This window comes from Anarrhichthys ocellatus, unplaced genomic scaffold, assembly GCF_004355925.1.
Source record: "Anarrhichthys ocellatus isolate YVR2014 unplaced genomic scaffold, GSC_Weel_1.0 scaffold9, whole genome shotgun sequence".
NCBI lineage: Eukaryota > Metazoa > Chordata > Actinopteri > Perciformes > Anarhichadidae > Anarrhichthys > Anarrhichthys ocellatus.
The window spans coordinates 4,934,394-5,004,600 of record NW_022280039.1 but is presented as its reverse complement, the minus strand read 5'-3'; the positions used below and the strand labels follow the sequence as shown (position 1 = coordinate 5,004,600).

Sequence of the window (70,207 nt, the reverse complement as noted above, 5' to 3'; positions counted from 1 at the left end):
CCAAACAGCTGATCAGAGACAAACAGTGCATTTAAAAAGCCGTTAGATTGAATGCGAAAAAAATAAAGTGTGAAAGAGTAAGATTGCATCTGCTTTGTCATCTACTCAGTCTTTTTTACCTGGCATTTCCCTCTTAAGCAAGCAGCTGTGGATCCAAAGTGAGGCGGGCTGTCTGACTCACAGCGAGTCCCATCAACTAACTGAGAGCCGCGGCTCACTATGAAGTTTTCTCCTTTTGACTGGCACACATATCTGCACTGCTCATCCCCTGGTTATGTTGAGAAGAGTTCACATTAAAACAAATGTTTAGTTTTGCTTCTTTACATAGGAAAAAATAAATATTCAGGCCCACCTTGTGCAAAGCCTACAGCAGGGATCCAGGTGTAGAAAGTGGCAGTGTTTGGTAACAGGTAGAGGGGGTTGAGGTCTGTTTGGGAACACTGCTCTGCCATGAAATCCAGCTGAGTGTGCTCACATGGCTGCAACAACATGTGTGGTATGACAAAGAAAAGCATTTTTTCTTCCTTGATAATGGTGTCTGTTTGCCTTTTTAACCCCCAAACCACTGTAGAGGTATTCGTGGCTCACTTTGACCCAAGCTCAGTTACTTTGCCTCTAATTCTCCAAGTTGTGTCATCAGTACTTGTGTTTTTGGAGGCTTGTTATGGGGGCACAGGCTGCAAACTGCTAACAAAAGATCAACAAACAGTGGGACGATTCTGGGTACAGTGATCCACTGAGTAAATAGCATTGACCTACAGTATGGAGGCCCAATGTAAATAGTCAGAAGCTCAGAACGTACTTGCTGGTGACAAAGTTCAGCCTCAATATCCGATTCCTCACAATCATTCCCTCCAAAAGCAGGTCTGAAAAATTAGACATGATACACTTTCAGAAAGTCATCTATAAGCTGTTCACTTTCAAACATCAATATCACATAAAGTACACGGGATGGTCAGCTCCGACTATGACTGATGCTTGCATCACATTTGTTACCTTGGGTTATTGCATTTCCGTGTGCGGTGAGTGACTCCCCCTCCACATGTCCGTGAGCAAGGGGAGAACTCAGACCAGTTGGACCAGGAGCCATGAACCACCACAGAAGAGCTGAGCTCATCTAACGAAACGCAACGCCCCTTCAGACACCACTGGAGGAGAGGAATGCACCTCATGAACAAACATGCATGGGCCTACTTTTTGGTTCAATGGGAGAACGGTTGCACCTAAATGACTCACTAATAACAGAGCAGTACCTGATAAGGTGCACACTCTGTCCCGTCCAGCAGTGGGACGAGGAGACGTTTGCAGGAGCTGTTATCATCAGGGTTAATGTGACAGGACAGGACACGACAAGCTGGCTGATGGAAAAGAAGACCAAAAAGGACAAAAAATTGGGTGGTGGTGTGTTTATTTTTGATGTGAAATGCCACCTGGTGGTATCAAGCTGCTATTACAGGTGACTAACCAGGTCAGGATTGGTGAAAGAGCAGGCTCTTGCAGTGCTACCAAAGGCTATACGGCACTGGTCATCAACTCCGTAGTATAGACCAGGCTTCCAGTCTTGTAGGGAGCCTTCCAGTGCAGGCAGGTCCTTTACACACTCAGCTTTACCTTCACTGGGAACATGAGTACAAGTGACATCTCATTATCATGTCCAGACTGTGGCAGATTTGTATCTAATAATCTTATAAACGAGTCCCAGGTCTGCATGGTGAATGAGAGGCACTTCCAAGCACAGCTGCTCTGAACTGGTTGACCCACCTGAAGAATGTGAGCAGCTGCTGTCTGCTGCAGGGAGACCAGGTCAGATCCACACTGTTGTAGCCGCCATCGGAGGCCATCATGAACCCACTCCTGCCGCAGGTGTTTCCTACTCCGTCATGGTTGATTCCAAAACTGGGTGAAAGAAAATTGACACCTTCAATTAGAACACACCTATATTATTGAGTATGCTAATTATAAGGAAAATAGGAATGTCCTCGAAGGAAAAACTTTAAAAACAAAAGTAACATGATTTCATTATACACTATTATTGGACATATATGTGTAATTGTATGTTTGCCTGTGATCAAATATTACATCGTTGCATGTTTATCTAACTTGATGTGAACCGACTTAAAGACTAACCAAGTTAAGGCAGCAATTATGTGGAATTAATTAATTGAAAGTGTACCAATTGAATACTGTCTCTTCTTTCCCAATAATTAGTGCCAAATTACATACTTCTTTCTCAGAAACTTCTTTGAAATTATTTTTGAAATTACAGACCTTCAAAAGAAAGTGTTACCTAATAAGATTTAATCGCCGTGATGTAAACTTAAAACCTATATTATAGATATTGCAGATTCCCTGATGATCATGTGTGTGACTCTGCTTTACCTGTGGCCAATCTCATGAGTGATGGTGATCCCCAGGTCAAAGCCCGTGTCCTCTGTGATCACACAGCTCCATTCACTGGAGCAAGCCCCACCCAGCTGCGCTACACCCCTGACCTGATTGTTCCCATCGGGCAACACCAGGTCATACCTGTTAGTGATGGTAGACATAAAACATGGCTTCATAAAATATCAAGAGAACATCTCCTCGCAATACAGCCAGCTACATGTAACACACCGTGTAATGTATAACAGAAGATCAGCGTGTAGTGGGTCTGTATCGTTTGAGGGGTTTATCCTTCGGCCCCAGTCACACACACTTCTGAGAGAGGAGGTGATGTTGGGAGACATTTGGATCTCTGGCTAGAAGAGTGACCACAATAACAAAAGAAAGGTGGTGATAATAAAACATAAAGATGCTGAATTTATGATCATTTTTACCATTGCTCACACTTAAAGTCAGCCTGGATAACATGAAAGGTACACATCTTGTAGCTATATGTAGCTACTACTTGATTCATTGAGCTTATAACAGGGAGCCAGTTACCTCTGGCTCTGACAGGATGATCATGCGGACCAGGTGCACCCTCATATTGGCACCCAGGGCCATGTCTCTCAACAGCTCTGAGGCCTGGGTGGAAATTGGAAAAAAAGTCAGATGAATACACGGTATTTCAGCAGGATGTTCAGAGTGCAATGGGACTATAGTATAGCAGTGCACTTTAAACGTCTGGCTATGTAAACATTTCAACACCTGAACTGATTTTTCTCTTCATCATTTATTCATTGATCTTCATTCAGACCAACAGTGGTGTAAATTATGTTGGTTTAGGTTTGTTCTACTCAGGGGTGGAAGTAACAAATTCGTTTTTTTGTGTGCGTGTACTTTTTCAAGTATAGTCATTTTGTAGCCTAAATACATTATTTGATTTGATAGATATAAATATTTGTTTCCCCTTTCAAATATGTAAGGCAGTAACATAAACGTAGTAAATTTTACAATTAATTTCCCCTTTTTACATAAATACATTTTACACAAGTTACTTGAGTAAAACATTCTGGGACTCTTTCCTGCTGTGGTTCCAGTACATTTCCCCATACATTTATTTAAGGCATAGAAACGGATATCGATAGAAAGTAAAGGCTGTTGTGCTCAGTCTTACAATGTTGAGGTTGGTGAGGATGTATCGTTCTGTGTCCTGCTTGTGGACCTGCTGGACCTCAGGCCCGACCACTACCAGCAGTTCCAGATGTGTGATATCAGGCATCTGAGCCCAGCGACGCAGCCGCCCATTCACTGTCAACAAGGAGAAGGAGACACAGTATTGGCAGACACCAGTAATTACAGTATCACAGAGAGAACACATTCATTGCATTATGTATTGCATTATTTTACAGTTCAGCCATAGAGAAACATACCTGAGGCATCAGAAGATGAAACTATGTCTCTTTGACTGGGGGAGTGATGAAAATGCTTTAAGAGGACACAAACGTTCATTTTAAGGTTATTTTTAAGCACCACTTTTAGGTTCTTTAGAAACTACAGCTTCAAACCTGTGTAACCAAATTTAGATCCGTCTGCCCAAACACTGAATGAAAACACAAAAGTATTTTTGAGCTTTTGTTTTTTAGTGACTGCCATGTAAATCCAGTTATGACAGCTGGTCGTGGGTTTTCACAGGATGATAAACAGTTTAAAGTTGAAGAGTTCAATGTACTTTGCAGAAGTCCCGAGCAGTGGAATCACTAACCGCCGTGCTCCTGTTCACTCACAGCTTTCCACCTACCTCGTCCAATGGAGAACTCATTAGAGCGGCTAAGCCAGGCCACAGTGACAGCAGAAAGAGCACGGTCGTAAAAAACATGTTTCCTATCTTCCTGTGCGTCTACCTGCTCTGCTTTAATACCAGGACAATATGTGATCCTCCTCTTCAGCAGGACAGAGCCCAGCTAAGAGGGTATGAGTGACGTGTGTTTATGTAAACATTAGGGACAAAGTTGATAGGTGGCATACGTCACTAGTTTTCCCCCCCTTTGGGGCCAAGAGGACAGATCTCATTGGTTGGGTTTTTCCTTTTTTTGTACTATGACTAATGTGTACATTCTAGCATTTCGTAACTGAACAATGAAAAGTATTACAATCCGTCAGACTTTTTGTTGTTTAAAACATTTTGATGATAAGAGATTGTCAGCGATGGCAGCTGCATGCTTTATTTAGTAACAAAAATCCACTTTTGGATACAAGCCCTATTTATATTTAGTCCTTTCGCAGCTGCAATCACTGCTGAATTAATCCCAATTATCATAAATAATGTTGTGTGCTGTTTCTTGTCTTAGCCATTAGAGGGCAGACATGATCCTGTGGTTGGAACGTATAAGAAATTGGGAGGGAACAGAAGCACATCCTCCACAAGAGTGTAAATATCATCCCTTATGTCCATGGCAGACACAAAACCTTGTCTAAAGCTCATTTCTTTATTTCGAAGGCATAAGACTCATAGTGGAAACAATTAAACAAAAACAATAAAGCTTAAACTGACCAGCTTTATCCTTTGGGTCATGGTGAAAATAATTTCCCTGTATTCCTTAATCTGGGCCAGATGATGGTCTATTCCCTCTAGATTAAACAATTAGTAGAGATTTCATTTTAATAACTTGTTAACGGGGAAGTTATTTAAAATATATCATTATACTTTACTTCTTTATTTGCTTTTGATGATACAAATACTGTAAAAATGGGCCCTACAGCTTGAAAACATTCCCCCCCCCTGCTATGATTATAAATGCTCATAAATAACCAGAATATTTCCACCTTTCAGGAAAAAAAATTCCAATGTTGTTTCACCATACTACAAAAAGTGTTTGACCCTCCTTCTGCTCCTCTCCATCCCCTTCCTTCCCGAGTAGGGATAGTTTATCTCCACAGAGCTAGGATTCAAGCCCCATCTGCCGTTAGTCTGCCAGATATCTGCCTGTTGTCTGTCTGAACTAACAGCTGGGTGTCACAGGCATTACACCAGCATTGCTGCTCCACTAAAACCTCAATGTCCTGCTGGATTTATGGAGCACAACAGACTGTGATAAGTGTTGTTGGATCCTCATTACCCATGTCTGTTCAGAGGAGGGTAGGGATTGTATATTTATGGTCCTAAATTATATATATCTAGCCATATGGGATACTCAAGTGGGTACAACAGATGACGCCTCGGGAAAGTGTTGTTTGGTTGTGGTTATTGAAGAAGGAGGAAGTTGCCCATGGAATAAAGTTAATTGTTGAAAACCTTTAATCTCAGTTACTCTGTTAGATACGGACACATTTTTGTCATCCTTTCCATTTTTAATATACGTACATTATTGTTAATCTACAATTCAAATTCTTTAAAACCTTCCAATTGTATGCTACTTGTTATAACCTTTTGGATAGACATCAGGCAAACTACATTTTTTATTGTGAAGCCTATTGCCTCCGTGTTTCCTTTTGAGATGCATTTAAGTAGAGTGGCACATAAAAGGATTCTTGTTCATCTGCTGCCCTTCGCCGTCCTTCCATCTGTCACACTGTTGTAAATGATTCATGTGGGCAAAAACTATAAATGTTCACCTGCCTCTTTCTGACAGCCCATCACTTAAACTTTCTTTGTTCAGATAATGTATGGAGGACAAGCATCCTGCTAGAATGTTACTGGTTTGAAAGACAAGTATAAAAAATGTTAATTTCAGTAGCTGGCATAGAAATCTTGCTTTCTAAGCACAGAGTGACAGACTGCTTCTTCTTATCTTGCAAAATATCAATTGTCTTGGTTAAATCTAGCACGCCTTTCATGTGTGACTCATTGAAGCTGCATTTCTGTTAGGTATGTGACTATTTATAAAACTGCTAGAGTGATGGATCAGGTGTTGAACAGAAGTTGCAGCCATACATAAAAATATCACCACTAAATGGATTAAAACATCCGTTTTTCAAATGTATGGATGTTCCCCTCGTTATCTTGCTTTGTTTATGTATGAATGTCTCTGTCTTCAGGTTGTATAAGAAAACCAGTAAACTCAAGAATACGTCCTCTTGCTGATGGAGATTTTACTACCTTCTTGTGTTTTTGCTGCTGATGAAGACAAATATCGTGTTGATGGTATATTGTCAACCCTGATTTGTTGACTTTCCAGCCTGTAATGCAATACCTAAGGTGCTAAAACTCAGTGGCACAACAAAATATACAGATATTTTCCAGGAAGTGGTTTCCTCCCAGTAGTCCCCCAGCTGTTTTAGCACATGTCAGCACATCATGGTGATGCAAAGACGCTGCAGGGGAATTTATGATGCCCCTGTGCTGATTATGATTTAATGATCACGGTGTCGAGTTTCTAATAAATGGACAAATATCTCCAATTAATTGAACTGAATTGTTGAAGGGGAAAGTGCCTTTGTAATGTGCATTTGAATGATAGGAGAGAAAAAAAAAGGAAAATATGTGTTTGAAGCTCTGCAGTGGAAATTCCACATTTTCTAATGTGTATGACCCTTGGATACTAAGCTAAAAAGACTAAAAAAAGGGATTGATGGCAACTTTGACATTTTGTAAATGTGGAACTTTTGGACTCTAGAAACTGTGAAATATGTTGCATTTAGTGATAAAGCTTTAAGCAAAAACTTAGAAAACAGCACCTTGAAACACCCTCTGTAGTGACATATAGTTAATTTGGTTGATAATGCAAATATTGTCCAAATTTGTGGAATTAAGATAGATATTGGACATGTTTGGTGGTAAACTGCAAATAAAGTGAGTAATCTATAGTTTAGCTCAGGTTACCCACTGTTTTTGACAACAACCCACAGAGCTGGAGTTGAAGATAACTTATGTTCCTATAAAGATTCACGACTTCTCTCAGGTCTACAGCATAAAACGATTAGAAACCTTCCATTCATTTACCTCATTTTGTTCTGGCCTCTTTCTCCTGTGCTCAGCCTTGTTCTCTCTAATCCTATGAGACATAACTGCAGTTGACTGTAATAAGGGACTGCAGGGAAGGGCACTGAATACCAAGATGGCTAAGCCACACAGCCCACAGTACATTTCGATCCAGCCCTCCCATGACTGGGCAGACAGCTCCTGCTGGGCTGTAGAATGATCGTGTAGCAGTGTATTAGTGGACAAACGCTATTACTGAACATCTGTCGGCATGCAGCTGATGGGACCAGAATTTTAATATGCTGCACATGAAAAGGTCTGATTGCAAAGTTTGGACTCGAGCACAAGTAACATGAGTAACAAGCGTGAGTAACCAAAGAGACTCGAGGGAAAATGACTTGTCCTTGCGTTCCTCATGTAGCCTAATGAGCAATCAATACCTGTGGAGACTGCAGAACATTTATCTTTTGCTTTGAACCAATCTGAATTACTTTCCTTCTCCTTCAGCAGATGCAGTATCTGAAATCATTTCCCCTCATTCCCATGCTGCAATGTTTTTCAGCTGGCCTTGTGCTCTCCAAATCAGTAATTATAGCAGACTATGTTTAGATAAACTCAACCTGAATATTACTGCTATGCTTTCTCAATTTCATATCCCACTCTCAAGCGTTTTAGACTTCTCTTTCAGTCTGCAGACTTGCAAGATACCTAATAGATTTTTCGAATGGCAAACAAAGTTATTTACAGCAAACCTCTGAAATAACTTAAATTACGTAATACTCTTAAACATCAGTTTAATTGTACTGTAGAGTACAACTCAGCCTGCGACGACAGATGAAGAATGTCTTTTGTAGCTTTTTAAGGTCTGAGAAAATGACACTGATGATGCCATTGTGTGGAGATAATGATGTCATCAGGGGCAGTCTGTGTTAAGACCTTGTGGGTTGAGTTTGAAAGACCTGAGAATTTTACAAACTGGGGGTCTGCTTTAAATTGCATACTAACACAATATTTTGTACGCCAGAAATGACCAGATGTTATATTAGCAAGAATTTGGGAGTGTGAAACGTCAGCTTAGTAGACATAATCAACCGCTCCAAATTGCATTGCGACTCCTCAAACTGTCCAATGACCTTTTTAAAACAATTAACTCTTGGATACATATATTCAACACAAACATATTGAATGATTTGAATTTGCCCTTAAAATAATACTGGAAAATATTGAATTGAGTGGAAGTGGTCATTTGAATTTACAATTGCGATAAACAATTTTCATTCAACAGTAGCGTGGACCGGTACAGTCGTGCTGATACTGTCATGTGATGTAGAGATGATTTATTGCTTGAGTATACTTCAGTGTGAACAGTCTGCTGGTAATGGCGTACTTGAAATTGGAATGGAATTTTGAACACAGTCAGAGTCTAACTGAAGATTATTGTGTTGCATTATGGGAATTGTAGTGTTTTGTTGGAGCTTGACCCTCACTATGGACTACAACTCAGGATATCTTGGCTTCTGCTGAATCAATTTAAGCGTTTTAAAGAAAAATCTCTTATCTCTTGTGAGAGTTACCCAATGCTACATTGACAAAGAATCCCTTTAAAAGCAGCTTCTAATGAATAAAGAAAGAAAACATGTGAAGTCAACAATCGGTATACCTTATGCCCTATAAGGATAACAATTAGTTGTTTTTAATTTTTACATTAATATGGCTGTCCTCAACCTTAGTCGAATAACACTCATACGATTTTGTGAACTAATCGATAAGTTGATTTCATTGACAGATCTGTAAAACTGAGTTTCTCCACCAAGAAACACACAGATGTACCACTTTGAATATTGTGTTTGCCAGAGATGTGAGCCTAAGTTTCTTGGAAATGAGTCATCCAGATGGAAAAAGAAGCATAAAAAAATGACCAATCAACTAAAGAGATCTTAGTCGACTAGGGCCAAAAGACCAATTAGTCGACTAATCTTCAAAGAGGGGACAGCCCTAGACATTAGGCCACAGACCCTAATAATACAGGCCAATTTGTAAAAAAGATGAATAGGTTAATCATACAAATAAATACACACGCTGGTGCTGTGATTTGCTATGTAAAAAAAATAACTCAAGTCTTAACATAATGATGAACAAAAATAAGCTATTTATTCGTGTACTCCCGTCGAAAGACTATCCCAGAACTTACTTACTAAAGACATCAATGTTACACAGGGCACACCAGCTATACCTAAAGTGCCATTTCTGCCTTTAAACTGTCCCGAAAACTGAAACCGAGACTGTGCGTCAAAAAAAAAAGCGAGTTTGGGTACATTAATCCTTCACTGCATTACCAGATGACACGTGTAAAGGCTCTTAAAGCATACAAAGAGTCCTTGTATGACCGATGGTACAGCGACGTCAGTGTCTCTCCCGGCACTGAGCGGAGTTGGTCGGGGCCAGCAGCAACGTCACTCCCTGACGGCGGCATCAGAGCAGCACGCACCGGGCCATCCGCGCAGCAGCGAGTCGCTCCGGAACTCGGCGGAGGAAAACTGCGTTGCTCAACGGCTCTGCGTTTTGGGAACTGCCTGGGCGGGCTGAGACTCCCCCGCTATTATAGCTCAGGTAAACCGAAGTTTTATTCATGTCGAGGACAGTTTTATGTGTGTTTTTGTCGTTACAAGGAACAGCGTGGGTGCCAAAACGTTGCGAGTACAAGGACTAAGCAAGCTCCGCGCACGGTAGCTGTTTGTACTGTAGCCATACACTGTGTGTTGCTATGGTACTGCCAGGCAACGTCCCACCTGCTGCTGCGACTCTTGCTTCTTCACTCCTGTCAACCAAAACAAATGTGAAAACATGGAAACGGAGCGCTCCTTCATATGTGTTAATTCAGCCATTCATTTGCCATGAATTCATGTGTGCGTGCGTATGTGTTTTCAGCTGCGCTGTTTTCTCCGAGCCAACTGTTTTTCACAAGACTTGCATGGAGTCGATCGTTCTTCAGACTTAGGCTAGAGTCATTTACATTGTGATTATTCACAGCAGTTGACTTGGATAACAGACATTACCAACACTCCACCCTGTGCCCTGTCTGTAGGATATATTCAGCTGCTTTGGCAAACAGTTTTTCCAGTCAAGTGCCCATGTGTCTGTGGCTCTAGGTGACCACACACTCCATTTCCACTAGAACACAGTAAATGCTTGTCATTCCCTTTGTGACTGCTGTCTGTCTGTTTACTTTCATAGTGTCTAAGTAACACCCAGGACCACAAGGCTTGAGCAAACACAAGATGGTGATTACCAGTGTGGCATCTCTCAGAAGGACATCACTGGCCATGGACACAGAGAACAGATGTTTGCAGTGAAGGTGCCTAGTGCCTAGTTTCCTATTTCGTGGCTTAGACAGCTGCAGCGGTTAGGCGTCGGTGCATGCCAGCGCTAGGCTGGTGGTACAAAGAAATTCCATTATCCCTCATCTCCTCTCTGCTGTGACAGAGAGGAGGAAATCACCATGCCATGCTGTTGTGAGGCCAGGAAGAAGGAGGGGGGAATTATGAGTCAGAATGGAGAAGAAAAGAAAACTGTCACTCTTGAAATCCGCCTCTAAGCTTGGTAGACAGCACACACACTTATTTTAAGACCACGACCAGATCCTTTTTCAGCTGGCATCTAGAACTGTAGAACTACGTGGAGACCTTGCTTCTATTTTGGCCTTCCATCAATTATTGCTGAAACCTTTTTTTACCTTTTCTTATGTCTGTATACATTCCAGGGAGTAGAGTTAACGCGTTGAATGCAAAGTGCAGCGGGGTGCATCCAAGGCGAGCTCTGTTCATTGTATTTTAGTGAACACGCATCCTTATCTCAGCTGTCAAGAGGGAGGATTCTTTTCTACAGTTACTTACTCTGAGCAATAGAGATAGTGGTGGGAAAGGAGGAGTGAGAAGAACAGAGGATGACTGTGAGGGAGTGAACGTGCTTAACCCAGCCACTGAGTGACTCTTGTTTCCAAGGACGAAGGTAGCAACGCATCCAAACGCCACTCTGCGCCCACGGACTCCTGTGGAGATATGAGGCGCACACATAGGCACTCAGCAGCGCTCATATAGACTTAAGAACCTACCGGCCCTTCTTCACAGGGCCCCTGGGGTCTGACTTGCCTTTTCTGGAGTGCCGGAGCTGATGACTGAGCGGATCATGACAGCAGCTAGAGGGAACTACACAGAATGTTAGACTCGTTTAGCTTGAAAGGGAGTTTCCTGATCTTATTTCACCGGTGTCTTTGCACCTAAACTGGCCCACTTTTGTGTATGTTTTTGGCCGAGGAGCAGGCTGGAGAGGAGGTAGTAACAGGTGCTGCGTGCCAAGGTGGACGTGGAGGTGTGGAGGAGAGCTGAAGATCATGGGTAAATCAAACAGCAAGCTTAAGCCAGAGGTGGTGGAGGAGTTGACAAGGAAAACCTACTGTGAGTACCTTCACGTCTTTTTCTTTTTGCTTGCCTTTGCTTGACACAAACTCTTTTTTTAGCTGGCCTGTATGAGAATAAAAAAACATTCTGGCCAAACGTAAAAGACTATATATTGTGTGAGGAATCCCTAAGTTTAATAATCCTATTTTCCACCCTGTTCCATATAGGCTGTATGGTATATAACGCTGCCTGCTGGGATATAATGGGATTCTAAACCAGTTTCTCGTTGTCGAGAAAACAGAGCTACAACTACATGTCAGCTGGGAATAAGCTCCACCTTTTATTTCAATTTACATTTAAATGTTTTGTTGCGAATTTTGATTGGTTAAGGTCTGGCAGAAGTTGCAATCAGCATCTTTAAATCATGCTGAAGGGATATATGAATATGGAGTTGCTTAGTTTGTTAGCGGCTATCGGAGGGGGGGGGGTGTTTGAGATGAGGATGTGGGTTCATGCGCTGATCATGGATCCTCTGTATTATGTGAATGCAGAGATAGATAGATAGATAGATAGGATATATAAACAGTCTCAAGTGAAATGGTGTGATCGGATCTGCAACATTGCAAGTCCACGGATTTGTGTTGTTCTTGTCGACTTGTCAGGACATTGCAAATTAACAGCATTTGCTTTTCTCACCTTGCTAGCACTAATTCAGTTGACGATCCTTTGCTTAACAAAAGAAATATTTCCTTCCCCCACCGTTTTCCATCAAATTTGAGCAGAGATCACATTTGTACTTACCACAATGATGTCTGCTCGTAAGACACTATATTTATCATTTGTGTGTTATTTCTGGCGTGCAGAATTATTATTATTATTTGAGCAGTACAGTGTGCAGGTGTGGGTGGGAGTTGACATTCATTGGCTGCCTAATGACAGTGTTATTTGTGTGATGGGTCTCTCCACAGCAGAACCATGGAAGACTGTTGTGGCAGGAAATTGCTGTGGAGGAAGATTGGGCTTCGTGCTGGGCTGGGCTGCTTGCTACTGTCCTCTACTCCCTCTCTCACTCTCTCACCCTTTTGCCCAGTCTTCTTCGCTTTATCCCCTAATTGCCCTCTTTGAGCTGGGAATGGAATAGTATAATTAGTATGTTATCTGGTTAGCATCACTGAGAGGGGCACCAAGCTTCTCTCCCAGCATGATCATTCTCCCTTTCTCTGTCGTTGCCTGACTTGAGACTCTATCATTTCTGCTTCCCTTCATTCTCTTGCCTCTTTCTCTTTCTCTCCCATGAGAAGCTTTTTCTGCCATTGTAGTCTGCGCTTACCTACTCTTCTTGACAGATTGGGGACTACGTACATTTCTCTGTGCCTATGTGTCTTTTTCTTTCTTTCAGTGGAAGAAGAGTTTGGGTGTTTTTTTTTTTTCCCCAGCAAATTATGCCGTCTGTGTTGACAGGCAGCTGACAAGGCCAGGCCCCGAAATAAGACCTGTTCAGTTCATAAGATGTCTGCCTTCCGCTTTGTTGTAGGTTTGAAAACGTATCCTCTTCAGAAGAACAATTTTATGACTTTGTATTTCAGATAAAACCCTTTCTGGCCAAAGACAACATTGAGCTGTACCAAGGCTCCGGCTAGCTGCTGTTTTTCATGTTCTTAGTGAAAACTGTGAAAAATGGTTGCAGCCTCACTTGTACTTAATTCAAACCTGAAAGCTTTCTGTTCTGGCGTCACACGGAAATGCCAGCAGTCCTACTAAAATGTCTGCAGGATGTTGGCTAGGTCCATGTGATGGCAGGAGGATTTTGTAAGTTGTCAAAGCAGTGAAGAGAATCACAGTGAGCAGTGTTGCAGAGTGGATGTGTTCTTGCAGACCCTGCAGGATCAACCAGCAGAGTTTGCCCCGCACTCTCCTGCAATGCTCGGATTGTATTATTGCCCATCGCTTCCGACTTACTTATGTAATAAAATATTTTATTAACTCGAAGCCATGAAAAATGGCCTCAATTTTTGACTACATTGACTTTTGTGGCCAATTTAATGGTAGCTTGGCTTGGTTGACAGTCATGAGATTGACCCTGACATTCATTGCCCAGGAAATGGTCACATGATGGGTTTTCTTGGTGAAATGATGAGCAGAACAAATTCAGGCCGAGATATATGCAGGCGAGGGCTACCTGACCTGGTCTTCTCATCGATAGCCTCTGTATGATTCTGCTCCAGCGCTGCAGTAGTCACATTAGGGAATACACATGTGGATTTCATGGCAAAGAACATATTTGTTGTTAGTATATATTTTCATTTCCTGACCAGTCTTGATGTTTGATAATGCCACAGTTTAATTACCTAAAATGTTTTATTTGTAACAAGCGCATGACATGAAGCTCCCTTTGGTTCCTCTGGTTGTATACCTTTGCAGTAACCATGACTATGAGCTGCTCCAGATTAAACATTACAGTAGAAGACATTATCGATTAACTAACTAGCTGTTTATTGTACAAATGAGGCTATTGCTTTGCCCCAGGCTTAACAGAAGCGGTACAATAGTAGTCAGCATCTATCCTCAGACTTAACGTGGTATGAATTCAGAAAGTCTCTCTCAACCTGGTTCAACTAATGCTATTGATTTTCAGACCTTGTTTTCATTAGCTATCCCAGGTGCCGAGAGGCTGAAAATTGCTGTGGTTACTTGAGAAAAAGTACAGAGTCAAGGGAAAGCCATAAGGGATTGGTTGATTAGATACTGGCAGAGAATGGTGTTTGTGTGGGAATGATAACACATCCTGCCTCCTAAACTCTTCTCTATGGCTGACCTTCATTCCCTCAGTCTTGTTTTATCTTTCCGTGGCTCCCCGGAGGTTTACTCCTACTTGTCCTCTACTATCCTGGCCAGCAGATATCATTAGTCGTCTCCTCTGATCGTATGCTAGAATCGATGAATTGAAAACATTGCAATTGCATGTTGACACTGTTGAGTGTGAATGTGTGAGAGGATTGGGCCATAATGATTAACGATGCAACTACTTGGCTCCTCTAACGGCATGCTACTTTTTTTTTTATAGGACAGCCAAAGTTTTGCTTTTAAGCTAATGTCACTCTTTTTTTTCTCTTACAGTTACAGAGAAAGAGGTGCAGCAGTGGTAAGTGTGTGCACTCATTTCTAATTCGATGTGTTTTCCATTCGTGATGTGAAGCTAGTCATATATTAGCTATTGTGTTTTTAGTGGCAAACTTAACAGGAATCAGAGGTGGGGGTCTTTTCTTGTCTAAAAACTTGCAAAACCCACGTTGACATACTTGGTTCCTTGAGTCCATGGATATTGTATTAACATTTGGTTTCATGGTTGATTTAAAGCCATCTCTCTAACTCTACCCTGAAGACAGATGCGTTCTGAAAATAGAGTGATTTGGAAGCATTACTGAGACTGAATGACTTTGAAGGCTGATAACACTGATGCAAACATATCCACAATGCATTCCTCAACCTCTCTTCATCTAAATGCAAAAAAGGATGTCTGACAACAAAAGAATGGCCGGATGCATAAGGTTGTTTCACTTTCAGGCACTTAATCACTACATGGCCACAGCGCCGCCATAAGGTTGCCAATTAGTAATCCTCCCTGTCGGATTCTGTACCTATTATTCAGTGTGACCTGCACCGGCATCATCTTGCAGAGGTCTCACCTTTTGTCTGATCCCAGCCTGAACTCCCAGCGCTCTAACACGTACTTACATACATCAAAATGAAACGTATTCATGAAAGCGAGACGCCTCAGACCATGATAAGTTGCAGAACTGAGGTGAGAGGGATCATTACTGCTAAGATGTGAATTTCTGAATGTCTTTCTGAAGGCACAATTTTAAAGTCGCTGGCACACTGACAAGAGACAATGCATCTTCATTTACAGAGACGATTCGAGCATGAGCGTCGTCATCGCCTGTGTTTGCTGCATGCGGTTTCTTTGGAAATTAAAAGCAAAGAATAGTGTATATCAGAGGAGGGAGTGCTGCAATAAAGCGATCACTCTTCCATGTTCACACTTCAGTTCTCCTGCTTTGGTTTTGCATTTTATGGCCTAATTCTGCATGCATGAAAAGAGCTTTGTCTCCGGAGCTAGTCACTGTCTTTGTCCCCTGTTAGGGTGTTGAATGTTTACGTGGGCAAGGAGCCACCTTCGCAGCCATTCAGCAGCAGCAGCAGCAGCAGCAGCAGTAGTAGCTGCAGCATTAGATATCCCTGAGCATCGGCAGGTCAAGAGCCTCCAAGGTGGCCTGTCTCTGGGGCTGACTGAGTGCACTGGGGCGGAATACCCCCCACCTCCCTTAAACCTCCACCCCTCCTCCGGCTGTGCAGCCAGCTAACTCACCATCACTCACGCTGTCTTTCACAGCAAAGATTGCATGAGTACTCACTTGAAGATCAGCAGCAATCAACACGGCTGAGTGTGAGGGATGAAAGGGAATTTTACCAGGGGAAATGCCAGATGGCGTGTAATTAGAGCACAGACATAGAAGAATTAGCGGGGTTAGATAAATGCCCGTGTTGTGCATTCAATTTGTCCCCCTTTCTAATTCTCCTCTGAGGAAACATCATTACTATGCTCGAGGCTCACCTGAAATCAATAACAAAATGCCATAGCTCAGTGAGGTCCCTGCCAGAAAAGGCAGTAGCAAGAGAGACTTCCTGCGCAACTCTTTAGCAAACCACCATGGCAGATGCCAATGAGTAGGTTGCCAGTGCCAGTAATACATACTTCATGCTAATCTTCATGCTGGCCCCCCACTGTGGTCTGATGCACGATGTCACGTCTGCTATGTTCCTGCAAGTACAGTGTGTAGTTGAACTATTGCACTACTTAGAGTTCAGTGTGTATGTGTCTTAGCACCAGTGTCACTAAGTCAGATTTCTTGAACATGGTGTGTTCTTGGCAAATGAAGGTGATTCTGATTATGACTCTGATGAATAGCTGACACTGGGCAAACATGTTTACATGAGGGCAGTAGCTTTGTACTCTAGATGTGTCTCCTGCTTATGTAACTCCACTGGTAGTATGTTAAATGTGGTAGTCAGCCTGACATGTTTATTACTGTATGCCCAATAAACCACATTCATTCGACCATCGACTGGCTGATGAGGGAAAATAAGTATCCGAGTCAAAACTCAGTGCGCATATTGAAGAATTTGACTGGAGCCCTAGCCCCATATTGAGATTTGGGGTCGGTGAGTCTAGTTACATTGTGGGTAATGTATGCGCCAGGTTTTGAGAAGTAGGAAGAATGTGTGGAATCACTTTTTTTAAAAGTCTCCATCGGGAGTCTGACAGATATAGAAGTGCAATGCGAAAATGATGAGCTCTCTTTCATCATTTTTAAGTCCTTAAGGGGGTCTTAAATTAGACTAATATTCAGGCACTCTCAGGCAAGGAAAAAAGTCATATAAAAGAGGAAAATTAAGTGATCTAGTATTGAACCATAATGTTCTATGCCGCATAAGAAGCAGATTAAAAAGCGGTCATAATCAAAGCAGCAGAGGCCAAGATTTCCTTTTTTTGTCTTTTTAACCTGAACATTTACCATTATGCAACTCAAGAGTGTCGGCCATAGACCTAAATGCCCACTCCCAGTGTCACTCCTCATGACAAGTTAAAAAAAATGTGCTGATATTTGACCCACCTGAAAGTATTGAATAAGACAAAGATAGCCTGTCCTCGTAAACCTAAAAGTTAACAGCTAGAAGTAATGAATTTGGATCAATATTCACTGTGACTGTACCTGCGACACAAAGAATGTCTTTAAATACCATATAGATACACTGTTCTGTTTTTTCAGTAAACAATCCATACTCTATATCTGTGCTATACAGTATGTTACAGTAGCCTTTTATGTTGGTTGCTGGATATAATATTCCATAGTGGCACATTAAAATGACTGAAGAATTCAGGTGAAATGGGTGTGCGTTGGATTATTATATGCATTGCGTGCTCTGCACTTTGAATACCAATTAGATTGTATTATGCATTGTAGTGGTTAAGGCTTTAATTTTACAGCATATCTTCAGATAATACAAATGTGGCAATCGGATGGTTTTGCTTTCTTCTTGCTGAACTTTTTCTCAGCTTCTCCTCAAAGCGTCTCTCCATCTCTTTAACTATTTGGAGCTGGCTTCATTATCTCCAAGGCAGATTAAAAGTAAAGCATTTTAAGAGGAGTGAGGAGCCAGAGAGTGAGTGGAAAAGATCTCTCCTGGCCTTCATTCCTCATCAGAGCAGTCTGTCTCTCTTTCTCACTGGCCGTAATTACAGCCCAGCCTTATTCTGAATCAGAGACGAACATGCAGTGCTCCCTTGTGTGAACGTGCGTCATTTTTGCCGTTGATCAAGAGCAAAAGCTTTTTGCAATTCTTTTTATAAATAGAGTGTTATTATGTCTCTGCTATTTCCTCCTACTTCTCATCTAGCATTTATTTTTCTAAAGGCTTCCTAGCTCACTTCCTAGCTCCCTGACCTGTTACAGTCTAGTTAGACTTTGTGGCTGCTGTGTTCCTTTTATGAAGACATACAAGGAAACTGCCTACGTCTGAGTGACTGCGCTTGAAATTGCTTATGAGATGCTTCTATATATAGGCTAATAAAGGTATTAAGTCACTCTCTAGATGTGTCATTTCTAGGGGCAAGAGGAAGCTCACAGACTTATCCATCAGCCTAGCATATTATCAAAAGAGACTAGAGAGTAATTTGATTAGAGTTAACCACTCGTGGCTTGCTATTAGATTAGGGCGATTGTTTTATCTGTGAATGAGGCGAATAGCTTTGCCCTTTACCTTGTTGATCTTGCATGCTGTAGAGGTGACTTCAGTCTGTCATTGTTTTCCAGTCTTGTCTTGATTATGTATTCTTATCCCATTATTAATGCTATTTTAACAATCTAAATACTCTATCTGTGCTTTATTTTGCAGGTACAAAGGCTTCATTAAAGATTGTCCCAGTGGGCAGCTGGATGCCGTGGGCTTTCAGAAGATATATAAGCAGTTTTTTCCTTTTGGAGATCCCACAAAGTTTGCCTCCTTTGTCTTCAATGTCTTTGATGAAAATAAGGTTTGTAATCAATTTCGTATGTTTAATTGTCCTATGACTAGGCAGAACAAATATTATAATAATAATAATAATAATACAATATAATTTTAAATGAAAATAGTCAATTGACTTTGTTACTTTGTAAAATGACAAAGAAATAGTTTGACAGTGGCCTTTTGTCTGGCATTGCTGCTAGATAAGTAATATGATGTTAAAAGCGACAGAGGATGGAGCTAATCTATTTATCTCAGCCAGGGGTTACACAGAATAGCAGAGCAACGTGGTATAGGGATCCTATTAATGTTTCTGCTTTTATTATTCCATAGCCCTTTTTGCTTTTTTGAAAGAAGGAAATTGCCTGCTATCAGGTTCGTATACAGAAAATGATTTATTCAATCTCTTTTGAATGAAAGCTGTTTCAGACATTTAAACTGTATTGAAATTCTTCGCCAAAGTGTTACAGTAAACGGACATGTTGGACATTCCATGTTTAGTAAACTGTGTTTAGAGGAGTGGTCAAATTTACAGAAGGATTACACGGCTTTTGTGGCCGCTAAACCTGCACATGACAGAAAGAAGCTGTGTCATTTTTAAAAGAACCCGCAAACGGTGAAATGTACCCGTAACTGTGCAGCCAAGCAAATAGCGTCTCAGTGCTCCTTTGCTATATACACTTGTTTAAATTTGGTAAAATGCATATTTGGCACATAATTGGCCCCTTTCTATGCAAATGAGCCTCAAAAGGCTAAATGATTGCCATATTTTTGTGCCTGTATTTTTTTTATTGCCTGTAAGGTTAGTAGACAAAACCCTATTATATTTCTCAAGTGTTAAATAATTTTTACATCAAAACACTTCATAGATCTTTTGAAATAATTCTCTGCTCACAAATTGTCAGTCAGTATTTCAACAGCGCAAATGATTCAGTCCCATAAAAAAGATGAGTCATTACATTAATAGTAACACATAATCGTAACTCTTAGTTTTGTGCCAGAAATCAGTTTCCAAGAGTGTACATGCATGTTTTTTTTTTTTGTTTTTTTTTTAATGAAATCCTGTCTCTCTTATGTGGGTGCATCTTCTAAGGATTTGAAGATATGATGAGAAAGCATGTTTGAATGAGGCCTGTTAAAACTGTTAAAAGCAACATTTGTATGGAGTAATCCACCCCATTGCAGCTGTACGAGATTATTCAAATTGTGTTTAGGAAGACAAACTATGGATGAACAGCTCCTGGGATGGTGGTGAGCGCCTGGAGGTTTATTGACTCAGTTAAGAGGCTTTGTGTCAGGAAGATCAGACAACCCCTCCGTCTCATGTTTATCTGTAACCTTCATTAGCATTAGGCACCCCGTAGTTAGTGAATGCATTGATCTTAACTGTATTTATGACTTATATAATCAGCAATGCATGACTTTAGCATTGTCTGGCTGGTCAGATGTCTTGTAGATAAAGATAAATTTGGCTGACCCCAGGGCCATGAAGAGCTCTCGTCTGTCTTCTGTAAGTAGAGCTGTGGTTGACCGTTACAGGTAGGCAGCTGCTGTAGCAGAATGTCGGAAAAACCTTTTTGATGCAACACAATCCTTTAATATCTGATGAACTGACCAAAGCCTGAAGGCTCCACTACCAGGGCGTCGCTTTATAACCATTTCTTGTTGTCCAGAAGCTGTTGTTTTCGCTGTGCCAATGGCACGTCTTTCATGCAGAGCCTCTTAAGCATTTAATTTGAGCATGTCTCATGCAGTTGATGATGGCTGGAGGTCATAACTTGGTGAGTCGGTCTGAATTGGCAGCGTTTGACCCACTTCAAGCCTTTCTTTATCCATGTTTGCAGACATTTCTCTCTGCCGCACAGAGTGTGGCCTCACAGAGGAACGCTGAAGGCCACAATTTTGGGAGGGTAATTGGAAATTTCGAGCTGCTGTGGTTATATGCAGAGCATGAGATTCTAACAAAGCTAAGAGGAAAAGAAGAGTGTTTTCTACCTTGTCAGACAGAATTATCTGCCATCCCCATTCCCGATGTGGAATCGTTGAGAAAATGTGAAACATTAGTTCATTAATTCACAGTGGTTGTTTGTGTGCTGTAACTTTTGGACGATGAGCCAGTCGCATCCATCTCACTAATGACCAGAGGGGACATGTTTCTGCCTCAGGAGCGAGCCAGGTGTAAGGCTAAAATAGCAGCTGACGTGGAGCAAATGTCTGGCCCCGTTTTTCAGAAGAATACAGCAAGGACTTCATGAAAGAACAGCAAGGAAATCATGAAAGAACTACAGCAAGTGTGAAGCAAGATCCTCATCTTGTCTCTGGGCCATTTTCTCTCTCTCTCTCCCTCCTTTTTTCTCACTGTAGGATGGACGCATCGAGTTCTCTGAGTTCATCCAGGCCTTGTCAGTGACTTCCCGTGGGACTCTTGATGAAAAGTTGAGATGTAAGAAGAGATGTTTTTGACATTTAATTGACAGGATTTGCTAAACAGCAAATAGGAGATTATTATGAATATACAGTAGGCATGAAACCTGGGGGTCAATATGTTGCCAACCTTTTTCTGAAAATACAACACCAGAGAAAACTTGCAACTTTAGCTGTAACCATAAGTTTTAAACCTGAAACAAAGTGTATTCAAATATGCAATTACTGCTGTCACTTTTGAACTGGTAACCACCAAACTTCACTCAGTTTTCACCACTTCCGAAGTCAATTTGAACATGTGTGCTTTGTAATCCATGAAAAATATATAATTTAATGAAGTCACAGTAGCTTCCTGATCACAGTATGTGCTCAACTACCAAAATGTATTGTAACATCTTTCTCTATACAGGGGCTTTTAAACTCTATGACCTTGATAATGATGGCTACATCACCCGAGATGAGATGTTGAACATCGTAGATGCCATTTATCAGATGGTGGTAAGTTTTACCAGACATCAGACATATAAATGAGAATTGTTTGAATGGTACAAAGTGTAATGAGTTGATATTGCAGGGGAACACCGTTGAGCTGCCAGAAGAAGAAAACACACCAGAAAAGCGAGTGGACCGCATCTTTGCAATGATGGACAAGGTTAGTGTTTTATTATTTATAAGGCTTTTATACGAGCAGCAGGAGAATGACAGGAAGTGGGGGGAGAGAGTTGGGATGACACGCAGTATAGTGTCATGATTTAAACTGGGCCGTTGTCAAGGACTCAGCCTAAATTGGGCGCCCTCTCCCAGGTGAGCTAGAGGTCACCCTAACATTAGTATTTTAATATCAAAATAATATCAACAGACTGATGTGATAGAAAGTGATAATGCCCAAGTTTCTGTACCATTTGATGTTGCTATAGTATAACATCAAAGTTTAACTGACACTGATACAAAGTGCAGCAATGATTATTAGTTTACCTTTAAGAGGACTGAGTCTGCCTTTGTTGCCACCCTCAGGGCTTTGACATGGACACTGTTAAGTTTAGAGCTGTTAGCTGCGACCATCACAGCGTCACTAACACCGCCTGCAGTCTATAAACATCATATATATAGTCTCCTCCACCACTAGCCCTCGGTGCTAATGCCTTTCCCCGCAGCTCCAAGAATCTACTCAGCTTTAGTGAAAGATGAGATGCAGCCTGCATGGGTGTGTTTGTCAGCCCACCACTGCCAAGATCAGACCGTTGGTCTAGCTGTGCAGCACAGCAGCACTTAGTGATTTGTATTGGCAGAGAGTGGCTACCATCCAAGTGCACTGAACCAAAGATCAGTATAGAACAGGAGTAACATGATTTAGCTTTAGAGCCTGTTTTGCCCCCTGCTGGTAACTCCGTATTAAAGCATTGAGGGGCTTCAGTTTCATCTTGTCTCATGTTCCTCTTCCAGAATGCAGATGGGAAGCTGACTCTGCAGGAGTTTCAGGAGGGTTCAAAGGCAGACCCTTCTATTGTTCAGGCATTGTCTCTCTATGATGGACTTGTATAGGAATGTAAGGTGAGTGGGTATTAATGAGCTAGTACATGCATGCTTCTCTGCTTGGGCAATTTTCAATCCCAGGTCATGCTTCAACTCAAGATAATACTGTCTAATTCTTAGTTCATCAGAGGAAAGAATAAAAAAGGAAAATTCAGTCTGTGGGCTGTAACCAAAGTGAAGAAACCACTTTCTGCTCACAGTTTGTTTCTATGAATTATTCAAATGGCCCACTTGTTTGCTGGCAATCAACTAGTCTTGGAGTGCTGAGTGAAGAGCGAAAAAGCTCTCACTGCTTAATGTAATGCACCGGCCACTGCCAATTGTTGCTGACATCCTGCTCAGCGTTTTGTCAACTGCGAAGTGAGCTCGCAAAGACATATTTTAGTCATGCAGTAGCTCTGTTAGGGGATTTATCTTGCATGAACACACCCACGTGTCATGACACCACTTACTGTCATCTATTCAGTGGTGATCATTCTTATGACTTCTCAGATGGATCCATCTCTGCATCCACACGCCAATCCAACACCATCACACCTGCCAGGGGAGGAAGCCACATTTAACTCGCTTCACCCAGATGTGGACTACAAACTTTTTGTTGCACGGCCGTACGGCATTCGTGTCAAGTAGCTGTTAATCTACATTTCCTGTTCGGATTATAAACAAATATATCCTCTGATGTGACGAAGAAGTCGAACATGTCAGCAAAGCCCTCATTTATCCGTGCTTCACTTGGCGCCGCGTACACCCTTGAGTGTTGTGGACTGTGTCCGAGCATTTCTGCAAACGCAGTGTTGTGGTTTCCCCATGGACAGTCGAAGGGACTGAATTCCCCCTGAGATGTTCGCGTGTGCGTCTTGATCACATATTGTAAACCAGGGATGCACATAAACCGCTCAGAGGAACTGTGCTGCTGCTTCACCACCAGATGCAGAGACTCTAAACCCGGGAGAATCTGGAAAAATGTGTGACTTGGTGATAATGTGAACTCTAATTTAAAGTTACGAAGCAGTATAGTGTACATTGTATAATGTAAATAGAATGGTAATTTATTTTCTGCTTTGCTGCGTTTATGGGACTTTCCTCATAAGAACGGAATGAAGTTTTATTTTTTAATCAAAAGTGTTCAAATGTATTGCACTGTATTTGTCCTTATTGTGGGATTGTTTTGTTCTCACATGCTGAGGTTTCCTTTTCCTGAGAGAACAGGTTTTTATTTGAAGAAGAGTGTTGAAGGAGCCGGGAGTCTTCTATGGATCATTTTACTATGTTTGCACTCTCTGCATCCTATTGTGTCTTCACTTCCACGTTAGCACTAGCGTCTAGTGTTGCACATCTTGAACGACATGACCAAGCAACACAGCGAATTCTCACAGCTTGCATCTGAACCGAGGCTCATTATTTCTTTTGAGAGCATCGATCTCCACCCTCAGTCAGCACACACACAAGGCCCTGGTCATTGAGAGGCACAAACAGACATCAATTCTGCTTGTAAAACATTTTTACGAGCTCTGTGGTTGCAATTGTTCACTTTTTTTTTTTTGTCCTGTGTGAGGCCAAAGCATGTGATGCCATTTCTTTCAGTCTTGAATTGTTTTAGTTTCAGCATTGAGATGTTTTATCAGCTTCACTGATTTTATGCCTTATGCAAATGATAATTTACTGAATGATAAATGTAATTTACCTGTTGATTAACAGTATAAGAGCACAGAATAAAATGCATTTAAGTGGCAAGCTTTTCTATTACTGCATTCTTGGTCTTTGTACTTATTGTATTGATTAAAAAAAGACTAATATGGTTTATATATCACTTCTCAAGACAACAATCGCACACCTGGTTGCATAGTATTCATAAAAGATGATCCCTCCAGGATTGCACAGAGTTGCTTCACTAATATAGAATACTGTCTTGTTGAGTGTGTGTGTCATACTTTAAAAAAACAGCATCTTAAATTCGTTCTTTGATGTAAGTCTGCACTTTTTGTTGTGTAATGAAGTGCAAAAAAACAGTGATGTCTTGGCATTGATTGGTGGGTTAATGAGGCTCAGTGGCTTTTGTGTAGAAGCCTCTGGGTCTCTCTGCTCACTGGGCCTGCTCAGACCTGCTTTCTGTTTTCTACTCAAGGACGGATTCAAGTGATATCAAGAGGAGGAGGTCAGGAGGGTCCAGAGCTTTGATCCGAGACTGCTCTGTCCCTTGGGTACATCTTTGATTCACTTTGTATTTGAAAGAAGTAATATCTGTTTACTTATTGCAGCAAATGGAGAAGTTTTGAAGTTAACATCCATCTTCTAATCTCAAATACTCTGGGGCCCCTGCCACTTAAACTTTGGAAGAAAATACTGAATTATTTACATTAATACAATCTAGGCTGGATTCCTCTGTGAGGTCTGATCTCATATGCCATAGCTAGACATCGAGTGAATACAATTGAATCATCAACAACCCATTTATATCCAGATTAGCAACACCGTAAAAAGTGTGACACCTCAAGCTTTTCCACCCATTCATATGCCAAGGGGAGATTTCTCAGGGTGGGCTATGTATAAAATTAGATTGGTGTCAGCTGAATATAAACAATGGCTATTTATAAAAACGAGGCTGTTACTGAGACAATGTTCTCGGCGTGTCCAAAATACAGGCTCCAGACTTCGCTGTTAAAAACCGCGTCTCTAGGGGCCCACATCGATTACGGAGAAAATTGAATTGAACGGGGAGCGCTGGATAGGGTTAAAGTCTGGAAGTCACCGTGGGGTCGAGGTAGACTCACACAAGCACGCGGTCTCACAAAAAAAAATCAGGTTGAGTCTCGGGAACCTTTTAATACCCATCCCGCCCCGTTTGAAGCGTCAGAGCACCAGCTCTCCAGGGGCACTCCAACACAGAGCCAGTCCACACGCTCCTTCAAACTTTACGCACGGATGTACTCCTGTGGAAGTATTTTACTCTGGATTTGCAAGTGTTTCAGCTGAGCCGTATTGTTCCACATATCGTTTCTACCGATTGGAAGCAGTCCCAGACTTAGAATAGCTTTGAAGTCTAAACTTTTAAAAAGTTTACAAAACTTTTTTTTTTTTTTTTTATGTGATTCGCCTTATTCCGGCAGACAGATGCAGTAAATCTATAACCAAAATGACCGGTGTCTTATTAAAGTGCCTAGTCTTGGCGCTGTGTATCGGCGCGCACAGGCTCTTGGCAGTCCCCCGGGCTGAGGAGGATGATGGATCCGGTGACAGCGCCTCGACCCTGGCCTTTGTGTTCGATGTTACCGGCTCCATGTACGACGATCTAAAACAGGTGATAGACGGCGCCTCGCGGATCCTGGAGAAGACCCTCAACCGGAGGACCAGACCCATCAAAAACTTTGTCCTGGTCCCCTTCCATGACCCAGGTACTTTTTGACCAAACACACTTTGTTCTCAAAATAATCTGCCGCACAATAGGCACCTATTGCTGCAAGTGTTTAATCTTGATTCTTAATATGTTTCTGAATTAATGCATGGAATAAAGATTTTTGCTTTTAACAAATCAGCCAAGAATGGCCAGTGTCTTACCAGGTCCAGGCAACACAGCAGCCTGCAGCCTTCTTTTTGCATTATAAGCAAACTCAGCACGTAGGGTACATTGCCCCTGATTCGTTTGTAGCTATCATTTATATAGATTTACTTGGAAAAGATCACAGCAAACTGCAACACATCTCAGGACCTGTTACACATGTTGTTAGCTGTTTCAGAAGAAGTCCATTTGGACACAGAGCAGCACATCGAAGTCAAAGACATCAAGCAGGAATATATACAGTATATGTGAGCTTTTAGAATGAGGAGTCTGTGGGACAGGTAAGGCTCTTCACCCCCGGCATCTACCCTCGTATGAGAAAGCTGCAGCTTGAAAATAAGAGTGCTCTAATGGGGGAGGGTGTTTGAGCACTGATGAGAAGCATATGCTGTCTGCTTGTGTGTAATTACCCCACTCACCCCACCCCTCCCTCAATTCCATCCAAGCCTCTGGAAAACCCTCGTAGCCCCCCAGTTTAGCCAGTCAGGGGGTGTTAGTTAGGGGGTTGCACTAACACCACACATTTTGTCTGTGTTTAATGTGCCCTGCCCTTGGGTACCTTGTAAACCTCCAAGATTGCAAAGAAGCCACGGTGGCTGACGAAGAGGCGTGACAGTGCTGTCAGTGTTTTACAGTCACTCATGACAAGGAGACAAAGACTTAAAATCCTCCCTTATTGGAAAATAGATGAATGAGTTAGAAATGTCATCAACTTGACGCATTGTCTGCAAGCTCAGTATCATTAGTCTCACAAAGATACTTCAGAATAGTATTTCGGCAGTCGGAATAACAAGCGCAGACACACACAGAAATCATGATGCTCCACCCTACCTGATAAGGGTCTAAAATGAAAGACTTGTGTTTATAGACAGCAGTGTTCTATAGCTAAATCAATGCGTCCTCTGTGTATTGGTTAATGTTTACTGTTCCAGCATTTGGCCCCAGAAGGCATCCAAGTAAGTGTCAGGCCCTGGCAGGTTCTTATCCATCATACTGGAGTCTACTGCTGCTTGAAGAACTCTAAAGATGCTGACTACAGCTGCAGAAAATTGTTATCCGAACTTTGGCCAGATTGTAGTGGTTTGTGTGAAAGAAAACCTGAACATTGTAATTTTGTCAGTGCACCAATTTAGCCACTCTTGTGCTGTGTGTGATTGATATTCATGTCTCGCACGAAAGCTACATGGCATCACTCTGGTTCTGATAAAGTAGACTAGTCTGTGGCTTATTTGGGCTTTTGATGCTGTAGATGCTTTGTCTCTGTTCAGAGGCAGAACAACTGCATCCTTTGTTCTCATATAGTTGATTTGTTTGAAGAAACATTCAGAAGAGTAGACCTAAGCCCTTACTCTGTTGGGATGAATATTTTCTGGCATACGGTATTGTATTGCAACCAAAACATCTCTCTTGAACTGACCAGATTCAATGTTGTTAGAGTCTCTTTCACGATATACATTTCTAATCTCGCAGATATCGGCCCTGTGTCCATCACCACCGACCCAAAGAAGTTCCAGCAGGATCTGCAAGAGCTGTTTGTCCAGGTGGGAACCAGAACATGACATGATTATTATATTGGACCTGGGACCATTGTATTGTTCCACACTAATCCAAGCTACAGCTGTGTGAACTGCCATTGCTTAAAGCAAGCCTATGTAACCTCTACCGAACAGCAGCAACTGTGGCCACAAGGGACAATAATGTTATAACGGTATAACGTAGTGAAGAGGAGAGTCATAATGTCAGCAAACTGGCTCAGGATTATCAGTTACACAGCAACATGTATCTTAAGTTTGGTAACATTAGCCATCATACGCCACTGGTCACACCAGACCAAGTAAGGCTGTAGTGGTAAAACCCCTAAGTGAATTGAGCAAGAGTGTGTTTTTTTTTTTTATTGTGTATATGAATCCAAGTTTTCATTTCTAAAAGGCATATTGTCATATTTCTTCTTTCAGAAGTTACTTAGTGTTGCTTAAATTAGTATGTTTTTTAAATATATGTCAATGTTAGCCAACGCTGCGTCCCGCTTAAATGGGACACTATTCCAAAAACTGAGGTATGATAGAATTGTTTGAGTATAAAATCAGTATGAATGCAGTTTAAAATAAGATATTTAGACTTTATTTCTTCCAGCAGTATTTGATCATGTGTGATTCACTCATCCAGGGTGGGGGTGACTGCCCCGAGATGAGCATAGGAGCCATAAAGAAAGCCTTGGAGGTTTCCCTGCCTGGATCCTTCATCTACGTGTTCACTGACGCCAGAGCCAAAGACTACCGCCTAAAGAGAGATGTTCTGCAGCTGGTGCAGCTCCGGCAATCGCAGGTGCAGTCCTAGAAAGTGGACCGGGCTGTGAGCGTCTCACGAACCAGGGCTGTAGAGATAATGTTGGCAGTTTACTGTCATTTATCCCACATATGAGGGAGGTTCAATACAAAAACATGTATTCAAACATTTCATTAGTGTTGTTTAACTCTCCCATAATGATCTAAATGCTGTTTAGGCGATGTTAACAGGAAAAGGGTTAAATCTGAAGGTTTAAAAACAAGTGCTGGCCCACAGAGTTTTGAGTATCTTTGCATTTATCACACGCTGTAACAAAAGGAATACAGTGGCATGCTGGGATAGATCTACATTCCAATGAAGCTTCCTGACGTTCAGCTAAGGAGGGGAAAGTCTCTTCAAAGTTACTTTAGTCTCAGCCTCTACATCGAGCATGACAATGAGCATTAGCGTCACTTTGGAGTCAACTGAAAAGCGAGATCATAGAAAACAAACACTGAACTGTAGTAATCCTCTTAACTCTTCCTGCCCCCTCACTCCACCCCACCCCTCCGTTCCCAGGTGGTATTTGTGCTGACTGGAGACTGTGGAGACCGCTCTCAGCCTGGCTACAGGGCCTATGAGGAGATCGCTGCCACCTCCTCTGGACAAATCTTTCACCTGGACAAGCAGCAGGTCAACGAGGTAAGAGCATGACGGGGTACATGGCAGTGCTATGGCTGTTACCTTCACCAAACCCTCATTAAATCTGTATATACATAATAAGTGTATTAATATCAAATAAATCCTACTGATCCGACAATCAAATGATTACAAAGCTGATATTAAGCTTCCTGTTCATATGATACGGTTGAGTGACTGTTTTATGTTGGAAGCAGCATGTAACAGAAGCCCTGTCTAAGAAGCCAAAGACAGCAGGGCTCACTTCCTTGGCAGATGTAAAAGAAGCCAGAGTTTCCTCTGGAAGAGACACTGGTATCCTGCATGTCAACACAGGAGATAGCTGGGCAGCAGCGTTGAGCTGGAGCCAACAGCTCTGCTCACTGGTGGCCCACTGACCCTCTGAACTCAGATGTGTTTAAGTGTGTGTGTGTGAGTGTGGGGGGGGGGGTCTGTTTCCTGTTAAATCATGCATGCATGTAGCTATACAATGCCGCTGTGGGGGCAGCTCGGTAACTCCGTGATACTTTGTGTTGCTGTATTAAGGGAATAGAGACCAAACTCACTTCTGCCCTCACACCTCCACCCCAGATGACTTTGTGCTAAAGCAGCCTTTGGCATGTTCTTAGTGTACTGTTACATGTAAACATGTGCACACTTGTGAATAGATTGATCTTGGATCCACATTGAATTACTGTATGCCAGTGGGTTTTCTAGACCTGTGTGATTATAGCTCTTGGGTGGCATGCTTTTACCAAATTAATGCAAATCCTTTAATCCTTAAAAACCTCAGAAGTACTACAAATCTAACCAAAATATTCCCTCTTAAAAGCAGTTTAATAAAGTGCGGCCAAATAAAAATATACAAAATCTTTTTGTGGTCTCTGGGGGGGGAGAGTGGAGAGAAAACAGACTGCTTATTTGAGTCTCTAATCCCAGGATACGATCTGTCACGGCTTCCCTCATTCCAACACAGCTGCCCAGTGGAGTTGGCTTCAAGTCCTTAAACAATAACTCATTGTCAGTTCTACATATCGCACTGTTTATGCTCTGTTAAATTTGACCAATTATGATCAACTAGAGTATCCGCTAATGAGCGTAGACGAAGCCTCGTTAATGTACTGTCAAACTTGGACCATGCGTGATCTGTGCTCTTTATTGTAATGATGCCATCCTTAGGTGATGTTAAGCTTCCAGATAAAAGCCTCGGCAGGTGTGTCGAAACTCTCACTGAGAAGAGAGCATGGGGTCCATCTGGGCCTGATTCACACTAATAGCCTTGATTTGTAGAGATGCATCTTCCTGCAAATGTCAGAAGTTGTGGTGTTTAAGCCTGAGTAAAGACTAAACTGACTCCTCGCAACTGGGAGGTCTGCAATCAAGCTGTTGTGCTTAACTACTGCACGGCCACGTTTTTTTTTTAGCAGGTAAAGCACCTGGACGAGTGAGGGGAATACAGCATCACTCCAGCCTTAGCGAACCCTTCTTCTCTGGCCCATCTGCCATGCTTCTATGAATAGCAGAGGGGGTCCTTCCTGTAAGAGCCCTGTAAGTTTAACTGAGACACGCCAGATGAGGTTTCACAGGACTTAAGATCCTCTGCATTCCCAGTGGTTGAGACAAGGAGTGGCTGCAGAACTCAGCGTGCTCCTCTAGTCCTACCATGGCCCGGACAGCAAGGCATCCCCTCTCTGCACTCCACTTCCTTTTATCTGTGGTCTGAGTAATGCCTACTCCTCTCTGCTCTCTTGCATAAGAAGTGGACTCTATCCTGAGGCAGCTGCAGGTCACTTCTTCGCAGTTTCCTGCTCTGCTGGTGATGTCTGCACATGTGGCAGGCATTACAGCTGTTTCCAGTTGTAAAATGGCGAGAGGAACCAGCTGCTGTCAGCACCCAGTCAACCTGATAGACAAAAAGCGGAGGGCTGATAATTAAGTCTTTCCTTGTTTCAGTTTTTGCTCCTTTTTGTAAATGTCTTAAAATGTGTTGCCGTTGGCTCCGTCTCCAAGGGCCCGCTAAAGAAATGTTTCCAGATTGTTTCATTACAGACGCAGCTCAGCCATAATGCCTCTCCATATGAAGTCAAAACAAATACTAGACAGCAGTTGCTTGTTAAGCATTTAGAAGATGGAAGACTTTTGGTCTAGTGCGGCCTCTGGAATGAGACTCTTTAAAATACCAGAAATACCAGGGCTTTTCTGCTTCATTTTAGAGAAAACAAAAGAAAAACTGTATTCGTACTCAAACCATGGTAACGATTATACCAAGAAGGTCAAGCACCTGTCAAAACTGAAATTCTATATCGTCTGATATTTCTCTGGAGAGCCTCTGAAGGACATTATAGTCTAAGTCATGATTGTTTTTGCCATTAAATATAATCAAACTGTCCACTATTATTTCAGTTTGGGTAATCTTTGCTCTGAGTTTTGGAATGACTCATTTATGAGCTGAATCTCCTGTAATCCTAATGTGTTGCTGTCTGGCCTCATCTGGCTTCTTAAGTTTTATTCGATTCCACAGAACAGCTGAGAAACAGCCAGCCATTTCTGTCCGTAAATAATCCAACACATTAGTCAGGTTTATGCTGTGGAATACACAGTTAAAGTGTATTTCTAAAACAAAGGCACCACTGCTTTCTATTCAGAGGAACAAGCCTCGTGATTCATGAAAGCTGTGTTGCAGGTGGGGGATTGCTGCTTGACAGACTTCCACAGTGAGAGACAGTCCTCTGGGAATACATGCTTGAGAGTGCAGAAAACTGTATGTTATCAGTTTGACAGTTGCACTGTTTCACTTTTCCTTTGTTTAGGCAAAATCCCTCAGAGGAATACTTTTGCGATGAAAGAATAGTCCGAAGACAAAGAGCAGCCTGCTGCTCGAGCAGGGAAGGGGTTGGTGGGGGGGGGGGGAAGGCACAAGTGCGTCCTTCCTGTCCTCGTCCTGTCTTTAAGTTGAGAGGCGATCCCCGACAGTTTGCATTTGATGGATCCCAGCCTCACCCAGCGATGAAAGTGTCTCCTCCAGCGTGACATGTTGCTCTGTTTTTCTCCTGCTGTCAGGTTTTAAAGTGGGTAGAAGAGACGGTTCAAGCCATGAAAGTCCACCTGCTGTCCTCCAACCATGACAGTGCCCAGGAGAACAAGTGGGAAGTGCCCTTCGACCCCAGCCTTCGAGAGGTCACCGTGTCACTCAGTGGACCAGCTCCACAAATCGAGCTCAGAGATCCTTTCGGTAGACAACCCATTATTACTGTTTTCTTTCTTGCTATATTGATTAACAATATTTTCAGTGCACCCAAATAAGGGAAGATAATCTTACGTTGAAAAGCTCCTGTTCTTGTGTTGTAGGTCGTGTAGTTGGTGAGGAGCAGGGCCTGAAAGAGCTGTTAAACATCCCCAACTCTGCTCGTGTCGTCAACCTGAAGTTTCCCAGACCTGGGGCTTGGAAACTGAAGGTACTGCTCTGCTGAAATAGCCATGAATATGTTTCTTTGACTATTTCAAGACAATGGCCTAATTTAATGCTTTACTTTCTTTCTATAGGTGAGCTGCAGTGGTCGCCATACTCTGAGGGTCACAGGAGTCAGCAATCTAGACTTCCGGGCCGGCTTTTCCAGTATACCCGTTTCAGAGTTCAACCACACCAGAGGGAGGCCAATAAAGGGTGCCGAATATGTTTCTGTTAGCTTCTTTATTCTTATTTGACTGAAAACATGTGCAGACGACGACTTCACGACATGATCTGTCTTTGTCACTCAGGACTTCCAGCCCATGTTTTGCTGAAATGTACAGGCCTGAAGCCTCCTGGTCTGCTAAGCCATGTGGAGCTCATGTCAGGCTCAAGCCGCTCCCTACGCACGATCCCCGTGCCTTTGCCCTCTGACCTCGGCCAACAAGGACTGTGGAGTCTCCCGGAGTTCCGCACCCCCTCACAGAGCTTCTTCATCAAGGTGACGGGCAAAGACGAGGAGGGCTACCGCTTCCAGAGGCTGTCCAGTGTCTCCTACACCAATGTCGTTCCAGGCAAGACATCCCCCTCACTGCAGACACATCTCGCCAAAGCCACTCAGTAGTGCAGTGTCTCTCACACCTGATCAACCTTCCTGGTGACCTTTATTCTTTGTTTCCTCCCTTGTGTAGATCCCCCAGCTGTAAGCATGCCTGATGTGGTGAAGGGCTTCTACATGCAGCCCGCTGTGATTGGCTGCTCGGTGGAGAGTGACATTCCCTACAGGCTAATATTCACCAGAAGTGGGATTACACTGGGAGAGGAGAAGTTCTTTCAGTGAGTCTTTCCTCTGTTAGCTCGGCACTCTCCAACATTTGGCACATCTTCCGGATTCAGATTCCTTCAAATGCTTCAGCTTAATTCTCCCATTACCTGCTGTAAATAGGCTAATTGGGTCACTCACTACTCTAACCAGTGAGCATGTCTGTAAAGCATTAGTGCTGTTGTTGAGTTTTATGGGCTCATCTGTCAGGAAACATGTATACAGTCAATTTTGTAAACATTACATATTTGATTGTGTCATCTTAAAAAAATTAACAAAGCGCCTATTCTTTCTCTGTGTTGACGCTCTGCTTTGAATTACATTCATGACATGAAGCTGACTTGTGGTGAAAACTATTTTTTTTTTTTGTGTGTGTGTGTGTACCAGTGATGCTAATTGAATATGACGTGAAATGGGATCTTGTTGCTATTGTTATACTCCAGTCAACGAACCAACCGTGTCTTTGTATCAGGGGTTCTGCCGTGGCATCATGGGAGATTGCCCATGCGTCAGCTGAGGATGAAGGCCTGTATGAGTGCATAGTGCAGAGCAGTGCAGGACAGGGACGTGCCTTAACACAGTTGACTGTTAGAGGTATGTTACACACACATGTACAACAATGCAAGCTTACACACCTCCTGAGTCGTCTTGCTTGCATGCATCACAGTCACAGCAAGGCTTTGAAATAAGTTCCATCCATTCTTTGTCTTAGATCCATGGCTAAAACACTGACACGATACAAATCATGCCAGCGCAAACGTTTGTATTTAAGAGTAAACTATTTCTGGACTTGTTAGTTCACCGCTGATAACACAAAGTTTGATGGTTTGGTTGTGTTTCCAAACTAAAACAGAGCCTCCTCCGGTCTTGAAGCCCGCAGTGAATGCGACTTCCTCTGTGGGAGGTGTGGCTGTGCTCTCCTGCCAGGTGGAAGGCTCCATGCGCCACAACTTGACCTGGTACAGAGCAGGTCGTACCATCCGGGCCCGTGCGGGGAGGGTGATGTTGCTGTCCGACGCGTCCCTGCAGATCAGCGAGGTGCGGACTCAGGATGCTGGGGAGTACCACTGTGTGGCCACCAATGCCCACGGAGACAGTAGAATCACCGCATGGCTTCTCGTCCCAGGTACGACAGGAACGATACCCTGCAGGTCATCTGCTTAAACACTTAACACTCCGAGGGCCTCATAGCTCCTCTCTGGCCCCCATCATCTGTTTTCCATAACCTCCTCGCTGTCAGATTGAGCCACTTCCTAGTCAAAAAATGTTCATCAACAGCGAGAACTAATGCTTGTTGAAAAGTGTGGCTTCTACTGTGGGCACACTTTCAGATATTTGTAATGGATTTCAAAAATAGCCAATTAAATGTAAAAATTCTGTACCAATGATGTCAGACATAGTAAGTGCTGGTAATTTCATTGTAGCCCACATTGTTAGAAGTCTGTTGTTGTTAAACATGTAATGGGGAAGTTGTAAATTACATCATGCAGCACTGACAAGGCCCTGAGTCACCGACAGCATTTTGCCTCTGTTTGACTCCAACTGTAGAGGCTCCTTCTGTGGTAGTTCACCCTCAGGGCCAGGCTTTCTCCCGAGGGGACGAGATCCGCCTCGTCTGCTCGGCGTCTGGCTCCCCTCCTCCCCAGCTCTTCTGGAGCCACGGAAACATGTTCCTTACTAATCGGCCGAGGTAAGGGAACTCTCAGGCCACTCAACACCTCCGGCACAGAGGACTCAGAGAGTCATTACATTCCACTTTAACTACATGCGTAATTGCCACATCTTGTTTGCATCACTTCGGATGTAAAATCCTTTTTCCAAACCACAAGGACTTAATATGCCTGTGTAAAATACATATTCAAAGAAATATTTCTCTCATGATACCCAAGAATGGCAGAAAGGGTTAGAGAGGAATTGCCGTTTTACATCTGCAAATATAATCACGAAGAGTCAACAAACATGAATTTTGTGGATTGCATGATACAGGTTGAGTCAAGACCAACATGGAGTTCTGACCATCAGAGGGGCCCTCCCAGAGGACGCTGGGGACTACACGTGTTTGGCAACCAATGAGGCTGGCACTGCCTCTCAGTCTGTGTCACTTACTTTTGCAGGTAAGTCAAGTTATTGCAACAGATGTTAAGGGTGCCATTGTGAAAACATGCTGTTGTTGGAATGATCCTTTTTACCATTTGTAGTTTTTTTTTTTTTTTTTTTTATATATACGTCCTGAAGAATCATTTCTGGTAGCATTCATTTGAAGACAATTTTTTTTGTCTGTGTTGTTGACTATTCTTCAGAAGCATTCGTTTTCAATCAGTGTGTGAACGATATCCAGTGTGAGTTTGGCCACAACAGACTCACACAACAGAATATTTCTCTTCTTGTTTTGTGAGTGCTGACAGTTGTAGGCCTGAAGTTTCAGTCATGGCATGTCAGCTAGTGTTTGAAAGAAACCTCAATACTGATGGACTGTGGCAGCCTCTTCCTGGGGCGTGCTGGTCTTACACACACTTTTGTCTCTGAATGTCATTTTTAAGAACATTGATCTGTCAAGGCAGCGAGAGCCTTGTGAGATAGATCATCTCATCTTTTCAGCTTGGCTGTCTGCCTGTTCCATAGAGCATCTGTCTCTGCTCTGTTGAGACTGAATGTGTGTGAAATGTAAGCTTAGTTTTCTATCTTCACCTCAGGTCTTTTCTGCAGCCTTTATTGATTCAAGCCAACATTACTTTGCTGTTTAAAAATTGAATGCACAATCAAATTGCTTCGTAAGCTTTCTTTTCTGTCCCCCAGAGATGCCTAGAATATCAGTGGCACAGCATGTCGTACTCGTGTCTGTTGGTGGTGATGTGACCCTGGAGTGCCAAGCCACAGGCATTCCTCCTCCTCTTGTCCACTGGTTTAAAGGTAAGTTAAGGTTAGAAACAATGTGTACATACAAGCAAATTAGGAAATATCTAATAAGAGACCAATGGGCTTGTTTTATGTGTGTTTCCAGGTGAGCTTGAGGTGGGCTCCGCTCCTTTCGTTGAGCAGGATGAACACCACGGGACCCTGCACATTAAAGGGGTGCAGGAGGTCGACGCTGGTCAGTACAGCTGTGTGGCCAGCAGCTCTGCTGGAACCTCCGCTGGCACCGTCAGTCTGGAGGTTGGAGGTGAGACCACACCTTGGTGTTCCATATAAAGCTTATTTTTCTCTCAAAATTTACGAAAAGGAAAATTCACTCTCCCCTTAACAGCGGGCCCATTGTTCTCGGAGGCACCGGTTGACGTTACAGCTAACGTAGGGGAGAATATCACCCTCCCCTGCACTGCCCGAGGTTTCCCGCAACCGATGGTGACCTGGCGCAGACAGGACGGCAGACAGATTCTTACAAGGACAGACAGCCACAGTAGAACAATGCAGCTGGAGAGCGGACATCTTCTAATCCAGAGTGAGTTATCAATGAAACACTATCGCAGCACAGAGCTTTGGTCTGCAGTGCAAGCTAAAACAGCTTCATGGTTGCCTTGCACTGACTGGCATTTTCTGAGTGATTATATATAGAAGAGGTGCAGCCTTTCATATTACATTCAGCTTTTCTTAAGAGAGGGGGGCAGCAACAGAATGCCATTGCCATCAGTAAAAGTACAGTATGTAGTCAGTATATATCACAAAACATTACGTGTCTATCCTGCTAAAATCACTTCTTCTGGTTGGTGAAAGACTTACCGAAAACAAAAAGTACCACATCACCTTACTGCTGTTAAGTATTTCTCCTTCATTGTGGGATTGTATTCCCATCAGGGCAAAGAAGAATTTAAAGTTGTGAACTCTAGAGGCCTTTCAGACTGCAATATGACTAATCTTGGCCACTGAAGGTGATCCTTTGTGCTCCTGAGACTAAATGTTTATCGTGTGCGTAATATTTTATTGGAGAAGACCAGACATATGTGCATGGGCTGCTTCTGTCACTGTTTCCATTTCTGGCTGCCATCTGACCTAATTACCTCAATCTGTTGCAGATTACTTTTTTTTTTTTAACCTGCCATTGTTTTAGAAAATGTCTCTATCCATATTGTGTTACGCACAAATTCCACCAATCCCTCGCCCTTCTGCTCCTCACTTTTTGCTTTAATGCTTAATGTCTTTTCATCAGCTATTGAAACATAGGCCTGACTATCCAAACACAACGTGAATCATATGTTGATGTTCCAACATGTAATCTCGAGGGAATTTACTGAGTGGGACATGTGTGTTAGGGGGCTGGCAGCTGAGGCAAACCCATTAATCCCGTTATTTTCTATTTTTAACTCTTAATTACAGCACAGTCTTACTATTATTAACTGCTATCAACATGGACTTATTGTTTTCTTTCTCAGCAAGATTGGAGCTGGTTTATCTCGGATGTAAAGACTGTGCTGTGTTTCTAAAGAAGTTGATTTGAGTTTGCTCAGTGTCTGTTTCCTGTGTTTGACTACAGGTGTCTGGCTAGATGATGAAGGGCTGTACATCTGCGAGGCCAAGAACCAGTTTGGAACCATTAAAACAGAGGCCAGAGTTGGTATCACTGGACTGGGTAGGCTTGTCTAAGCTCTCTTTTCTTTCTGCACTACCATACATTTTAGAAACAATAGCAGCAACTCCAAACAGACTGTGGCCTTAAAATACATACATTTTCTTTCCATTTATGCTCTGACCTTTTCCTGCAGAGCCCCCTCTCCTGGCCCAAGGTGCCCCAATCATCACCACTGGCATCGGTCAGTCCCTCAGTGTTCCTTGCATGCTGTTGGATGGAATACCTCTTCCAGAAAGACACTGGTCCCAAAATGGAAAACCTGTAAGACTGACTAGTATTTAGCTTTCAAATGCATACAGTATGTCTTACAGATAATCTCCATGTTTCTGTGTAACAGCTGTTGCTTTTCTCCTGCACAGGTTCAGCTGAATGGAAGGATGTTCTTGAGGAGTGATGGCAGTTTGTACATTGAAAGAGCAGTCCCACGGGATGCTGGGACATATGTCTGCACTGCTGTGAATGTAGCAGGCTCCATGAACATCACAGTCAGCCTGGAGGTTCACGGTAAGAGCACATGTTAAAGGATATGTCAGACATGTTGAGATTAGGTGTAAAGAGCAATACCTCACCCAAGATGGTGGTGGTATAAATCTTCTCATCTAACTGTCAGCAAGAAAGCAAAAAGGTAACTATTCCTTTGAGTTCCAATTCCTGAATTCAGTTTCTCAATGCTAGAGACACTGGCAGGTTTGGACAGTCAGGTCAACTATGTGCTGACTCAGCATGGAAAACAACATTAGGTCTATAACTTAATCTGCTGTCATCATAGTGAGAGGGTTCATTTATTGCATGCTTTGATGAAAGGGTCATTCTGTTCATAGGCGCATAATGACAGGCCAGATTACGGTTCATCATCAGTTTGTAATGAAGAAATACCTTGAGCGCTGACACTGCTGGCTGGCTAAGACTAGTGATAATTCTGTGGGCACCCTTCTTCACGACCAGTCAAGCAGCTGTGTTTTCTGACCTACTTCTTCCACAGTGCCTCCTGAGATCAACGCTGGTCCATACCACTACATAGCCAATGAGGGCGTAGCCATCACACTATCATGCGAAGCCAGCGGAGTTCCCAAGCCAAAAGTTGTGTGGTCCAAGGTAGGATGTTACACTCGTCAAAATCTAATTTTCTTGGTGATTGCTTTGGCTGCATAGTTCTTATTCCCACTACATTATCTAGTGTGGATCACACTTGGCATTAATTCACCTTAAATGCTTGTTGAAGTGGTAGCTATATCAAGCATGTTACAGTCAAACAAAAGATCAGCATGCAGTCCTGCAATGGTGATGGGATCTACAGTTTTCTACTGGAAGTGTTGAGCCAAACCAGCTTTTAATGTAATCAGCAGTAGCATAATCACAGTGACGGTAATGGCCACCATCTTCATCTAATAATGCATTCTCTTAAGATTTACTACTTAAACTTAAATCATGTCAAAAAAGAAAACATCTGGTATCCGTGGCTGTAGCAGACCTGTAATAAACCCATCCAATCATTTCATTCCGCTTGCATGAAGTGATTTGATGGCCTACCTATGTACCTGCCTGCGTGCACTCTGCCTGTGCACTCATTGAGTTGAATACGGTTAGTGATGATGGCGCTCTCGTGGACTCCAGCAATAGTCAGGCAGTGAGCATTTGTGTGCTATTGGGGAGTTTTGGAGGGAGGCCTAAAGTTTTGATTGGTCACTTTGAAAATCTGACTTACTTTCGCTGGTTTCTCCAAAGTTGCCTACCCCAGCTTTACGCCACTATCTATCACCGAATGAGGTAACTCAAAGGAGATTGCGCCTATAGCCCATTGATGAAAGCTCTTGCATTTGTGGTATTTCAAACTGGGTGTCTGGAAAAAATCCCAAGCAGTGATCTTTGGGAAGTAAAATCCCAAAACATACCTGCAATTACCACTTATCGCCATAGGTGTTGATAAAGAAATCGAAAAGGAGATCCTCAAGGTTGTCACTTTAAGATAACATTTTATTTAAAGAATATATATATATATATATATATATATATATATATATATATATATATATACATTTTCCTACTAGCATATTAATCCCACAACATGGTTTCTCCCTCTGGCCTTATTTTTCTTAAAATACCACCAACAGTAACGCTTTGTATTTCAATCAAGATTTGATTTAGGTTGACCAGGAAGTATAAAACCATGGCAACCGTACCATATTAGTGCTTGACTATGAGGAATCACTCAAGATTGTATTGTATGTAAGAATCTATTTAAAACATTTCTTGCAGCACCTTCCAGTGCAACACTTGAGTAAAAAAGACATCACAAGGAGAAATCCTCAAAGATTATATGCCACCAGGCAGAACCGCTGTATCAAATCACTCCAGAATAAACACCCCACACTATTACAGTCAGCTTCACTGAGGGGAGTCAATATACATATTGTTGAACTGAGCCAGTTTTTTTTTCCTTTCTTTTTCCCAAATATTTTCAGAGGAGTACTCGAGAATGGAGTACATTTTCTTTTCTTGTCAGATAAAAGTGAATCTGTAAAAGCAATTTTATGTTCAAAGCAAGTGCATGTGCAGCAGGCTGCTCTCTTGTTTCCGTGCATTGGGGACAGAGAGTGAGTTACTGGCATGCTCTGTAATTACATTAGACATCAAAGGTTGGGCTGTAAACCTTAAACCAAGCTTAGTGTCCCTGCGCTGTTCTGTGGACAGCTTTTATCTAAAGTATATTCTGTCCGGTCTTATGCCTGCTGTTCCTCCAGGGGAGGCAGCCTCTGCCCAGGGACCACTCCTCTCTTTTGTCCGACCCTGATGGATACCTCCTCATCCCCCACCCTACCAATGAGGATGCAGGCATTTACATCTGCACCGCCACCAGTCCTGTGGGCTACGCGAGCCGAGAGATCCAGCTCAGTGTCAACAGTAAGGCAAAAAATTGTTACACCACAGTCACCCAAACATATCAGTGTTTGGTTTAGCAGAGGCTGACATCTGTCTACACAGACTGTATGATGTTGGACTGTATGATAAATCTTCCTGTTCAGGGAAGGTATATACATGGTATTCTTACAACTTCTTTCCCTGTTTTCCAGCCATGCCTAAAATAGTGGGCGTGAGTGGCCATGACAACACAGTGAAGATGGCTGCAGAGGTGGGCACAGAGGTTGTTCTCCCATGTGAAGTCCAAGGCAGTCCCTCTCCACTTGTCACATGGAGCAGAAATGGACATCCAATCCCCCCCGTCACAGCTGGGTAAGAGGAAGTCTTACCTCATTCTGGAAATGATGGAGTAAAATAGTTAAACATCTTGTAACAACATTTCTCACCATGCCTTACATCTGACTTAGCTAACATCTGACTCAGCTTTTACAAGGGTCACTGACTGAAGCTAGCTGCCATTCAAAGCTGCTGCTAATGTTTGGAGTTAATTTGGTGATGATTTTTGAAGGGCAGCTAGGCAGAGACAGCAACAGTCTGCCAGAGGGAGATGTGTGCGGGCTTCACTGGTTGAATAAACTGAGGAGGAACATCTGGTCTAACATGGTTCGCTGATTCCCGGCTTTCATGTGTGGTCATTCACTCTGGGTGCAGACAGACTGGGGACAGATGACAGACAGACTCTCTGGGCTAGACACCAGACCGAAAGGTTTTGGGGTGGATAGAAGAATGACGGAGTGGGCTGAAAGCTGCGGTGACTCAGATGCAGTATGACTTGTGTGGGGCCAGGAAGAAGGAAAGGGGTGGGGGTGGAGTGGAGTGGGGGGATGCCAGGAAGAGGGGAGGAAAATGAACTGACAGAGGAAGAGATACAAGCCCTGTCTGCCTGATGTTCAGATTCCCTGGGGTGCTTCAGCAGTAAAACAACATGCTGACTCTTTACTAGTCCTGTCTGATGAGAATAACACATCTCTGTGAACAGCCCCCACATAAGCCCTGGCTTTGCATATGCAGGACCTGCAGAAACAAGCACTCTGTGAAGGAGGGAGATTTATTCCCTCCAGCTACACTCTGTGGGGTCAGAGGAAATGACCAGGGGTGCTGATTGTTGAAATAACTGAAATCAGTGGGCAGTAAGATTTCAGCTATAGCTATGTAATAGGCTTGCACTAGCAAAAAGATGGAGGGTAGGTCAAGACACAAAGCTAATCAACCCTCTGGGTTTATTCCCTCTACACGTAATCCTGATGAGGCCAATTTATCCCAGTTAGTCTTTGTGTCAGACTGTGTACACAGATGACTTGACACCAATGTGGGGTGTGATGGATGGGCGGCAGGGGTTGTTTGTGTCTTGTGTGCTTGACCTTGTGTCAGCCTTCACTCTTGCATTGCTGCGCTGCAGTCTGAGCAGCTCCGATTGACCACATTTGGTTCCAATGTTAGATGTTGCTGCCTCTCCTAAGGCTGTTGGAGGAGGTGGGGGAGCGACATTACACCATATGTGCAGCTGAAATAGAGAGCTCTTTGTGCTTCAAGCTCATTCCCACTTACACAAACATGTTATTGTTAAAATTCAGTTGCTTAGCAGACACACTTATCTAGGATAAATCACAGAAGTTTGTTTACATCTGAGCATATTAAGCATTTATACAGCTGGATGGCTTCTGGTGCTATTCATGTTGCCACACGCCCCTTTAAAGTTGCTGACCTACATTTAAGTACTTTTAACCTACATGCGCTCGTGTTTTTGCTACAAATCATGTTGTTGGAGTGGGTGGCAGTACATGTGTTCGTCTCCATCTGTCTACTTGTTTGTCTGTGACAAACATCTATAACTGGAATGGATGGTTTGGCATACATTTTGCTTTCCTCATGGATGTTCTCAAGATAACGGAGATCTGTGTAACCTTCCATGTGACTCCACCATCAAGACGACCTTTTGATTTTCAAATCATCTGTATTTTCTGACCCCTTGGTGAAAAACACACAATAGCTGCTGTGCACATTTCTGTGCATTGATTTTTTTTGAGCCTATGACCTTTTCTATTTTGACATCACCAGTTCAAACTTTGGTTACCCTTTCACACTGTAATTACCCTGGACAATGGTAACTGTGATAACAACTCGTAAGAACTCACGAGGGAGAGTACGAGGCCCTGGCTAAGGTCCAGACTCCACAAAGTGCTTTCTTGTTCAGAGCTTTAATCCATCACTAGATCCATATATCTTTCAGACAAACAACACAAATGCAAAGACGCCATCAACAGCCTCCAAATGTATTTCAAGTCTCTATTGCTGTCACTATTTCTCATGCTTTGTTTTGTATTTTGAACTTAACTTAAAATTGCATTTAAAGTAAAGAAAACACAATACAAGGGATAATGTAGCGTTATGCTCCATTCTTTTCACAAATTGCTCAAAATGTGAACATATTATCTAATTAATCTACATACTAATGAAGCACTTTATCAATGTGCTTCTGGCTGTCGCTGTACTGGGAATTCACTGTCTGAATTTGTTTTTACAGGAACTGTTTTCATCAACTCATCTCCTACTAAAAATAGTAACAGAAGCAAAACTGCAACATGAAACTTAAAATGCTCACAGACTATCAAGGCTTACCAATACTATAAACACTGGCCAGCCTTTATACATATTTATCTGCTCGTATAGATTCATTCATAGTATTCATTCTCAACAATGTAAATGGAACACTAGAGGAAAATATCACTTCAAAACAGGAACGCTTATCTCCCAAAACACAGTGGCTGTAGTTCTTCAGTGACTCATAAAGTGTTGCGTTTTCTCCATCCCTCTGCCCTTGACCCCTAACCACTCTCCAGGTTCACTGTCCTGTCTTCAGGCTCTCTGAGGATCACTGATGTGCGCCTGATTGATAGTAAACTGTACACCTGCACTGCGGGAAACCCAGCAGGCAACGTGTCCCTCAGCTACAATTTACACATTCAAGGTAACTCTATGCGGCTTCATTAGAAAGTTCTTAGAAACTTTAAAAGTTATGTTTTCAAAATGCTGTCAAGTTGATAGATTCCAATTAGAATACGCCTCCTCTAACAAAAAATGTGAGATTTGTAAATAGAGGTGTTTAAGAGATGTGATAAGACATGCATTTAGGATGTTTGTTTTTGTACTCAGCTAAGCCTAGAATTCAGCCAGCACCTTCCCTCCTGAAGGCCCTGATTGGCCAAAGAGTGACTCTGCCATGTGTGGTCCAAGGACAGCCAAGCCCTGAGGTCAGTTGGTTTCACAATGGACGTCCTGTTGGGGTCAAGAACACTACGCCCCTCAGGATCCAGCAGGTCAGCCTGACTGACCAGGGCACTTACCAGTGCGTGGCCAGGAACAGCGCTGGACAGGAGACCTTGGAGATCAAGCTGGAAATTCTTGGTGAATATCTGCGGTTCAGCTCTTAAAACCCGTTTTGTTCATTTTGAGAATAATTAACACAACTCTGCAGTATAACCAGCATATTGTGAATTATGTAAAACCTATTTAAACCATTTCCTAGCATTAGTAATATGAAGATTTATATATACTGACAGTGTCCCAGTTTTAGGCTCTCCCCTGTCTATCTAGAGGTACATTCTCATGAGGCACAGTAGCTACATGCTGCATGAGGATAAGGTGTCATTTGTACTAGAAAATAAATGTTTCATTCGGCAAATTGTCCTACCACATCAAAAATTGAAAGTGTTTATAATTGTTCTGAATGGCTACACTCAAAGGCAAGGAGTTAAAAGCTGACCTTCATAGCGGGGGCGTACATGAAGACAATCATAGTGTTGCACTCGGCTATTCACATAAATAGTGACAGATTTTGTTGCAGTAGTAGAATGAAAAGAAGACAGCTAGAGAAATAAATTCAGACCCTGGCTTCGTTCCCACCTCCGCACAGCTGGCCATTCATATTGTGGAGTAGGTGTGGATGCCACATTGTCGCATTCACACAGCCCCACCCATCTAATCCGGCTTCGATAAGGTGTCTGGGAAAAGGTTGTTCAAAGCTATTCAACCATCTGACAAGCACGTTCTGACAGAGTATCCTCACCCCTGAAGCAGTCCTTTAAACCTCTATGAACTTGTGCCATCACTTATGGGGTGCCACAGAGGTCTGTTCTTGATCCATTACTATTTACTTAATACATAGACAACATTATTCTTTCTAATCATTTCTTCAACATCCACTTCTAAGCAAATGATAGATGTATAGGCCCCTGGTTCCACCCCAACCCAGGCTCCTAATGATCTTCAGCCTGCCTTTGATGCTTTCCGGATATCAAAACCCTGAAATGCCAAGTTCATGTGTATGTACTAACCATGGCAGAGCTAGTATATAAGTTACATATATTTTCTATTCCACTTGGAGCCTTTAAAGCTGTATCATCCTATGTTGTTGTTAGTTTTATTAATTCTCTTTGTCACTTGATGATTGGCCAGAGAGTACAAATTCTCAAATCTAACACCCACATCAGTCCCTCAGATGCTCTTAAGGCTTCTCACTTACTCATTTACCTAAACTGAAATCTCCATCATTAATCTGTTTAAAATTGATTTCACTTTGGGATTTAAGGGTCCCTCTATCAACTGCCCTTGCATTTGAACAAGCACATAACATGTTTTTCTGTCCTCACAGAGGCCCCATCCTTTGCAGAACCCGGAGATGCCATAATGGAGAAAGTAGCGAACAGCAAGGTCATCATCCCTTGCCCTGCTAAAGGTACGAAATGATTCACAGTTGAGTTAGGCTCAGACAGACCGAAAAGAAAAGGGCAATCGAAGGTCTGGAGTTTCGAAGAGACACAATTTACAGTGTGTGAATGAAGTTTTTAGAGCCTAAAAACTATGTGGGTTGTGGGTTTGTTTTTATGACACAAGAGAAATTTCCACTTTAAATGTAGGACAGATATGCGTATTTGTGCACCATCAAAGGATTGTTTCACTGTGAATGTAGACTTTTATTTGCCAAACCAGAAAAAAAGATCTTTGCCATCTTAAAAGGCGTATCCTCTTTTTATCGCAGCACCCAGATGTACACTGTTCTCTCTATATTTTAAAACCTCTGTGTCTGTCTGAAACAAGGTAGCATCCTGGAGGGATGTAGAAAGCTCCCTATTTTATCAAAACACAGTGAGTGTCTGGGAATATCTGCGGGTGCACTGATGGATACTTAATGCTCTGACAGCCCATGCAAACAGGTATTGTATTGTGTGTAGCTGTGTCATGGTTACCAGCATGGTGAGAGGAGGTGAGGGCCGTGTCCAATGTAGAGCAACAGCTGGGACATCAGCCTGCATGTTGCCTCAGTGAGCAACATCTGTTTTCCTCTGCATTGGAGCCTACTGGGAGAGGAATCCTAATTACAGGCTGCTGCTTGCAGATGAAGGACAGATATGTCTGAGGCGCACCTTGAAGCACAGGAACAGGAGGATAAAGCTACACTAGCCCTGATTCCATCCAAGTCATACCGGCAGCCAGGCAGACTGTACCTGGCCACAGAGGGCTCACACGGAAATGCTTGATGCTCTAGACATCCTAGAGAGGCAGCCACAAGCAGGAAACTAGGATCACCTCATTGTTCTCTTGAGATCCATCTGTATGAGGGAGATAAAGTGCAGTCTCTGCCAGAAGGATATTATTAATTCACCAACAAGCACATCACATTTGATAGATGTAATTATTTGAGAAACACATGGAAGAGATAATCTATGACTTCGTCAGCCACAGCAAGTAAATTCAAAGTCTACTAATGAGATCTGTTGACATCTAAAACAGAACATCTGCAGGCATTTCCTCCCAGCAATGAGATAATGAATTTGCTTAGAGCTCCTTAACTGTAAACATGTGTTCAGAGAGGCAACGGACGATAACATCACCTTTTGCTGGTGCTGCGTCTCATTTGGTTAGTATTTTTTTGGATTGAGGAAGGGCGCAGTGTTTGATTTCGCTTCCGGGTCTGTGGTGTTTGTATATGTAACACCTCTGTAAATAGACAGAGCCATGACATTTGGATCACTCTGCTGCACTGATCTTTCTTTGCGACTTGCTGGTTTGTCCTGTTGCTTTGGGTATGAAATTCTCCGTCTTTTCCCCCATTCCACCTTTCTCCATTTGACCATTATCACATCTTTCCCACCCAGTAATCCACAGAACGCATCTGTTTCAGGCTCCTGAGTGTACGCACCAGTGCCTTCGAACTGCTGTTCGACCACTCCTATTTTTAGTGCTCAGGACTGTGTCTGGCAATAAATCTTGATGCTAGTGTTTTAAGCCATGCATCTTACATCTCTCCAGCATACTGTGCCTTACTTTTTAATGTGACCTTGAAGTCTTAAGCTCGCAGGCTACAAGGACCCATTTTGGCAATGTCTCCCCTGCTCTCCCGCTGTCCAGCAGATAAATGTAGAGCCATCTTTTTTTCTAGTCTGGGCCGCTTGCCCATTAAGTTCCCCTGTAGAGAAGCAGAGAGATGGAAGTAACTTTTCTTTCTGTCAGATGTGATCAATAAAGCTCAGTTTATACTCCCTCATAATCCCTTTCTTGTCTCCGCACATGCAGGTACACCTCATCCCAAGCTGCGCTGGTTCAAGAATGGCCTGGAGATACAGCCTGAACAATCAGAGCTTTCTGTGGCGAGGGATGGAGCTCTCGTAATTAGAACAGCGTCTGCCAGCCACAGCGGGGACTTCAAGTGTGTGGCGACCAATGAGGCAGGCTCTGTGGAGAGAAAGACTAGGCTGAAAGTAAATGGTGAGAAATGAGTTACCCTCATTTTTTTCCTCCTAACAAAATACCTTTAGCTGAACTCAAATATAGTGCAAACTCAAATCTTCCTTTTTTCCTTTTGTACTTCTGTAGTTCCCCCACAGATCCAAGATGACGGGCAGCCACTGAACCTCACTGTCACCTTGAAGCAGCCTCTCACTCTGGGCTGCGATGCCTTTGGGATCCCCTCCCCTACTATCACCTGGACTAAAGATGGTCATCCAGTGAGTTCTTTCACCCTGAATTGCCACTTTCAGTTAATGTAAAACTTGGGCTGCATGTTAATATATGATATCTAGCTGTACAATGCCATCAAGTGGCCATTGCTCTAATTACAAAAAGACATCAAGGATGCACTAATCTGATTTTTGTACGACTAGGTGGACAGTCCTGGGGTGTATCTGCAGAATGGGAACAGGCTGCTGAGAATCTACAGAGTTCAGCCAGAACATGCAGGCAGATTTGCCTGCACAGCTCAAAACTCAGCTGGAGAGGCCCGGAGAGAATATCACATTGTTGTGCAAGGTGAGCTCATAAACCAGCTGTCACTGGCTGACACTGGTATTTAGTATGTGAAAGAATAGAGGGGGGAAAAGGCCGATGTAAGGATACCTACTCCATCAAGTACAGAGTTAATAGGGATGTTTTTCTCTTTTTCTAAAGTTTCTTGGAACAGTGGTCTAAAGCTCCCAAAGAACTGTTTAATTAGACTTTTGATAATACAGTTAATGTAGCATACATCCTGAAAGCTGTCATTCCACCAACACCTTCAAAGACTATCCATTACAGTTAATGCAGATGATCTCATTATGTCCCTCCTTTAATATATCTGTTTTAACCTCACAACAGTGATTTTGAATTTGAAGTGATCATTATCTCATTCAGATTTCATAAATACCAAATAGTGTATTTCTGGTGTATGTGCACATACTTACAGCTCCGCCAGTGATCTCAGGAGCATCCCGACTGCAGGACTTAACTGTGGTACTGGGCCAGGAGGTGGAGTTTCAGTGTCGGGTAAGCGGTCGACCAGCACCCAGAGTGGAATGGAGCCGCGACGGAGAGTAAGCATCACTCTCAACAGTTTAATAATGTGACATTCAGCACCACACACCCATAGCATTGATTTGATCCACCACTCCTTCCTCTCTTCAGGGTACTGTCTCGTGACGGAGACCCCCATGTTGAGTTTCTGGAAGATGGCCAGGTGTTGAAGGTGAAGTCAGTAAGACTGAGGGACCAGGGGCTCTACCAGTGTCTGGCCAGTAACAACGCAGGAACTCAGATGCGCCAGTTCAGACTCACAGTGCAAGGTCTCTACTTTATCTAAGACACATACACTTGCAACCACACTGGTCTGAATTCAGCTTGTACTCTCATTTATTTTCTTTCTCCACAGAAAGAAATCTAACAAGGAAGGCAAAAAAAGTCCTTTAAAAGTCATCAGGATATTGAGTGTTGTCTGTCTTTCTCCCCAGCTCCCCCCACCATCAAGGGCCCCAGTGAGACCTCAGAGGTTTCGGTGGTCCTGGGTTTCCCCACAGTCCTCCCCTGTGATGTTGAGGGCTCACCCACACCCAGCATCACCTGGTTGAAGGACAACCAGCCCATCGTGTCCAGTCCCCAGTCGACATACACCCGTGGCGGACAGGCGCTGCGACTGGGCTCAGCACAGGGAGACAGCGCTGGCCTCTATACCTGCAGGGCCACGAATCCGGCCGGCACCGCCATCAAACATTATTCTCTGAGTGTTCTGGGTAAGAGACATCTATGCCACTTACACATTAAAGTGGGTGAGACAGAACTTTTAATGAAACCCCTGTTTTTTTTCATCAGTCCCACCACAGATAGAAAGCGACTCTACATCCTTAAAGTTTGGTGGTCAGGGAGAGAAAGTACGGATCAATGGGAGTTTAACTCTTTCCTGCCTGACTAAAGGTTTTCCAGAGCCCACGGTTAACTGGTTCAAAGACGGACAGGTTGGTGTTTCATCCTTACAAGCTCTGCATCTCTTAAAACCACAAACACGTACTTCTAAGGTGAGAGTAAAGTTGTAATCTCTATCAGCCTCTACTGGCAACCAGTAAGAATTGCAACGGCCTCAACATAATTTACATCCTCTTGCACAAGCCACCTCCACCCTCCAGGTTTTTGTGCTGTGAGTGAGCCAGTTCATCATAACAAAGATGTAGAAGAAGAATCCAGGGATTTGAATATCATGTAAAATACTGTAATGAAACTGCTTTGCCCTGTGTGTTTGTTCCTTGATCTACATGTATTTTTATGTGCAGCTTAATATTGTTAAGCTGCAAGAATATCTTTTTTTTCTCAGGGGGCTACGTATTGTCTTATTGCATGTCTTTTTTGTAAAACACAATACAGGTGGGAAATTGTGTTTTAAAAGCCAGACATTTTATCCCTTGCCAAATGTTTTATTGAGTTAGTAGTACTTGTTATCTAGCCTTTCAAACCCACATCTGATATAGACTGACTACAACACGATATCCGTTGATGTATTTTCTTTGTCTTTAGTTGCTGACTGGAAACCTCCATGCCGGTCTTCAAGAGAGTGGCTTCATCCTCCACATAGAGAACGCCATGCTGTCTCATGAGGGGCAGTACACCTGTGTGGTCACCAACTCAGCAGGAGAGGACAAGAGAGACTTTCATGTCACCATTCAGGGTGTGTTGGGTAAAATCTGCGTATGATATAACCAAATCAGTATCATGATTGGGCGTTCAGTTCAAATTGAAATGCCAACTGCTTTTCACATACTATTTATAAGGTAAATTATTTGGTATAGTGTAGATTTTTTATTGTATAATTAAAATGTTTTGGAATAAATCAAATCTTCAGTAAATAGAAAGTGAACTGACCCAAAGATGCTCTTGTCTTGCTAGTTCCTCCGATCTTTCACCGGGTGACTAACAGAGAAGCAGCCTGGGGTCTCGGACACGAGGATGACGATAATGAGGACATGGTGGAGAAGCGGGAGGTGGTCCTGGGCCATCCAATCAGCCTGTCCTGTGAGAGTAATGCCATCCCCCCTCCCAAGCTCAGCTGGTACAAGGATGGACGAAAACTCACCTCTGCCGATGGAGTGGTACTGCTTCCAGGTCAGAGGGAACTCCTTCCTGTGTGATCTCAGTTAAAAGCAGTAGTGTGGTTGTTATCTATGACGGGGGCATCACATTCATAGATAAGTCTGCTGTTGTACGTTTGTCCTTTCAGGTGGACAGGTGCTACAAATCACCCGAGTGCAGAAAGAAGATGCTGGAAAGTTTACATGTCAGGCTGTTAATGAGGCCGGAGAGGATCGCATGCACTTTGAACTGGAAATCTTAGGTAAGCAAGCACTTGCACATAATGTAGTTGTGAATAAAACATATACATAATATGCAATAAAATGTGTTTATTTGGAAATGATCCAAAATCATTTCTGATACGGATGTCTGTTGTGTTTACCTCCTCAGTCCCTCCTGTGATCATGGGGGCATTAGAGGAGTTCATGGAGGAAGTGGGAGCAGTGGTCAACAGCTCTGTGGTCCTTCATTGTGATGTGACTGGACAACCGACTCCAGTTATCTCCTGGCTGAGAGGCAGGCAGCCGGTGCACACAGACTCACAGCACCAAATCAGTGAGGATGGGACTCGGCTCCAGGTTAATCATTTGACTTTGAGACAAATACCAGCTTGTAAACAGATCTAACCGTGACATGTTATATTGGGGAATAACACTTCAATCCCATCTTTCAGCTCCTAAGTGTCCAGGTTTCAGACATGGCTGGCTATTTGTGTGTAGCTGAGAACAAAGTTGGAACAGTTGAGAAGCTCTTCAGTCTGACAGTCCAAGGTAAGAAAAGTCCATAAGGGCTTTACCACTACTGTATATTCAATTTCCCATCAAGGGGACCAATACATGTGTTTTGGGTTATTTATAATATATGTTATCGGATTTCCTTTTTTTTGATTCGTCTTTTAAGTCTACAAAACATTGTTGTATCTCTTTCAGTGCCTCCTAGAATAATTGGCGTTAAGGAGGAGGACGTTAGTGTGATTGAGGGCCACATGGTGTCAATGCTTTGTGACGTCCAAGCGTACCCTCCTCCAGAGATCACCTGGACCAGAGATGGGCAGGTCCTCCACTTCAACACCGGTATCCACATTCTGCCAGGTCAGATCACGGCCACCCGTGATACCCAAATAATTCTTAAGTCAGGAGCATTTCCTTTGTTTGAATCTAATAATGGCCCAGATGGAACATTTCATATCATAATATACTGTATCTATATATTATAGGCGGCCAGATGCTTCAGTTGCCCCGGGCAAGACTGGAAGATGCTGGGCAATATGTATGCACAGCCACCAACTCAGCAGGCCAGGACCAGAAGAGCATTCTCCTCAGTGTTTACAGTGAGCATACATATGGTGACCCATCTGCACAATTCAGCTACATATACAGATGATCAAATCTCAAACATGGTCTTGGCTGAAAAAAAATCTGTTTACCGCAAGCCAGCTGTGGCCGAGGATAGTTCAGGAGTGAATCATAGCGATTCTGAATGAATCAAACTGAGATCATGGCCCTGTCTTTATGTGCTTCAGTCCTGCCCACCCTGAAGCCCCGTCTAGATGTCGAGTCAGACTTGATCACCCCGCAAGTTGGCTCCTCGGTCACCTTGCGATGTGAAGCACATGGTGTTCCTGAGCCTGAGGTCACATGGTACAAGAATGGGCTGCAACTGGCCGCAGGGAACGGGCTGAAGATGGATCCTCACCAGCTGGAGATCATAGGAGTTCAGGTCAGGAGAAAATGCTTTTACGTCATACGTTTGAGGCTGCAAACAAAGTCTTTTAAGGACTCAAAGTGGCTTTTGACAGTACTGATTTTCAGACTTTCCACACAACATAATTACCTGTTTAAGGCTTACGCACATTCATTCCACAAAATACACAGATTTGAAAAGACTAGGAAAACTGGAGACTTGACTGCATTTGTGGTGCAGCACTGGCCCTTTCTCTGATGATGTCTATTCTAAGTTGGTTTACCAGATTTAGAATGCATGCACCAGCTAGCATAGCAGGAAGGAGACACTTTTTTGCCTATAGCTTGTACTCAAGATGCACCCTCTGTCACCACACTGACCTTCTTTTTTGGTTCCTAGATGGCAGATGGTGGCACCTACACATGCAAAGTATCCAATGTGGCTGGACAGGTGGACAGGGCATTCAGACTGACCATTCATGGTGAGAATATCTCTTCTATCTAACACTTTAAACAACTTCGTTCAAAAGGGAGTGGTTTTATTCTTCAAATATATGTCCACAGTTCCACCTGTCCTGGACGGGCCTCTGCTGGAGTCCCTAAACTACACCCTTGGCTCCCATGTGGCCTTGCTGTGTGAGGCCTCAGGGGTCCCTGTGCCCAGCATCACCTGGCTCAAGGATGGAACTCCTATTGGTAGGAGGGAGGCAATGATAGTGGGATTGGAATAGTATGTGCCATGTGTGACGGCGAGTGTAAGTGATTGTGTTTGCTGTCCAGAGAGCAGTCTGCAGTGGCAGTGGTCCGTTCGAGGGAATAGGCTGGAGCTGGGGCCCCTCACTCTGTCTCATGCTGGAACATACACCTGTGTGGCCAAGAACAGAGAGGGACACACACAGAAAGACTACACACTCACAGTGCAGGGTAAAGAGAAATAAAAAAATTAAGAACAAAATGATACTCAACCTAGAAAATTCTACATTCTATTCATAAAAGTAGTGATTTTCGGTGGCATTTAGCTGTTATCTTTGTCCTACTTAGTATCGCCTACCATCTTGGACTCTGAACGCCCATCTGATGTGAGTGCACCCATGGGCGAGGAGCTGACCCTGGAGTGCAGAGTAACTGGAATCCCCACACCACGTCTTAGCTGGCTGAAAGACGGAGTGACTTTAGACGGATCAGACGCCCGTCACATCACGTAAGTCATTCACATTCTCCATTTACTGCCAGGGCTTTAAATGCACACAGAATGGTATGAAGCAACAGTACTGATAATACATTTTTCTACACAAGCATCACATGGATCAACGGCATTCCCTATAGATTTGGAAAATAAGATATGAATCATCGTCAAAGATAATGTCCATGAGCGAGGGATGTGTGGACAGACAAATGGAGTCGTTTATAGTCTCTTGGCTAATTTCATCATGAAGAGCAGCTGTTTTTCAGCTGTTCAGCAGCTTCTGTGGTCATTGCAACTGAATCAGCCAGAGAAAGTGTGTGTGTGTGTGTGTGTGTGTGTGTGCGTGTGCGTGTGTGCGTGCGTGCGTGCGTGAAAATCGTGAGACGATGATGATAATGATGGGAAAATAATAACGTTCAGTGAAAATAACAGGGAAAATGGATCAAGTAGCATGGTGTTAATGTGAAAACATCTGTATTTGTAACCTGGCAGTGTGACCTCGGATGGCAGCACTCTAACATTACTGAGGTTGACTCCCGAGGATTCTGGGACATACACCTGTTTGGCTGTCAGCCCGGCTGGACAGGAGAGCAAAATCTACACCCTCTTCGTACTAGGTCAGTTTGAACATTTTGCAGATGTGTTTCTGTGTTAGTGTATATGTTTCTGAAGATTTGTATTCATTTGATTTGACTCGTCACAGTCCCACCATCCATCTCTGGTGAGACCACTGTCCCCAGAGAGCTGCAGGTCACACAGGACAGTGTTGTGACTCTGGAGTGTCAGACAGCAGGAAACCCTCCCCCTCAGATCAGCTGGCTGAAGAACGGACGTCCTCTGCTTCTCTCTCCTCGTACACGCCTCCTATCTGCTGACTCTGTGCTGAGGTCAGTTTAGAGAGAGAAAGCCAAATACAAACGAGATCAATGGTAAAGAGATTAAATGTTTATAGATGAGATAATGCTAAGTGTTCCCTTTTCCTTTATGAAAAAGGATTTCCCTTGTCCAGCTGTCTGACTCTGGACTTTACACATGCGTGGCACGCAGTCGAGCTGGTCTTGCCGAGCTCAGTTATGATCTCCAGGTCCAAGGTACAGTAATAACATACCACGTACTGATTTTCCCTTGAACAGATCTTTTGGATCTGAGGGTTTTATTCAGATGTTATGTGTGTGTGTGTGGTCCGCAGTGCCCCCTGGTGTGGATCAGGTTGAACCAGTGGAGCCAGTTACAGTAGTCCAGGGGTCCTTGGTGACGTTAACCTGCGAAGCGCGCGGCGTTCCCCCTCCGACACTGAATTGGTTGAAGGACGGCCAGCCACTTTCTCTTCACCGCAACTTGCTGCTGGATGGACAGGAGACACGGCTGCAGCTGCCTGATGTAGCGCCTTCAGATGCGGGCCTCTACAGCTGCGTGGCTAGTAACCAGGCTGGAAGCAGCACAAAGAGCTTTAACCTCACTGTGCTCGGTAATCCCAAACACAATCTGTATATTAAATGTAAAGTGTTAAAGAGTGTAAACTCCTTGAACCACTGAGCCAAAACACTCTGCTTTTTAATCCAGAGCCTCCAAAGATATCCAGCTCCAGTTCTCCAGAAGAGCTGACCATCGCAGTAAATAGTCCACTGGAGCTGGAGTGCTCGGCTGTGGGAGCCCCACCTCCCACCCTCAGCTGGCTCAAAGATGGCCGCCCTTTGGAAGGAACTGACATTGTTCAGCAGGATGGACACTTTGTCAGGATACTCAAAGTTCAGGTAAATTACAAACGGACAATATCTGATGATATTGCAAATTTAAAGCTGCAGTAGTCAATTCATACATAGAGTAGCTGTGAGCACATGCACTATTTAGAATAAGGAATAATTGTGTAACTTTCTGCAACGGTATTTTCAGGATAAAGCAGGTTGCTGAGGTTTTTAGAAAGCACCTAATGTGCCTGTTGCAGCATTAACATGTCCAGTCTTTTCACAGAAAGACGAAAGGCATGTGAAATGAAGCTAAACGATTATGTTTACTTGTATGTAATGCAATGTTCTTAATAGGTTGTTTATATGTGAGGTGTACATTATAGCTATAAAAAATATGCACAAAAGCATGAGCTTTAATCTGTATACCTAAAATCAGATTTAAAAACAATTGCAAGAGTGAAGTTTTAACAGGATCAATCTACGCAAATACAGCATTGTTATGCAAGAACCACTCAAGCTGATTAATGTTGTCTCTTTAAAGGTTGAGGATGCAGGTCTGTACACTTGCTTGGCCAGCAGCCTAGCTGGAGAGGATGGAAAAAACCACTGGGTCCGAGTCCAAGGTGACACAAGCTGTTCTTTCACGTTGTTCAACTTGGAAGACATACATCATGCCCCCCCCTCTCTCTCTCTCTTAACTTCCTGTCTAACTTGCACCTGGGACTTGATGGATAAAGCTCTGTGTACATTCTAAAGTAATAATCGGTGTTTGCACAAAAGTAAAAACAGACTTGGTCTGGCATTAACATTTTCCAGCTACGGTCATGCACAGTTATGCACGCAATATGAGGTATATACGTACATTAAAAAGCCATTTTCATGTGTGTTGATTGATGACACAGACCTCTTTGATTTATGATACATTGTGCAGCATCCTTATCCAATTTCACCATTTGTTCTTGCTGGAATAAAATGGTGCCTCTTGAAATATAATAACACGCAATGCTGTTGAGACATACTGCTGAGATTAATGCTCCAAGTAAAATTCTTAAATTCATGATGTAAACCTCTTTCTTTGGATTGTTACGACATACCCAACTCAGGCAACATTAAATCATATGTAGTGAAACACATTTTTACAGCACATCCGTCTTTATAAATTTTGCACTGTGTGGAAAGCTAAGGATGTATTTTTCAGTGCAAACACAAGGGTTGGCTTCTGATCTACTGCCTGACTTTATCTCTTCCACATGTTTTTAAATAGCAGCACTTGTAGGATGAATTGTTCGTCACATTATTCAATCTGGGTGCTTAAGCGTGTGCCATCACTGTAAACGATTTGTAAATTGCCTGAGTGAGGTCCACCGCTTTGTAACCAGTGGTTGTGTTTCAGTCCCACCCACCCTCCTTGGCTCTGGTGATGTGAGGACATTGACAGTGCCAGTTAATGGACATCTGACCTTGGAGTGCCTGGCTGACAATGACCCCCCTCCCGATATCGAGTGGTACAAAGATGAGGCCAAGCTGCAGGTACGGAGTCAAAATCAAAAACAGGTGTTGAACTAGAAACTATGTCCTCTGACTCACACATTTTCCCTCCCTCCTCTTGTTATATCAGCTTGGTAGTCGTATCCAGCGACTGGCAGGGGGTCAGTACCTGGAGATACAGGAAGTCAGGCCTGAGGACAGTGGCCAATACAGCTGTGTGGTCACCAACATAGCTGGAAGCACCAGTCTGTTTTTCACTGTGGAGATTCTCTGTAAGTCGGCCTGTCAATAATGATATTATTTTGAATACATTTTTTAAATAGTTCTACATGCTAAACCAAAGCACCTACATGGATCTGTCACTTTTAATTTCTCTAGTGCCACCAATTATAAAGGAGAGCAGCTCAGTGGTGACTGTACATGTTGGCCAGGATGCGGTTTTACCTTGCGAAGTTGAAGATGACACTTCAACTGTGATCATGTGGAGGAAAGATGGCTTCCCCGTAACTCAAGATAACGATAAGTAGGTCCTAACGTATTCCTGCGCAATCTGTCCTTGTTATATTTTACTTTTCCGCATGTAAAACGAAAAACATAGACACAGCTACACACTGTGGTGTGTCTATCCATTCATTTTTATTTTTTTTTTAAATTGTGTACTTGTGTCAGGTACACAATGTTGTCAGAGGGCTCCCTGCGTGTGCATGCGGTTCAGTTGAGTGATGCTGGTCGCTACTACTGCACTGTGTCCAACCAGGCTGGCTCAGACCACCGCGGAGTGGATCTACGGGTGTTTGGTAAATATAGCAAAGAAAAACAAAAAGTTACTCTATAACTCTGGAGGTGCTTTTTCCCTAATTTTATCATCACACATGGGTCTCTGTGTTGGTTCTGGTTAGGATTATAGTGCAACTGTCTTGCTTAAATACTTTTTAGGATATCTTATAGTGACTATAAGCACACTGAAATACAGGACTCTGGTCAACATACGTGAATCTGTTCTGTGTCCTATCAGTGGGTCCTTCAATCAGTCCGGGTCCATTCAATGTGACAGTAACCACAGGGATTAGAGCTGTGCTGAGCTGTGAGACGACAGGTATACCTCCGCCTGAAGTAACCTGGAAGAGGAACGGCACTCCCCTCGATATCAGCCAGCAGCCAGCTGCATACAGGTAAATACAAAGCTATGGTTGGACTAATTTTGAATACAAAATATGCACACATTAGGAATCACAGCCATTAAAACTTAAAAGCTGACCACATTGTGCTGTTCTGTCTAGGTTACTGTCCTCTGGGTCCCTGGTTCTTTTGACACCGTCCGATGAGGATGAAGGTTACTTTGAGTGCACCGCTGTCAATGATGTTGGGGAGGAGCGCAGGGTCATTGAGGTCATCCTGCAAGGTATTGATTTGGTTCTTTGTACAATAAGCAGACAGTAGTGAGTCATTTCAGATGATTGAATTGATGAATTTGCTATTTTCTCTTTTAGTCCCACCATCTATTGAAGACGATGTCACGACAGTCACGGCTGTTAAAATGTCTCCTGTGGTGTTGCCTTGTCACGTACAAGGACGCCCTCAGCCCACTGTCACCTGGACCAAGGGCAGTGCCAAACTGGGTGCCAGAGGAGGAAGTTATCGTGTCCTTCCCACTGGTAAGACAACATGTCTAAAGGCTTTTTAAATTAGTATGCATCATGGTAAACTGGAACAAACTACCACAGGGCATGGAATATATTTTTGCTCACTAAACTATGTATGTGATTCATTGCAATGCAGGAGTGTTGGAGATAACTGCTGCCGTGCCAAGCCATGCTGGCAGGTACACATGCTCAGCCCGCAACCCAGCTGGAGTGGCTCACAAACACATCTCTCTCTCCGTGCAAGGTAGGCTTTACTAGATAGCCGCATGTTACTGTGTAAACACTATGTGTTTGAACACATACAGTATGACAACACATGTAAATATATGTATATAACAAGGGATTTGTTCTTCTATGTATTTAGAACCCCCAGAGATCAGGCCAATGGCAGAGGAAGTACAAGCAGTGTTGCATCATAGGACCGTTCTGCCCTGTGACGTTCAAGGCTTCCCCAGACCTTCCATCACCTGGCAAAGAGAGGGAGTTCCCATAGCAACAGGTAATGACATATAAAACCCAAACACACCACTTATTGTACAAACGTATTGTTACGTTACGGTAGATGCTGGCATTTGATATCTGTTTAAGGAGTTTCAATGAGGTCTGTGGCTGTTTTTTGTGAGAACATTCTTCATACTTTCATTATTATCAGATCCCTGTGATCCCTGTGAGCAGGTCTCACTGTAATTCAGGGGACATGATCTGATTTTCATGCTCATGTGATGTGACTTTATTGCTTGATTACAGGTCACAGGCTCGCTGTGCTCTCAAATGGAGCCCTGAAGTTTTCTCGTGTCACACTTGGTGATGCGGGGACTTACCAGTGCCTGGCAAAGAGTGAAGCTGGAGTCGCTGTTGGCAGGACCACACTAGTCCTTCAAGGTATTTATGGACTTTCAATCTCACAGATTGGAACAAAATGGTAATATCTCTGTGTTTGTTTCTAGTAGTCAAACTGGTTGTTCCTAATTCCTAAAAAAAAGTATTTTTGACATCTATAAATTAATTAATATAAATATATAATTAATCTTGTGTTCTCCCAGTGCCCCCCGTGCTGAGTGTGCCTCGGGTCGAGTACACTGCAGTGCTAGGCCAGCCAGTCAGTCTGGAGTGTGTGGCTGATGGACAGCCGCAACCTGAAGTTGCTTGGCTCAAGGAGAGAAGGCCTGTGATTGACGGCACTCATATACATATCTTTGCCAATGGAACCTTGGCAATTACTTTTACCCAGCGCAGTGACGCAGGCCTGTACACATGTACTGCCAAAAACATCGCCGGCAGAGCCAGCCACGACATGAGGCTGGCTATTCAAGGTAAGTTAAGAGAGCATTTTCATATCATTTAAAGACTGAATATAGCAGGTTTATGTTGTATTAAAAAAATAAAACGATGTTGTTGCTTGTTTCAGTCCCGCCCATGATTCCTCCTGCGCAAACAGACCTGTCAGTCATTCAAGGATTTCAGGCGCTGCTGTCTTGTGCTGCTCAGGGTTCACCAGAGCCCAGAGTGACATGGGAGAAGGACGGTGCCATTGTGCCCAACCTTCCAGGCAAATTCACTGTCCTGCGATCCGGAGAGCTAATCATTGAGAGGGCTGAGGTTAGCCTGAGTATTCTTCACTGCATTACAAACCACCGTCTCTTTCTAGTTCTGGGCATACAAATCAGTTGTGGTTGCTTTCTTCTCACAGCCAGGGGATGCTGGCGTGTTTACATGTGTAGCCACGAATGCAGCAGGCTCTGCGAGACGAGAGATCCGCCTGTCCATCAACATGAGGCCTGCCTTCAAAGAGCTGCCAGGTGATGCAACGCTGAACAAAGGGCAGAGGCTGGCCTTGTCCTGCCACGCTCAGGGAACACCGTCTCCTGTCATCTCCTGGACTGTCAACAACAGTCCTTACACAGGTATTCGCTTGCTTTACCTGGTGAGCTTCACTTAAATATTACCAAAGTATTACAGTGCGATTGTGAAAAAAAATCACATCAAGGTGGCATCTTCTGTAGATCGTAGTAGGATGAAATAACAATCAATCTTGTTTAATCTGACCTGTGTTATGCACTGACTGATTAAACACATTCCAGGTGCCACTGTAGATGAGGCTGGCAGGAGCTCCGTGATCGTTGAGAATGTGACCATGACTGACGCTGGGACCTACGTGTGCATAGCAGAAAACAGCGTGGGCTCCATCCGAGTGCTCTCGTTTGTTCATATCAGAGGTGAGCTTCTTTTCAAGGATTATTCGGGGCTATCCGTTTAAAGGAACAGTGTGTGACATTTAGGGGGATTCATTGGCAGCAATGGAATATATTATTCAGAACTGTGTTTTAATCATCGTAGGGTTTTCGCTAGCTTAGAAATACAAAAGCAAAAAGCAATTATTTTGTCATGTAGAAAAGCAGAGTATTGATAAGAGTAGCTTCTAGTTGTACTAAAATCCTGAAGATAACTCTCTCAAATCTGAAGGCCGCCATAGTTCTCCAAAACTCTTGGAAAGGGAGGGCTGAGCTGAGGGATATTTAGTTGGGTGCAATCTGCAACACAATACTGCATGCACCTAAATCTCACACACTGGGCCTTTAACTTTCTACAGATACCGTACTGATATCACCTTGATGAATATGTGCCGTGTGTCTCCAGAGCCTCCGGTGTTGAAGGGTGAAGCTATCATGTCTCAGACGGTCATCCAGGGTGGCTCTGCTGTGCTGGACTGTCCAGTCCACGGAGACCCCAGCCCAGTGCTCCGCTGGCTTCGGGGTGGAAAACCATTACTCCGCTCCGTCCGAATGCAAGCGCTTCGCAACGGATCCTTGGTCATTTACAGCATCACTGTAAATACAGAGCTCCCTTTATGATTTGTTGTGTATTTCCTACAATTTAATGCAGCTCTCTCTTGACAAGTTTTGTTCAACCAAGTTTGAATGATTGAGCCCCCTTGAGCAAACTACTTGCATCAAATATTTCATGTCTTGTAGAACAATGGAGCAGTATTCCTCCTATCCATGCTTCATCTGCAGTCCCCTTGGGTGGATGGACATTGTATGACTGTCCTGCAGCGTTCCCACCTAAATCAGATTCAGTTCAGTCAGAAAGGCTAACAGCATTAGCAACAGAGGAAGGAGATGAACAGAGAGCTGGATGTTCCCAGACTCTCCCCCTCTTTCCTTCGCCTGTAACCTTGTTAGGTCTCTAAATGCTGCTGTAATTGCATAGCCTGCAGTTGAGATTTTCTCACAGACAGATGACCGTCCTTCCCACGGAGCACTCTAATGTGAAATTTCCCCTCTCCGGCCCAGTAATATCTATTATGACAAAGAATTCAATGGAATAAAGTCTCAACTGGCCAGTAGAAAAAGACAGTTTTTTTTTTTTTTTTGCTTTAATGTCAGTTTTCTGTCACCGTGAAACTATATGTGATCGAAGACACAGTTTTGTTTTGGAGCTTTGTGGCCCCATCAGGGGGGGAAATTGTTCCTCAGGGTGCCAATTAAGCCAAACTCTCCTCCTCTACCTGTTTGATCTACAGGCTGCAGATGAAGGGGAGTACCAGTGTGTGGCTGAGAGTGAAGCTGGAACAGCTGAGAGGACCATTACGCTCAAGGTTCAGAGTGAGTTCTGTGGTTATAATAACACACATTGTCATGGGATATGAAATTAATTAGAAAGATATACACAACTACACATGCCAGTAGCCTCTCTGAGGTTGGCTGGCTTCCCTTTCTAATAACTATTTCAAATAACTAGTTTTGCCAGACCTCCACATATTCATGCATTTTGTCTTCTTCTCATTGTGAAATTTTGGTTGTGTTTTTTGTCACTTTTTTTCCTACCTTCTTAGATATTTTACAAGCTCATTGTTTTGTTTTTTTTACAAATGATCTAGACTCAAAACTCTGCTGTCTTCTCTGCTTCTCTCTCTCTCTCTATCACAGTCAATGGAGGCTACTCGAACTGGGAGGAATGGGGCCCATGTAGTAGCACCTGTGGACAAGGCTTCCAAGAACGAATCAGATTATGCAACAACCCAGAACCAACCAATGGGGGCCGATCATGCAGCGGTCCCGGTATCGACTCTAGGAAATGTCAAAATGGTCTCTGTCCAGGTATGAATACATTGTTGTTATTATGTTTTTGGAACATCCATCCGGTCCATTCTCGTAAACCTCGGACGCCTGGAGGGAATTTCTTTAAATTTGCCACAAACAACCACTAGGTCAGGATGAACTGAATAGATTTTGGTGGTCACAGGTCACTGTGAACTCACAAAACACGTTTTTGACCAAAATTCAAGAATTTATCAGGTCATTTTGACAATTTCACACAAATAGGATAAATTGACGAAGTGATACAATTTTGAACAGACATGGATGTAAACTGCAACTTGACAGGATGTCGGAGGCATACAACTGCTAGGTTTGTCCTCATTCACTTTTGACAGAATATTTTATTTAACTTTATTGCTTTGTTTCATAATTTATGACAACAATACGATCCTGGTCAAGCTCTTGTGTGTACGAATGAACAGAATATTCTGAAAGTTACCTTACAGACAGTGTACACACATCAAAAGGACATTCATGAACGTGGGCTATTATTGCAGTATCTGTAAAGAGATACATGGCACATTCATTTATTTTATTTATTTACTTATTAAATAGGGACAGAGCACGTTAATGAACATCATTATAAAATACAAGATTTGAAAGAATTTTGCTGGAATTAGCAAAAATGCAGATTTGCATCCGTCGTCCCTAGGCAGGTAACAAAAACAGTCCATGTATCAACTCAAAGGTAATGTTATGAATTATTCAAGTGCATGTCTTTTTGGTGATGAAAGGAGAGACTCCTCGCAGGACCAGAGGCAGCCTGATAGGCATGGTGAACGAGAGAGAGTTTGGTGTGTCCTTCCTGGAGGCCAACATTACAGACAATGTTGAAGAGGGGAGCAGCACTCTGCAGGCACACCTGAACAACATCCCTCCCAGTGTGGGTGAGTGATAGCACCTTATGGCCCCAGGGTTGATGTCACATGTCCAGAGAGAAAGGTCTCTTGAGTCATTGTTGTGCGTGTTGTAACAGTCAAGTGTGTAAACTAAATTGTGGGACAATCCAACATGTTCTTGGAATAGAGTTACTCACTTTTTAAATTTGCACAGTATAGGTTCGATTGAAATAATAGGATGCAAAATAGTAAACTCTACTGATCTAAAAAAGGTTTTTTACTTAGACTTTCAGTTTCAGGGAAACTCTGGAGTTTGTCTCTTTCCATGATTTTTGTAAATAAGAAGTGAAAACAGGAGATTGTTTTTGGGATGTGGTCCTAATCTTGTGTAGACTGCATGCACTGTATGTCTTTGGCTTTGTTTGAGGCCAAGAGCTGAACCCGTTTCGTTATAGGTCCCTTGCTGCGAGTGCTGGTGTCTGCGTTTGCTCCCATGTACTGGACCACTGTTTTGCAGAGCGGAGCAGCCAGAAATGGCTACTCTCTCACTGAGGGCCAGTTCAGGCAGGAGTCCCAGCTGGAGTTTGAGACTGGTAAGTTCTGCAATAAATCAGTTCTACATGTATAACAGGTTTTAGCCGATGGATATTACAAGCTTATGATTTATTTAAGGTAACTTATATTCCGAGAAGGTTTTTTGGAGCTTGGCCAGTTGCTCAACTGATCTGTTACATGATGAAAATATTGCATCTAAAATCATGCAGATAGATACAGTATATCACTTTGCAACAGACACACACTTAAGAGTCAGAATTTTTTATCTGTGATCAATGATTCTCTCTGACTGTTCTTTGTAGTTTGCTAAACAACCAGCAGATGGCACCACTGACATTACTTTAGTTTACACATGAAGGCTATTACTTGTAAATAGTTTAATCACGCTCTTGTGTGCTTGTAAATTTCTTATCTCTTTAAACAGGGGAGATCCTTCGTTTGACCCATGTTGCCAGAGGTCTGGATTCTGAGGGAGTTTTATTAATTGATATCGTGATTAACGGATTTGTGCCTCCTTCATTATCATCATCTCATCTGAGCCTACAAGTGAGTTCACTGCTGTCATTATGATGTGAATTTACTAACATACCTCACGAGAGAGTTTGATGACATACATAAGATCCTCTCTCATTTCTCTGACCGTATTTCCTTTGTGTCCCTCAGGAGTTTGATGAGTCATATGTGCAGACGGGCCAAGGGCAGCTGTACTCGTGGTCATCGCAGACCCACCAGAGAGGAGGAAACCCCATGGTGCTGCGCTGCAATCACACAATTATTTACGAGGGCCAGGAGGAGCGCCAGGGCCCTCTGCTCCAACTGCTCAAGGTCTCCGGGATGAACAGCGTCTACAACATGTTCACTCTCACTTTGGACTTCCATATCACTGCCAGCCTCCTCATTCCAGGTCTGGGGAGAATTGCAATGATTTAAAGTTCATTTAAAACACTATTGCTTCATCACATAAAAATGCTGGATCTGAATATTGAAGCAGCTATGAACTGAACTGTTCTGTTTGCAGATGGTTATGAAGACACTTGCCCTAAAGGTTTCACTGTTGACACAGCCTCCTACTGTGCTGGTATGCTCTTTCCTTTTTTTTTTTTTTTTTTTTTTTTTTTTTTTTTAAATGTCTCATACATCTTTGAACAGTTGTCCGTTTACCAGTTTTAATATTATGATTCAATGTGTCCTCATTAGATGAAGATGAGTGTGCGCTGCAGTCTCCCTGCTCCCACTCATGTAACAACATCATGGGAGGCTTTTCCTGTGCCTGTCCCTCTGGCTTTACCATCTCTACGGAAACCAACACATGCCAAGGTAAGACAAAAAAAGTGTTTTGGGGAAAAATTACCAGATATACAATGGTAATGGTATAAATTATCTTTGTCATCTTCATCTAATCCATTTGGCCTTACACTTGTGTTTCACTTAAAACCAGATATTGACGAGTGTTCCCAGGGCTCACACATGTGCCACTACAACCAGCAGTGTGTCAACACAGTGGGCACATATCGCTGCCAGGCCAAGTGTGGACCAGGATTTAAGCCCAGCATTACAGGAACCAGCTGTGAAGGCAAGTCACTCTGAATCACTGTTAAAACTGTCTGTACAACATTTCATACATAACATAACAACTTATCTTCAACTGCAGCTGTTGTGCCGTTCCTCTTTTTTTTTGTTGAATCCAATTATATTTGTTTCTGCAATAATCCATTAAGACAACTGTCATTTCCACGCATACAGTATGTTGTACAGTATACCGGATGTACACAGCAGATTGATGAAGATGTGTCAATTGTGTGTTCCAGATGTGGATGAGTGCCAGGAGTCTGCTCTCTCCCCATGCCAGCATCAGTGTCTCAATACTCTGGGCTCCTTCCGCTGCATCTGTCACCCTGGGTACCAGCTGTCAGGACATCGCTGCCTCGGTCAGTGACCTTAACTTGGTGGGACTCCCACAGGTTATTAAAGGGACAATTCACAAAAATAAACATGTTTCCTCGTACGTGTATGAGTTGCCTAACTGCTCACAACAAGGTCTGTGGATTATCTTGAGTTACATGGTCATGATTTCTGGAAAAAGACATTGCTGTTGTGTTTTCCAAATGTATTTTTTTGAGGCCTAACAGCTCTGTTGCAATGATTGCACTTTCACAGACATCAATGAGTGCATGAGAAATGTCTGCCCGGCTCACAAGGAGTGCCGCAACACAGAGGGAGGATACCAGTGTTTCGACAGCTGCCCAGCTGGCATGACCAAATCGGAGAATGGAGCCTGCATGGGTTAGTGGCTTATATCCACTCTCTTTAGTTGCTAAATATAGCATTAAGTCATGATTTCATTCACTTCGAGAAACAGCATGAAGTCATTTATGTCTTGAAGGGCTCAAAGAAGACAACTCTTGTGAGTTAACAGATTAATTTATCCTTGGACATTGAACATATGACAGTTGGTAGAATAAGCTGGTCTTGTCTGCATTATTATAATCGGCGGAAGCCAACAGGTCTACTGGTGATAGTATTGGCAGCTTCTAAAGACCTCCACACTGCATTTTACATTGCGTAACACCAGGTCAGATTTCACAGGATTACTTCAGGGCACAAAACAGCAAGAAGTCGCTGCTTGTTCTTCACAAGGAAAGCTAAAGCTTTTGTATAAAAGTCTATTAATTGGTACTTATAAAGAGGATCTTTACGTCTTCGGTCAAGGGTTTTCTCTAACAGGAAGCAACACAGTTAATGATAGTGTGGTCTTCATTTGAGGAAACTCTATAGTCCCAATAGCACCACTGGTATGAGATAGAGGCTACCACCATCCCAAGTTACTAAAGGTATCACAGTTAAGGTCAGTCTCAGCATTTTAAAAAGTTTATCAAGTTTATCAAAATAATTACAGGAGAGACAAATGTAATGCTGAGGTTTGGTGGTGATATATTGTTGTTTACTGATTATTTTTCAGATGTTGACGAGTGCCAGGATGGAAGTCACATGTGTCGCTACACTCAGATCTGTCAGAACACAATCGGAGGTTACGGTTGTGTGTGTCCCAGAGGTTACCGATCCCAGGGAGTAGGCCTGCCATGTCTGGGTAAGACATCTATGCCTGTTTTATAATTCAACTCTCCAATGACACTCACACATGAGAATTTACTTGACCCGTGTTCTACTTTGTAGACGTTAACGAGTGCCAGCAGACACCAAACCCTTGTGCCTACCAGTGCCGCAATGTGCCTGGCAGCTTTAGGTGCCTGTGCCCTCCCGGTACTGTGCTGCTTGGAGACGGGCGCTCCTGTGCGGGGCTGGAGAGAGGGCAGACCTTCACCAACGGCACCAGAGTCAGAGCAAGACTCCGCCCACAGCTGGTGTCGTCTGTCGGCAGGCCGATCCTCTCCCGTTCTCACGGAGTGTCTCGCATCACCAGACAGAGCTGTCCTGTGGGCTACACCAACAGAGGCGGCACATGTGTTGGTGAGTGTGTATCAAAACTATCAAATACGGCATAAGTCCACATCATACCATCTTGTCAACCTCTTGATTCTCAAACATTATTCTCCGTACAGATGTAGATGAGTGTCTGCTCAGAAAGCCATGTCAACACGAGTGCCGAAACACCATTGGCAGTTTCAAGTGCCTGTGTCCCCCTGGTTACCAGCTCTTACCCAATGGCAGGATCTGTAAAGGTAAGAGCTTCATTAAACTGTAACTATAAACTTCTTCCTCCCTTTATATTATTGCAGCTAAGGTCCTATCCCCTTTCTCTACCTCTAGACATTGATGAATGTGTAGATCAAGGCATCCAATGTGGACACAATCAGATGTGTTTTAATACCCGAGGGGGATACCAGTGCCTGGATACTCCCTGCCCTGCATCCTATCAGAGTGGACGAAGCCCCGGGTAAATTGCATGAATTGCAAGTGTAAATACAATAATTAGGCTGTACATGCTGCAATTATGACTGCAATATTTTGTAGCTATGAAATATTTTTAATACTAATGTGTCAGTGGCACTTTCCTGTTGACCTTTAAAGGACGTGCTACAGGCCCTGCTCTCTGGACTGCGCCGCAGGAGGCTCTCCTCTGCTCCTGCAGTACAAGCTGCTCACTCTCCCCTCTGGCATTCCGGTCAATCACAATGTGGTACGACTTTCGGCTTTCTCAGAGTCAGGCGTCCTGCAAGAGCGTACGTCTTTTACCGTACTTGAGCAAGAATCGGTGACGGGTGTAATGGGCCGGGTGTTTGGCATCAGAGACGAGGCAGGCAGGGGGATCATCTTCACTCTGCGGGCTCTGAACGGACCAGGACTAGTGCGCCTCAAGGTGCAGGCCACCACCATCTCCCTGCAGGGCCGCATTACCTATCAGAGCATCTTCATTATCTACATCTCCATCTCGACGTACCCATACTGAGCCACTGCTCAGCTTTACAGATGACTCTGCCTCCCAGTGGCCTTCGGATGCCTCTTACCCACAAGGCATTTCCCCCCCAAACCCTGTGCCTCGGACACATTAGGCCACGCAAAGAAGCTCTAACATACAAGAGAAGGTGGACATGGTTAGTAAGTGGATCTCATGAAGATGGATACCCTCATCTGTGACTGAAATGTCATGGTGGAAAACGTCCTGTTAAATGTTCACTAGGTTCTGTTGAATTAATCATAGAGCAGAACCTACTCTGTTGAAGAATTCTGAACTGAGAAACATGCTGGATGAACAAAATATTTAGTTTATTCCCTAAATGCCCTATTTGGGGAAAACATATTTCTAATCATTATCTGAAAAATGCAGAATGCAAAAAAATGTAACGTCAACCAAGCTCTGAAGTTATTTAGTATCCATCAGGAACTACCAATTTATTTTTGTTCTGCTTTCTATCATTGTGTTTGTTTACTTTACAATGTTATCTTATTCTGGGACAGATTCATTCTTATATGAAAAAATGTTTGCAGCCGGTAATACAAGTCTTTCAACAGTTATGAAATTGTAAAATTTTTGCCCCGCTATTTTAATTTATTTAAGTCATTTGTACACATCAGTCTTTCTAGCTAGCGACATTGATTCATCTGTCGTTCGTGTTTTTGTACTCTTTTTATAACATTTTTATCACGTGTGACAGTTTAACGGTGCTAATCTGAATGTACTTGAGTGTTTTAAATACTCTCCACAGAGTTGGACTACACTTACAGTTTCTGGAGTGTAGCATTAGCTATAACATGGCACGTCTTTCCTGCATTCATGACACTATACACTAGAGCTTTAACGACTAGCTGACCAATCGAGTAGTTAATCGAAAGAACAGCAATCAGCAACTATTTTGACAATCAATTAATTATTAAAGTCATTTTTCATGCAAAATGGCAGAAGATGCTGTTCAGCCTCTCAAAAATGGAGTTTTCCTGCTTTTTCTGTTTTGTATTATATTAAACGTATTGTTTTGTGGTTTTGGACGGACAAAAAAAGACATTTAAATACATCACCTTGGAGTTGGATGAACTGGGATGGACATTTTTCACTATTTTCTGACATTTTATAGACCAAACGACAAAGACTAAATTTATCTAGACAAACAATCTGCAAATTGATTGGTAACGAAAATACTCGCTAGTTGCAGTCCTACTATACACAACATTTTAATACTCATTTCAACATTTGAAATAGTTCAGTAATTAGACACGTGCCATCAACATACAAATATAAATGATCTGAAAACCATAAAATGCCGACAATTGCTATATAAATGTTTGCTCTAATCCTGCAGATTGAACAAATGTGTCCCTGTTATTGTAAATGAGTCTCAAATATGTGTAGAAATAAACTGGACAACAATTTGCTATCGTCTGTTACTACCATACCATAGTCTCAGTCAGTCTTAGTTATATCTCATTGTAGAACCTGCACGAACCTTTTGTAAACAGCATATTGCAGCTGACAAACTACTACTAGTACTACTGCAAACATGTATCATTAACCAGGGAGAGAGTTTACGCACAACCTACACTTTGTCCATAATGCTAATGAATGACGTATTAACCCTGAGATAATCTGAACATTGCGATCACTTCTACCCTGGCCTACTCCGACCCAAGCTTTGAGTAAATCTAAAATATTTTTCTTACTCTGTTATGATTCTTGCTCTCTGTCTCTGACTTATGCTCATTCAATCGGTTGTCTTTTGAAGCAAATTAGTATATAAAATGTTCAGTCTTT

The 70,207-nt window shown here is 43.0% G+C and overlaps 3 protein-coding genes across 5 annotated transcripts in view; 2 read left to right on the top strand and 1 right to left on the bottom strand.

The window, feature by feature from the left end:
• Positions 1-4,264, bottom strand: part of adamts13 (ADAM metallopeptidase with thrombospondin type 1 motif, 13) — a 9,822-nt gene extending 5,558 nt beyond the window's left edge. The window contains exons 1-14 of the mRNA XM_031849521.1: positions 4,163-4,264; positions 3,795-3,849; positions 3,539-3,672; positions 2,923-3,006; positions 2,614-2,738; positions 2,380-2,526; positions 1,762-1,896; positions 1,466-1,616; positions 1,254-1,358; positions 997-1,148; positions 803-866; positions 353-479; positions 120-268; positions 1-8 (exon numbers count right to left, since the gene is read on the bottom strand). The exon at positions 1-8 is cut by the window's left edge and continues 113 nt beyond it. Coding sequence (XP_031705381.1) covers positions 1-8; positions 120-268; positions 353-479; positions 803-866; positions 997-1,148; positions 1,254-1,358; positions 1,466-1,616; positions 1,762-1,896; positions 2,380-2,526; positions 2,614-2,738; positions 2,923-3,006; positions 3,539-3,672; positions 3,795-3,849; positions 4,163-4,240 — 1,514 coding nt within the window. The 5' untranslated portion in view covers positions 4,241-4,264. The remainder of the gene's footprint in view (positions 9-119; positions 269-352; positions 480-802; positions 867-996; positions 1,149-1,253; positions 1,359-1,465; positions 1,617-1,761; positions 1,897-2,379; positions 2,527-2,613; positions 2,739-2,922; positions 3,007-3,538; positions 3,673-3,794; positions 3,850-4,162) is intronic.
• A 5,443-nt stretch (positions 4,265-9,707) lies between these two features.
• Positions 9,708-25,366, top strand: ncs1b (neuronal calcium sensor 1b). 3 transcript variants are annotated; one of them, XM_031849450.1, is made up of 9 exons: positions 9,708-9,892; positions 11,602-11,736; positions 14,797-14,821; positions 18,637-18,775; positions 21,112-21,190; positions 21,581-21,669; positions 21,746-21,823; positions 22,615-22,722; positions 23,197-25,366. In XM_031849450.1, exons 2-8 carry the CDS (start codon positions 11,673-11,675, stop codon positions 22,711-22,713), a joined length of 573 nt encoding a protein of 190 aa, XP_031705310.1. In that variant the 5' UTR covers positions 9,708-9,892; positions 11,602-11,672; the 3' UTR covers positions 22,714-22,722; positions 23,197-25,366. The 3 variants fall into 3 exon arrangements, with proteins under 3 accessions (XP_031705310.1, XP_031705308.1, XP_031705309.1); XM_031849448.1 differs by having other exon boundaries at positions 9,805-9,892; positions 10,517-11,736; XM_031849449.1 differs by lacking the exon at positions 9,708-9,892 and adding an exon at positions 9,911-10,637.
• A 136-nt stretch (positions 25,367-25,502) lies between these two features.
• hmcn2 (hemicentin 2) lies at positions 25,503-68,470 on the top strand. Its single transcript, XM_031849673.1, has 81 exons — positions 25,503-26,096; positions 27,731-27,801; positions 28,427-28,585; positions 29,105-29,227; positions 32,264-32,435; positions 32,552-32,658; positions 32,747-32,867; positions 32,963-33,226; positions 33,344-33,488; positions 33,947-34,068; positions 34,328-34,600; positions 35,023-35,164; positions 35,461-35,588; positions 36,271-36,384; positions 36,476-36,634; positions 36,719-36,913; positions 37,943-38,038; positions 38,172-38,299; positions 38,398-38,542; positions 39,021-39,133; positions 40,780-40,939; positions 41,110-41,269; positions 43,798-43,925; positions 44,111-44,362; positions 45,609-45,692; positions 47,531-47,722; positions 47,831-47,961; positions 48,118-48,262; positions 48,675-48,801; positions 48,893-49,050; positions 49,216-49,494; positions 49,574-49,716; positions 50,270-50,420; positions 50,639-50,854; positions 50,970-51,083; positions 51,212-51,399; positions 51,495-51,591; positions 51,751-51,912; positions 52,038-52,151; positions 52,344-52,540; positions 52,904-52,985; positions 53,068-53,199; positions 53,284-53,427; positions 53,545-53,704; positions 54,182-54,306; positions 54,393-54,576; positions 54,683-54,780; positions 54,879-55,157; positions 55,253-55,443; positions 55,919-56,000; positions 56,771-56,907; positions 56,996-57,137; positions 57,244-57,388; positions 57,535-57,662; positions 57,881-58,037; positions 58,146-58,267; positions 58,356-58,520; positions 58,645-58,752; positions 58,873-59,007; positions 59,256-59,390; positions 59,552-59,821; positions 59,917-60,107; positions 60,199-60,412; positions 60,590-60,724; positions 61,146-61,336; positions 62,032-62,113; positions 62,438-62,608; positions 63,343-63,495; positions 63,903-64,040; positions 64,427-64,548; positions 64,666-64,906; positions 65,021-65,080; positions 65,200-65,319; positions 65,441-65,575; positions 65,811-65,930; positions 66,160-66,285; positions 66,962-67,090; positions 67,177-67,470; positions 67,563-67,682; positions 67,771-67,897; positions 68,032-68,470. Exons 1-81 carry the CDS (start codon positions 25,838-25,840, stop codon positions 68,408-68,410), a joined length of 12,603 nt encoding a protein of 4,200 aa, XP_031705533.1. The 5' UTR covers positions 25,503-25,837; the 3' UTR covers positions 68,411-68,470.
• Positions 68,471-70,207: the final 1,737 nt, after the last annotated feature.

Bases quoted from the DNA above. Each gene is read 5' to 3' on its own strand.
- ncs1b (XM_031849450.1), top strand. From the start codon at position 11,673: ATGGGTAAATCAAACAGCAAGCTTAAGCCAGAGGTGGTGGAGGAGTTG. The intron at 11,737-14,796 runs GTGAGTACCTTC...TTTCTCTTACAG, and splicing joins GTTGACAAGGAAAACCTACT to TTACAGAGAAAGAGGTGCAG. The intron at 21,670-21,745 runs GTAAGTTTTACC...TTGATATTGCAG, and splicing joins ATGCCATTTATCAGATGGTG to GGGAACACCGTTGAGCTGCC.
- hmcn2 (XM_031849673.1), top strand. From the start codon at position 25,838: ATGACCGGTGTCTTATTAAAGTGCCTAGTCTTGGCGCTGTGTATCGGC. The intron at 51,400-51,494 runs GTTAATCATTTG...CCCATCTTTCAG, and splicing joins AGGATGGGACTCGGCTCCAG to CTCCTAAGTGTCCAGGTTTC. The intron at 67,898-68,031 runs GTAAATTGCATG...TGACCTTTAAAG, and splicing joins CAGAGTGGACGAAGCCCCGG to GACGTGCTACAGGCCCTGCT.